This window comes from Cornus florida, unplaced genomic scaffold (genome assembly GCF_030987335.1).
Source record: "Cornus florida cultivar Cherokee Brave unplaced genomic scaffold, ASM3098733v1 CherokeeBrave_3.0.0_Hap2_Chr01, whole genome shotgun sequence".
Taxonomy (NCBI): Eukaryota; Viridiplantae; Streptophyta; class Magnoliopsida; order Cornales; family Cornaceae; genus Cornus; species Cornus florida.
The window spans coordinates 52,746,390-52,818,478 of NW_026775571.1; the positions used below are offsets into that span (position 1 = coordinate 52,746,390).

Here is a 72,089-nt window from a genome sequence, read left to right on the forward strand (position 1 = left end):
GCGATTAAATGAAGGACTGGAATTACCACCTTTGAAGGTTCTTTTTGTCTTGAAAAAGGACTTTTGGACTATTCTATGGCTAGTGGAAAGGAAAGCGGTATTGAAAGTGCATGACTTTGAAGTAAAGTGCTGGAAAGTAGGAAAGATAAGTGCATGACTTGAATTAAACATATTGAAAGTGCATTACATGAATGTAAAGATACATGAATGTAGAGAAATTGAAGATGCTATTGGGTTGTGTGATTTGAACAGGGTTTGCAAACTAGCTCTAAGTGCTCTATTTATAGAGTTTTCCATGCATGCAACAGCTTGATGTGGCAACTCCAGCGATTTCCACATGGCCAGATTTTGGATTGCCAAGTGTCCGATGATCTCTTGGCAATTGTAACTTCTTCCTTCCATCTTCTCCCTTCTCTGTTACAGATTTCAACCATGTTCTCCATGATCTCAGTTTATGGGCAGTTCTTGCAATATATTTTCCACTTGGTTTCTCCAGAGGTTTACATGTGTCCCACGTCTTCATGTTCTCCTTCTCTCTGCCGCAAATTCCTATTTTCTGTATAACTTTTATATGTATCATGCATGTATATAGAAGTTAGTTGTGAACCCACATTGTCCTCAATTTTGGTAACCTCCTTCAACCAGACCTCTCTTTTTGTAACGTCATGGCCTCCTAAATTTCAACATCTTTTCATAGTAAGCTGGCATCCTTAATTCCTAAAACTGCCCATCTCGAGACTCTCCTTCTAGGTTTAGAGTTCATGGCGTCATGGGTTTCCTTTTGAATTTCAGCACCTTCTTTGATTCATCGTGGGCTATATTCTGGAATATATATATATATATATATATATATATATATATATATATATGTATATGTATGAATATATATATATATATATATATATTCATAAATATAAATCACCTCATTTTCCTCTGCACCCACATTTTCCTTGATTCTAGTAACCTCCCTCAACCAGACTTTCCTTTCTGATTTTTGGAATCCATGGCGTCGAGGCCCCAAGACTTCAGCGATTTTTCTTTCATGGGTTATATCTGATATATAAATATATATACATAGATATATATCCATAAATATAGACTTTTCCCCATGTCCCTTTTCTTCTGTAAACCACGTTTCCATGATTTTGGCAACTTCCATCTTGAGACTTTCCTTCTGGGCTTTGGAGTTCATGGCGCCATAACCTCCTTGATTTTAGGAGCTTCCTCATCGTGGTTAGTTTCTCAGAATATATATATATATATTTGTACCCACACACACACACACACACACACACATATATATTCATCCAACCTACTTAATTTTCTTCTGCAAACACAATTGACTTAGTGAAATAAATGTTGAAACCTCCTAAAAATAAGGAAAGAATCCAACCCCACGTTCTCCTTCTTTTGACTTAGTCAACTTCAGTGCTACCAATTTTGGTGAATCTCCTTGTACCTGGGATTCTTTTGGAAATACAACACCTTCTATAGTAACAATTCCCTAAGGAATTAACAAGCCATGGTAAGTCACACAGAACTAGCCATGTGTGGCCAAACTCATTCCATATAGGAAGATGTGGACCCTTAATTTTAAAGATGGCAAGTCCTAATAGGACTCACCTCTTTCCTTTTAAAATAAAAAACCCCACATGATAAGATTATACTAACCCACTTGTCTAATTAGTACGTAATATTACATAGCTTCCAATAATAATTTATTGGAGTTACGATCCAGCGTGGTAAGTTCTATTGGAACTTGCCACATATCGCACTTCCATTGGGCCAAAAATAATGGAGTAAACATATGCCCCCCAAATTCCATGCCTTGTGGAACAACTTGATGATAAGGCATGGGATTTGAATTCCGCCATCATGAAGAAGAAGAAGAAAGAAATTAAAGAAGTAGAACTGGAAGTACATGTAATGTAGCCTCTTCTTAATGAAATGTTCCATACTTAGGAAATCAGCTGATCTTGGAAATTCAGCTAAGTTTGCTTCATAACTTTAGCCAATGTACTTTTCCAAGTACTTAGCCTTTCCCTCTTGGAATGGCCGAAGTATGGCCATTACGCTTCATTTTTAACTTTTCGGTTAACTTGGAAAGGACGGTGTCAGCCACATTATGTAGCTGGCTGAATGACTATGGCTTTCCAGTCTTCATAGATGGAAGGATGATACTCTTTCAAGAATACCCCATTCACAAGATGCTTGTGGGATCCTTCATCAATCAAAATGTAATATGGCGCCAAAAGCTGAACCCTATTGTCCACATTGGTACTAGGCACCTGCAAGAATTGGATAATTGGTGTTCTCCAATCTTCTAAGTCTAATCCATCTATATCAACATTGAAAATCTCCTGTGTCCTTTTGGCAGGCTTGACCTTTTCTGGCTCGTCAGTTTGGAAATGACCTGCCATCTCCTATCGTGACTCTACAGAAGGGAGAGTCCTTCTTTTGATTATGATCATGGTCTTTTTACACCCAATGGGACTTTCACTCCAGAGGCTATTTGTGCTAGATCATCAGCCTCCGTGTTCAAATGTCTTGGCCAATATTTTAGTTGGAAACCATCAAACTGGCAAAGTAATTCCAATGCCAAAGAATGGAAAGGCCTCAAATACTAGTTGTAAGTAAATTCACCTGGAAGGCTCCCAAAACAGATCTTCTTGCTGTTGCTGGAACTGTTGGAGATTTCCAAGTCTATTTTATCTTTTGTAAGAGGGTCGTCGGCAATCAAGGAATTTCCAACTTCTGAAGCCAAGTCCAATAAAATGTCAGGATCCCTAACTCTTCCTTTAGCTGGAAGTTCTAATAAGTCCGATGGTTTAGCCATCTTCTTTAGCCAGTTGGACCAGCCATGGTCTTTCTCCCATAACTTCCTTCTATCAGCCCTCTTCCTTTGCTGCCTTCGCTTTTGCGTACAGGTCATATATGAATCATCATGAATAAGGAACTTGGGATGATCAAGCCTCTTTCACCTGTCACTTTGCAAGATGGGAGGTTTAACCATTCTTGGTCCGAGACCCTCATTCCCCTTTCTGACCTAAACTTCCGAGGCCAATTTTGGCCTAGAATACCTATCACATTTAGAACCTCTATCTTGCCATCTGCTAGTTTCATACTTTCTGCTAAGACGGAAACTTGCCTCATAAGGAATCCTATACCTTTCCATGCTCATTAGAAGGAATTCTGGTTTCCTTGTTACTGCCCTTCTTTCTGTATAAACCCGGCTTTTCTTCTCTAGAATGGTCACAGTAACTGTGTTTTCTACCTTTTGGAAGGTTAGCCGGTCATGAACCTCTGTTTCTGACCTCGGTCGCAATTAGAAAGGCTCACTTTCTGCTTTTCTTTTGGAAAGTCTCTAAGACAACCTTCATTCTAAATTTCATACTTGGGGTAACAACCTTGCTGGATTAAAGCAATCTGGGCCTCTCGGAGTTGCTTTTCCAACTCAGCCACTGTTCTCTCCATGGATGCTGCTGCCTTAGGAATTTACAGCTTTCCACTGGCCGGTGGACCTGTCAAGTCCACCTTCTTCTTAGGGTGTTCCGAGGCAAAAGAAGCAACGTTTGTGGCCACGACCTTGGGAAAAGGATTTCCATCAACACCCATAACTTCTATTTTTTCTAGAAACTTCAACGTACCATCTTCAATTGCCTTTTGCACAATATTGCGTAAGATAACACAATTGTTAGTGGAATGCCTCCACGAATTGTGGAACTTGTAATAGTCTTTCTCGGCCATTTCAGAGGTCGTTGGCATCTTGTGGCCTGTTGTAAAGATCAGTTGTTTATCAGCTATGAACAAATCAAAATTTTGCTCGGCTTTAGAAATATAAAAAAAGTAGCTTCTGGAAGGGTCTGCCCCGTTCCACTTGGAACCAGAGGCGGCCTGCAAGTTGGCCGTGGCTGATTTTGGTTTTGCTAAAGCCTCACAGGTATAGGCCTTCTTTATATTGAGCTCAGCCATATTCACCTCAAACTCACCTTCAACTTCAGTGGTATACACCTCATTACAAGGATCACGATAGTAGGTGCCCTTGGAAGAGCTCTTCCAGTCTTGCTCCTCGTGAAGGAGCTCTTTATACTTAGCCACTCTGCTAGCCAAATCGAATAAGTCATGAAATTGTACTCCTTCTAACTTCTTACGAAGTTCAAATTCTAGGCCGTTCACAGCCATTTTCACATATTCTTCTGGCAGCAAAGACAAATTACATTTGTACTTAGCCCTCCTGAATCTGGAAAGGAAGCTAATCACTGACTCTTCAGGTAGTTGATGAAGTCTGGAAAGGCCTGCCATGGACACTTCGGGCTCAGCTCTATAGAACTGAGTATGGAATTAATCCTCAAATTGCTGCCAACTTTGGATGGAGTTGGCTGGTAAGTTGGAATACCACCTGAAAGCATATCCAGTCAGTGTGTTTGGAAACAAACTACTTTCAGCCATGGATTGGCTGCTGCTTCTCTACATTGGACAGTAAACCGACTGATATGTTCCAAGGTAGACTGTTCGCCCTTTCCATTGAACGTTGCAAACTCTGGAATTCTGAAATTTCTTGAAAATTCAACTTCATCAATGAACTCTGGATAAGGATTTTTGTAAGTTGGTCTTTCACTCCTTCGAGTTAGGCCAAATTCATGTTGAAGGAATTCTGCAAATTGGCCTTTATCAAGTGTCATAGGTTATGGAAGGTTGTTGTCTGGCCAACCTTGAGGTTAATTGGCCACTTGATGCCCCGCACTCGCCATTAGCAGTGGGTTGGTATCTCCATAATTGTTCCTGCCACAGTTCATTCCTCCTTGGTCAATAAGTGGCTCTCTTGGAAAAGGTTGCCCCCCAACCGCCATAGGAATGACCATGGGTGGCCTTGCTGGAACAAGTGCGGCTAGCTGAATATTTATAGGTGGAGCATTCTATTGTGCTTGAGGGATGTGGTATGGCCATGCTTGGTCAGGCTGATCATGTCAAGTCTGCTGTGGAAATGCCATAGGTGGAGAATTCTGAACTTGCTAGATGGTTGGCATGGGCACAGCTTGTGGAACAGTCATCTGTGCCACTGGAGCAATTACAAGTGCAGATGGAATGTAAGTCTGTACCATTGGAAGGGACTACACCTGCTGCTGAGTTGGAGGGAACGGCCTTGCTTGTTGCTGAGAAGAACTTCCTTCAGCAAATGTGGCCGGCCTGCTAGCTTGGAAGGCCGACTGTTGAGACCCTTCAGAATTGTTTGGCAGAGGGTCTAAACCTTGGTTCAAGCTTCCAAGGGTCCATTCCAACATGGACTCAAACCTACGAGAGATTTGGTCTACCATTTCTGCTAAATTCCGCTCTTGAGAAAGAATAGCTTTCGATTGGTCTTGAGTAACTCTGGCTAAGTCTTGAGTAACTTTTGATTGGTCTTGCGCAAACCTATCTTGCGGCATTGCCATCATGCGGATGTTGTCCATGATGGGTCCATTTGCCATTGTTTGAGTAAATTTTTCCACCATATCATTTTCATCAGGTGCGAATCGTGAACTTTCCACTCGAAATTCATTGACTTGCATCTCTTCTAGTTTGGAGGGTCTTGGACAGACTTGCCTGCCTTCTTCCACCGGCTATTGAATAATCTGTTAAGATATCCCGCTAGGCGTGCCAAGAATGTCCGGCTCCTAAAAACCGAGTTCCTTTCCAGGTGCAGAAAGGAGGGTGAATGTCGGGCGTACCAGGAACTGCTGTCGTTCTAAAGTGGATATCCGAACAACTATCCAGTAGGAGATTATAGGGATCAAGTGATTGAACGAAGGACTGGAATTACCACCTTTGAAGGTTCTTTTTGCCTTGAAAAAGAACTTTTGGACTATTCTATGGCTAGTGGAAAGGAAAGCGATATTGAAAGTGTATGACTTCAAAGTAAAGTGTTGGAAAGTAGGAAAGATAAGTGCATGACTTGAATTAAACATATTGAAAGTGCATTACATGAATGTAAAGATACATGAATGTAAAGAAATTGAAGATGCTGCTGGGTTGTGTGAATTGAACAGGGTTTGCAAACTAGCTCTAAGTGCTCTATTTATAGAGTTTTCCATGCATGTAGCAGCTTGATGTGGCAACTCCAGTGATTTCCACGTGGCCAGATTTTGGACTGCCAAGTGTCCCATGATCTCTTGGCAGTTGTAACTTCTTCCTTCCATTTTCTCCCTTCTCTGTTGCAGACTTCAACCATGTTCTCCACGATCTCAGTTTATGGGTAGTTCTTGCAATATATTTTCCACTTGGTTTCTCCATAGGTTTACATGTGTCCCACGTGGGTCTTCATGTTCTCCTTCTCTCTGCCGCAAATTCGTATTTTCTATATAACTTCTATATGTATCATGCATGTATATAAAAGTTAGTTGTAGACCCACGTTGTCCTCAATTTTGGTAACCTTCTTCAACCAGACCGCTCTTTTCATAACACCATGACCTCCTAAATTTTGGCATCTTTTCATAGTAGACTGGCATCCTCAATTCCTGAAACTGCCCATCTCGAGACTCTCCTTCTAAGTTTAGAGTTCATGACATCATGGGTTTCCTTTTGAATTTCAGCACCTTCTTTGATTCATCGTGGGCTATATTCTAGAATATATATATATATATATGTATATATATATATATATATTCATAAATATAAATCACCTCCTTTTCCTTTGCACCTACGTTTTCCTTGATTCTAGTAACCTCCCTCCACCAGACTTTCCTTTCTGATTTTTGGAATCTATGGGGTCGTGGCCCCAAGACTTCAGCGATTTTTCTTTCATGGGTTATATCTGATATATAAATATATATACATAGATATATATCCATAAATACAGACTTTTCCCCACGTCCCTTTTCTTCTGTAAACCACGTTTCCATGATTTTGGCAACTTCTATCTTGAGACTTTCCTTCTGGGCTTTGGAGTTCATGGCACCATGACCTCCTTGATTTTAGGAGTTTCCTCATCGTGGTTAGTTTCCTAGAATATATATATATATATATTCATCCAACCTACTTCCTTTTCTTCTGCAAACACAGTTGACTTAATGAAATAAATGAGGCTTTCGTTCTCCTTCTTTTGACTTAGTCAACTTCAGTGCTACCAATTTTGGTGAATCTCCATGTACTTGGGATTCTTTTGGAAATACAACACCTTCTATAGTAACAATTCCCTGAGGAATTAATAAGCCGTGTTAAGTCGCACAGAACTCGCCATGTGTGGCCAAACTCATTCCATATGGGAAGATTTGGACCCTTGATTTTAAAGATGGTAAGTCCTAATAGGACTCACCTCTTTCCTTTTAAAATAGAAAACCTCACACGGTAGGATTATACTGACCCACTTGTCTAATTACTACGTAATATTACATAGCTTCCAATAATAATTTATTGGAGTTATGATCTAGCGTGGTAAGTTCCATTGGAACTCGCCACATGTTGCACTTCCATTGGGCCAAAAATAATGGAGTAAACAAGTAGTTTTAATTTCTTAGGTTTACATATGTTATAAGGTTTCGTTAGTTTCTTTTTACTTTCATTATAAATAGAGCAAAATCACACATTCGATTATCAATACAATATCAAATTTTCTCTAAATTTAACTTTTATTTTATAAATTTAAAACACCATACTTTATGAATTCAAAGTAACCTTCCGCTTACGTCATGTATGGTCATGTATGGTGTTAATGGGATCGTTCCTAGTTCCTAGTTTTTGTTTTGTTTTTTTTTTTTTTTTTTTTTTTTCATATGTAAAGTGAATTCATAAGATCTAGGTTACCTTTCAAAATATAAAAATAATAATAATAAGAAGCAGATCTTAAGTTATAGCATATACCAAAATATTCTAGGAAGCATTATGAAAATTTGTTCCATGGCTCAGCAAGTAATCCCACATAACGGTCTGAATTTCGATTTAAACAGGACGCTGACAGGTTGGAAATTTTGTCTATAAATCTGCAATTTAAGATAAAATTTATGGGACGTCTCAAAAGTTCGGATATGTCTAAGTTCTCATTGAATCATTGCTGCTATATAGAAAAGTTAGTTTTTAGTGAACAATTTTCGGTTTAATCAGAGATTTTGAAGAGTTTATGCCAGAAAATTTTGCTGATTTTTGCAATTTGAACAACTTTAAATTTATAGAAAAATTGTATAGTATTTTCTTTTTTTTAACAGTAGTCATCACAACTAACATAGAATTAACTCATTTTACCTCATCTTGCTCATTTTACAGATAATGGACCTGAAATCAATATAGAAATTTTACTCGCCCAAAAAAAAAAATCAATATAGAAATCATAATTGTATTAAGTATCTAGTAAAATACATTAGAAATCAGAGCGTTACACACTACATATGGATCTAGACACCAAATTACGTATATGATACAAAATACTATATTTATTTGAGTGATCATACTTTCTCTTAGACATGGCATGAAAGACTAGAAACAGGTTGTTGACCAAATTATCGTGTGTGTGCATATATATATATATATATCTCTTAGACATGGCGTGAAAGACTAGAAACAGGTTGTTGACCAAATTATCGTGTGTGTGCATATATATATATATATATATATGTTGGGTTTATAATATGTCACCAAACACTAACATGTTTTTTACTGAACTTTTGACGGCTTTATTGATAAAAAAACGTTTTTTTATTCCAACAACAATTTCAAATGAGCTCCAAGTTATACTGGTTTTTTGTGTGAAGAAATCATTTTATATGTACAATCTTCAAGAGAGATATTTGAAGTTTGTCTTGTGTGGATTTTCTTGTTTATGTAAACCATATAATTATTAAGGAATTTTTTTTGAGAGTGTTCGGCGAGTTTTTCTTCATTTGGCAGGTGACATTTGATTGTGAGAATGAGGAATTATTGTCTGGAGGGTGAATCACGTATACATTTTATCTTGTGGTGTGTTTTTCTTTTCATTTTTATTCATATCTTGCTATTATTAGAATTTGTCATCGTATATTTGTTTGAGTCTGCCGTTGTGCCCAACAATATATATATATATATATATATATATATATATATGCAGATAAGCAATATTAATATATTCTTATAGATTAACAAACAAATAAATAAATAAAAGATTCTTTTATTGACCTAACCTCACTAAAAGTGCTCTCATGCTGAACTAGTTCTATATTAATCAACATATGTCTAAAATGAATGTATTTTTGTAATTAAAATGTTGCAAAAAAATCCATAAAAGCTATTATGATTTCGATGGTATTCATGTCATAATAGTATCCATGTCATATGATATATATATATATATATATATATATATATTTCCTGAATGGGGATTATATAAATTTGATGGTTCAATCCTGGTGTGTGATAGACTGCGCAATAAACAAAACCCATTTCCATACTCACTGGTCAGACCTAGATGAGAACTTTATATGGAATGGCATCCTGAATGGGGATTATATAAATTTGATGGTTCAATCCTAGTGAGATAGACTGCGCAATAAACAAAATCCATTTCCATACTCACTGGTGAGACCTAGATGAGAACTTTATATGGAATGGCATTGTCATTTCTATATATGCATTGCCAATATATATATATATATATATATATATATATGTGGACGCATTGTCACTCTCTCTCTCTATCTTAGTCTCATGCATAAATTAAAATTCTCAGATTAAGAAAAGTGAATTCATTAGATTTTAATAAGATATTATAAAGAAACCTAATAATGGGTTGATTGAATTGGACCACCAAGTGCCTTGTGATTGAGGACAATGTAATAATTTCTGACAGCGGTCCTACTCTCCACAGTATAAATCTAGATATTGAAGGTAGTGATACGAATAAAAATAATAATAATTAGTTTAAAACAACTACAAATTATAAAATTTAACTTAGTGGCAAATTAATATGTAAATTGGAGAGGCAAAAGTTGCTCAAAGTGCATAGAACAATACATACATATGCATATACGCGTTCGTGTATTCTTATGCCATATGAAAATTGAATGCAACACTAACTCCACCGTCCTTTAATTTTAAATGCCATGTATGTATTGATCTATATATATATATATATATAACCCATCTGTTATTTTCATTGTATTAATAGAAGAACTACAAAAACAAAACAAAAAATTCCAAACCAGATTTTATATGCCAAATTTGTTATATATATATATATATATATAGAAAAGACTAAAGCTAGATCGTCAAGAAAAATGATCAATGCAATCTTTTTAGTTTTTGTTATCTTTTTTTTTTCCTCCTTGGAAATCAAGCAAAGTGTCAAAAAGCATGAGAAATTTTTCAATGCCAATCCAAGAGCACCAGAAATTGAAACTTTAAAATGCAATTGCAATGACACTCTTTTTCATTCTCAATTTACTAAATTATAAAGTGATTATACAAACCATCAAACTTCAAACCACATCATGATGAATTTAGATATGTGATAGATGGGTACTGAAATATAAAGTTGTGGGATATAAATTTTGTAATTGACAATTTTCGATAATAAAATAAGTACTAGTCGAGTTGTAATTTCAAGTTATCATGATCAACAACAACGATTGAGGAATGGAAAGTTGTTTAAAGATGCCATAATTGAGTTCATCAAGAAAGGAAAGAACAATATTTTAGGAAGAAATCTAAAAAGGTTAGGGCACGTTACATAATTACTTTTTAAGGGAAAATACTAGACGGCAGGAAACTAAATTTTCCATTACGTCTTAGTCTATGCTAAACCATTCACTTCTATCTTTTACAAATGAACTAAAAAACTTTATTATACAATTTTACTTTAAAGAAAATTTAATTGTATAATTTACTTCAATTAAAATTTACAGTCTTTAAAATTCACATCTAAAGTATAAATAAATAATATTTAATATATACAGAATCAATCAACAGTATAAAAAAGAAAAAAAAAAGAAAAGAAAGAATGAATCCATTTAAAGACAATTGAAACAAAAAAAAATGAAAAGGAAATAATGCATTGAAAGAAGATTAGCCATATATATAGACACGCGATAAAAAGAGGAGAAAGAATAATAGTCAATAAACAAAAGAGGGTAATTTTGTCTTACAAAATTAGATTTTAATCCTCTATAAAAATGGGAGTGCAATTAGCAGTGCTCCTTGGTTTTTTATCCATCCAAAATTTGGGGGAAGAGAGAAGTGAAACAAAGAATAAAAAAAAAAAAAAAATTGTAATACCAATTTTAACCTTTAATTATTTGCTAAATAACTTTTTAAAGCCTACTAAAATTCTCTGACTTTCCTTTCTCGGAAGATGCCTCGCCCATCCCTCTCCCTTCAATCAAAATTTTCATCCCTCCAACCAAACTTTGCATAAAATGCAAAAAATGTTATTCAACCATTTATTGTTAAGTGCGAAGATTTTTATTCGTCATTTTAGATGACCTCCACCGATAGTAATTTTACGTCATAACAAGAAATTTTATTTTAACAAGTAAAACAACATACAAATTTTAACAAGTAAACACATACAATCTTTCACATCCATACAATTTGGGAATTCCCAGAAAATCCCTTCAAACACTTCAAGCCCAACAAATATTAACATACTCTATATAAATCTAAATAATGAAAGAAAATTCAACAAGATCCAAACCGATTGAACCATTTGCACCAATTTTCCTAACAGCGATAATGTGAACTTAATTAAACATCCTTTGTGTAAGAGGATACAAAATTCACATTGACATAATTATTTATAATATACAGATCAAAAAAATGAAATACATGCACATCATCTAGGAATTAATTCCTAGAGAATTGCTGGATCCTTGTATCTCTTGAAAACATTCTCAATATCTTCCATCACTTCGGGTGGTAATGGCCGCTCAGTCGCTACAAAAGCGTCGATGTCTTCTTTTAATTGGTTGACAGAAGTTGCACCAATAATTGAACTTGTCATAAATGGACGGTCACGGGCAAATCCAAGCGCTAACTGAACCAGAGTCAGTCCGTGTTTCCGAGCCAATTCAATATATTGTATTGTTGCTTCCTGTGATTCAACAAAAACATATCAGCCTCGGCGTCAGATGGGTACTCGTGTATATTTTCACTTGTAGGTCAACAGTGGGAGCTGGCAAAAAATTCAAAATGAAGAAAAATGATGGAGCAATTCTTTCAACAAACTACTGCTCCACATGGAACATATTGATCCATGGTTAATGTGTCACGGACTCAAAGTTTTACTAGTTTCTATGGTAACATCGAAATTTTGAAACATATACAACTGCATGTGTAAAGAATTCGTGTTTTTCCAACTGTCATAAAGATGTGTGTTCTTTTGAGATTATGGATGCCGGCCCTGAAGGTTCTTATCATTTGGGTAGATTTGCAAAATACTCATTTTCAAGTGCACACTTTTTACCACCATGGGTAAGATTCAGATAGTAACATACCTTGGCTATAGATCTGTTATATCTTTCCATGTAGCCAGGGAAAAGGTTGAGCCTCCCTTTTTTTGCAGCTTCAGAATCTATGTCTATATACTTTCCCGACAATGATCCACCACCCAATGGGGAATATGCAAGTAAGCCAATATTGCAATTGTTCGGATGGCACACTTCAACAAGGTCAACTGCAAAGAACCAAATTAGTGAATATATAAGCGTTGTCCATACTTTTGGAGTCGCACCATTCAAAATCTAAGTCCTCAATATCATTCTCATTAGTGGCTTGGATGTGAGCCAGCAGTTCAATGGAAATTGAGTTGTAGTTTTTAGTATTGCAGAGATTATTGAGACTGAATAATGATAATGTTAAGAGGAGATAAAAAGAGACCTTGGATCATCATCTAAACAACCTGAGATCAATGGCCATAATTGGCACCTTGGTTTTAAAATCCCCAAAAGTGCAAATACATTCTGAGGATATGTGTTGGGTGGCAATATAGGAGACTTAACTTTTAAAAGTGTTATACAACTATTGCATGCCAAATAGCCTCAGTGATGATGAAGCAATTACAAAAGATGCCATGCTTGTAGGAGTATCTTGTTGTACTATCTTGTTGTACAACCAAGTATATAGATACTGATTCCAAGAAAGAGGAAATTGTTCTAAATAGTAGCTGCAAGGAGGAGGAAGATTTTTTATTTTTTTCCTTGCTCATTAGTTTACAGCAAGAAAGAGGAAGATTTTATACATCATTACTAAATTTGAGATATCTATGAGAAGAAAAATAACAAGAATAATGTTTGAAGCTCAAAATTTCACAAGAACAGCTTCCTTTTCAAATTTAATAGTGAAACAAATTAGATGGGGAAAGAACTTACCTTCAAACTTACATCTAACTAGCAGACTGTAGTTATTTTGGATGCTGACGATCTTTGGTAGTCCTTCGACTTTTGCAGTGTGAACAAACTCCATCACCCCATATGAAGTTTCATTGGAAACACCGATATTGCGTACCTAAAATAAATTTCTATGCCTTCCATATCACCTCAATAATATAATGATATTGCACAGAATGTCCACAATTAGCCAGATTTAGTTGTTGTTGTGTGTGTTCCATTTTTTTTTTTTTAAAGTTATAAAAATTACAGGACCTCTTAACTTCTGAAGTTCATTGACTATTTGTTCATTTGTTGGAAACTAAAAATTTGAAGACTCATGGCTCTTGAAATACATTATTCTTTTAAATTAAATGTGAGCCAGGAAAATATAAATTTGTTATATGCAATTGCCACTAGTAGCTGTGCAAGCAGAATCAAGGATTCTCATGTTTTACAGATTGTGTTTAATTATTTTCTAAACAGGTTTAGTAGCTCAGAACATTGTTTCTACTCTGTTCATCTCATTTACCACTCTTTCAGAATTTTAGAAGTTGACATCAAGGAGAACCAGAGGCATAATTTTAGTTAAACAAAGTATTACCTTCCCTTCATCAATAAGTTGCTGCAATGCCCTGAGCTGCTCTACGAATGGCACACTAGGCCTCCATTTTGATGGGTCATAAGAAAATTCGCCAAACAATGCCACATAGCGGTCTGGCCTGAATCAAAGCAGTAAATTATTATCCTAGTACAACAAGGCATTCCATTATGTCTGAATTACATTTCCATTGATAGAAAGAGCAATGCTATCAGGAGAGCTTTCTCAAGGTGAGCTCTCACTTTTATTCATAGGATGGAGAGACTCTCATGTGCTTTGAGAAGCTCTCACTGTCCACGCAGCTGAAAGAGAGAGCACTTGCAGGCTTTCCTACTAAAAACTTTGAAAAAAAAAAAAAAGGGTCGATGTGTTTGGTTACTGAGATCAATCATAGCTTTAAATCTAAGTAACAATCACTGTGACAGTTATGATCATGGTGGTGCGGATGCAGAGTCTAATAGACATTAAGAAGGACATGGATACTGGAACGATAATTATTCTTCGGTTGTGGAAATCCCACAAAATATTGAAAAAAACACTTGTTCCTACCCCAAGAAGTTTTAAAATTGATTTTTAATTATTTGCAATATATTCTGTTGACCTTATAAATATGATTTTAATATAGTGATGAACTTTATATTGGATTTACATTGCCATCAATGAGAAATGACTACTAATTTGTACCTTTTCACTACCTTTTATGACCATAGATACACTTCAACATGAGAGGTTTCAAAATTAAACAAGTTAAAAAAACATCATAGTCAGAGTGTCACAAGAATACAAATTGGTAGGGATAAAGATCTTCACGGGACTCTTCAAAATAGATCACCAATAAATTATTTTTAGCGTAACTTCAAACAAGTGGCCTAGAATACTATTGATAAAATAACTTAAATCAATCCAAAAATGTGAAAAAAAAATTAAGAAATCTAAATAAGTTTTAAACTTCCATTAAAGTGGAAGACACGAGTCTTCATTTACTGGAATGCCTTGTTGTGTAGGATAATAATTTAGAGCTTATAGATTTGTTGTTTTGGAGGATAGATCTGTGGTCATATAAAGTTTTGGTATATCTTGATCCTCAATCTTTAGTACATCCCAATTTGTATTTCTATATTTACTAAAGTTACAATCCATAATTTCAGTTTTATTCCTGCTTGTCTCAAATCATTCTAATTCTAGGGCTTCCCTCCAAACCTTTATGCTGTGTTTGGTGTGCAGGAATGGAATGGAATGGTCATTCTCATTCTATTGTTTGGTTGTAAATATGAAATGTGTAGGAATAGAATGACAATAACCATTTTAGTGTTTGGTTGGACAATTTTAAATTTAGAATGGAATATATTTCAAATTGAGTTCTCAAAAATATCCCTCTTAGTAACAAATAAATTAAATTAACAAAATGACATTTTTCTATAAATTTTTTTAAAATAAATGGTGGCAGTGGCGGTGGCAGATGGCGGTGACAATGGTAGTATTGGTGGAAATCGGCAGTGGTGTAGGTGGTGGTGTTGGAAGGCGGCGGCGGTGGCAATGGTGGAAGATAGTGGTGATGGAAAGCAGTGGCAATAGTGTGGTGGTGGTGGTGGAAGGAGATAGTCGTGTAGGTGGCGGTGGCGGAAGCCAATGGAGGTGACTGTGGTGGCGGTGGAAGGCAGTGGAGGTGGTGGTGGTGGTGGTCACGGTGGTGGTGGAAGGTGATGCCGATGGTGAAAGGTGGCGGCGGTAGTGGCAGTGGTGGTGGTGAAAGGTGGTAGTGATGGTGGTGGTGGTGGCGATGGAAGGCGGTGGTAGTGGTAATAGCGGTGGTGAAATGCGGTGGCAGTGGTGAAAGGTGGCGGTGGCAGTAGTGGTGGTGGAAGGCGGTGGCAGTGGTGAAAGGCGATGGAGGTGGCGGTGGTGGAAGGTAGTGGCGGTGGTAAAAGGTGATGGTAGCGTTGGCGGTGGAAGGTGGAGGCAGTGGAAGGCGATAGCGTTGGCGATGGCGATGGCAATGGTGATGGTGAAAGGTTATGGCATAGCGGTGGCGACAGTGGTGGTGGTTGCGGCAAAGGAAGGCGGTGTCGGTGGTGAAAGGTGGTGGTAGTGGTGGTGGTGGTGAAAGGCGGAGGTGGTTGTAGTGGAAGGTAGTGGTGGTTTTTGGACTTGAACATGAGGATTTTTTAGGAAGTTGATTTTTTAAAAAAATTTACTTGGGAATGGAATGGTCATTATATAGGTTTAGTTGTGGAATGGATTTTCATTCCAATGGAATGGCCATTCCCACTTTAAATTGCATACCAAACAAATGAATGGTTGGAATGGGCATTCCATTCCATTCCTGCACACCAAACACAGCACTAATTTATTGCTTACCCCTTCTAAAGTTTCATCAATTAAAATAATATTATTAACAAACACTATGGAATCTCATTCTGAACGTGTCTCACCAGTTCATCTATAACTAAGACAAGAAGATAAGGGCTTAACACAGATCTTTGATGCAATACTACAGTTATTGGAAATTCACTTATTCCCCCTACAATCGTTCTAATGATAGTCACACTTTCATCATATATGTCCTTTAATAAGTCAATATATATCTTTGGAATCCATTTCTTTTCTACAATTGTCCATATTAGATGCCCAAGTACCCTGCCATAAGCTTTCTCTAAATCAATAAAAATGGTTTGGAGATTTTTCTTCTTCTCCATATATCTTTGCATTAGTATCCTCAATAAGGAAATAACCTCCATCATTAACCTCCCAAAGATAAATCCAAGTTGATTTTCTAATACTTCAGTCTTCCATCTTAGTGATTAAGTGATTAATCAATCTCTCCCAAAGTTTAATAGTGTGACTTATTAATTTAATATAAAAATAATTAGTACAACTTCGTATATTCATTTTCTTTTAATATATAGGTACTAAAATACTTTTGTTCCACTCATCAAGCATTTTCTTAGTTCATTTTATCTTATTAAACAACTTTGTTAGTCAAGACACATCATCATCCCATAAACACTCCCAAACCTTAATAGGAATGCCATTTGGTCCAAAAGCAAGCTTCAAGAATAATTTGTTCAAATTTGGACCAAATATGGACTTACAGTGAAGCAAAAGTTTGGAAGGTAAGTTGGGCCGAAATAAATTTCGATCAAGTGTGGGTATATATCTCCTGCTCTAATTCCATTCTTTCTGCAGCAAGCCAACACCCCAAGTTGAGACGACAACTGTAAATTGATGAGGACTAGTGATTGGCGACGAGCAACAACAGGTCACCGCCAACGCACTAAGGCAAGCAGCGCTGAATGACTTCAACGGTGGTGCTCCTACAACAGGTTTGTAATAGTAGTAGAGCGTTGAAATTTCTGATGATGCAATGCGAGGACGGTGGGACAACACAATGGTGGTTTGGGCTTTGCAATAAAGGTGGTCTAGGAATGGCCAAGACACCGCGATGTCACAGTGACAACAAGGGCATAATGCCTTGTGGCTAGAGATGAAGAAGATGGCTAGCTCAACAATAAACAAGGACGAGGAAGGCTAGTAATGCTGCTGGCATTAACAGCTAGTCTTTGGTTATAGACAATGGGTACTTGTTACTGGTTATTACTGATGGTGGTTGACGATGGCAGATGATAGAGATGGTTGGTTTATGGTTTGTTTGTGCATTTGGAAACAACGGGTTTGCGGCTAAACTCTATGTTGGGTCTGCTGCAGAATGGGTATTTTGCTTAGATTTGCTGTGTAAAGTGATTGGCAAAAACATTTTCTTGGAATGTTACACCAATCTGATTTAGAATGAAAAGAGAGCGCCAATTCCTCGATCAGTTTGCATTAGTAATCAACAATCTCAATCAGTTTTCAAAACGTCCAATTCCTAGTATAGAAAGCCCTATATATGCAGAAGATCATAGGCAAACCCTAAGGAATCCAAATTAATAAATATTATAATGAAAAACAGGTCTCCAAAAAAGATAAATATGAAAAAAAAAAAAAATAGAAATAAATATTAACCCTAATTTTATTTATCCTTGCCCATTGTCCTAGTGTACGTGCGCATCATATATGTCTCAAATTTGTTGGTATCAATTGTGATTGTTTCAACAAAACATTTTCAAAAACAAAAAATTATTAACAATTTCCATTGAGAAACAATATTTTCTTTTTATTTTTTCCTAAATATCTTACCTATATATGTATGTGTGTGTGTGTATATGTGTGTGTGTGTGTGTGTGTGTGTGTATAAGAAATATCAAGAAAAACTAATAAAAATACCTCACTAAAACATTCCTCTACTACATTTTCTGTCCTCGTGAAAACGTAATATACTGGAAGTTTACGAGTGTGAAGTTTGTGATATTAGCAAAAAATATAATCAATGGGAGAAATTCAAAATGGAAGAATTGATATAGCTTGAGGTGAATCAGCAATCAGGTAAAAAGGTGATCCACACAATCCAAGCTTTTGGAATTGACTGTAGTTATGAAGACTTACCAATGTATCTGCAATAGATCAATGTAATCAGTGTTGAGACGCTTAAGGCTCTTTTCTACACTTTCTTTAATATTAGCAGCATCAACCCTCAAAACTTTTGCATTGTCACGCAAGTAACTTGAACGCTCTGAATAACCACATACTTTTGTAGCCAAAATAACCTAAGCAGTAAGCAAAATGATGCATTATGTCACTTTCATGAAATCAAAACTGCAACATCTGTGAAGTCTTCTTCCACTATTATGATTCATTGATTAAAAAGGCTGTTTCAACTTCATAAAGGTTCAGAGTTCAAATATGCAAAATAAGACAAACCATTCAGATTCATGAAATTTTTAAAAATTAAGAAATCCAACACTGAAACTTGGATATTAAAATTAGGGTAAAGGTTAGGTCAAATTACACATGGCATAACAAAATGGCGTTAATTACACTAACCTTCCTTGTGGTCGTTAGTAAGCCTACAAACGTCAAAATATAGTATGAAATTTCCTTTATACCCGTATTTTATTTAATATTATTTAATGAAAAAAATCATGCAGATGTGTCATCATTAAACACCCTTTTCTTCCTCTGAAACTTGGTCATTGCCTTTCTGCCTTTCTTTAACTTCACATCTTTAACAATCTCCAGCTGCATTTCTGTGGATGTGCATGAGAAGCACTATAACATTTGAGCTCTGGAGACTTTGAAATGCAGGTTTGTGTCCATTGTAGTTCTAGCTCTGCTGTGCTCCACACAACTTAGATTTGAAACCTTCCATGAGAAAGCAATGCAGATTCTCTCTATGATTTTTTTTTTTTTGGCTTTATGTCTCTCCTTGAAAATGGTTTAAGAATGAGGCTTCGGCGTTTCCTCCATAACCACCACCACCTTTGCATCTCCAAACCCCCGCCACCATCACCTCTATCTCTCTCCTCTCACACTTTTCTTCTCTTAGTGGTGTCGCCTCCACTCTCTCTCACTCTCTCTCTCTCTCTCTACATTCTGCTCGACCTGCAGCCTCCACTCTTCCATCAGAACCACCACCATCAATGAACACAATTAATGGTCAACATCAACAATGAAGAAAGAAGAAAATGCCTGATGTAATCGAAAACTGAGATTTGCTAATCTCATCTCCTTATGGACAGCAATAGGGTAATCCTCAACAATTTGGTTTTATTTAATGAGGAAGAAGATTGAAAATTTAAATGCATTAGACTCATCAAACTAATAAATGTGTCTGTGTATATATATATATATGTATATATATAGAGAGAGAGAGAGGGAGCCAATAAATTGTTCAAACCACCACCAGTTAACCCAATCCCCACTGTCAACCACTACCAATTCCCGTGGCCTTCATTTAAAACCAAAACCAGCAACAAACTAGAGCATGAACTGAAGGCCAAAATTGAAACCCTTCATGGTGATTTTGTTTGGTCAATAGGACTAAGTTGACTAATTTTGTAGGTCAAAACATATTCATTGTATTTTTGTTTTAATTTCCAGTTAGTTAGAAATTTGTCAAAAGTGAGTTGTGTAATTACCACCAAGTTGACTATCAAGCTACAACAAAGGACAAATTGGTAATCTTCTACAACAAGGATATAAAGGTAGACTATGATGCACGCTCACAAATATGGCCATGCATTGCATATACCTGGCATCTTAATTTTGAAATTTTCTAAATTTATTTTGACTCCAAATATGCATGTGTATTTAAATGAAAAATAAATTCTCAAAACTTTTCGTTAGTATCAGTTCCTGCAAGATTCTTGATCGATCGACATATCAATCGAGACTCACTGGAATCGTCGATGCTTCTCTCGATCGATCGACAAGGTCGATTCTCCATTGTTCTAAAAGGACTTACACTCTGTTGTTAATTTTAATTAAAACACATCTCTTGGTCGCATATAAATACCTATCTTCTAAGAGAATACCAGATAGAACGCATTGAGATTATTTTTATTTAAAAACACACGTGCTTCATCTCTGAAAACAAATCACTCATACAGATTTATGAGAGATTTCTTGTGAGTTCACAAGTGCATCTTTGTTTTCGACATTTATCATATACATTAGCAAGTTGGTGAATAGTTGTTATATGTGCTGATACATCCGTTCTTGCGCTTATACAAGATCATTTAACACATCCTATGCAATCCATACCAGATTGTCAACTGGCCGACTAGTGACTGAGGCTGATCACTAAAGAAGCAGATTCGTGAGGAGTGAATGTTGTAAACAAGCAAAGGAACCACCCGAGATCCTCGACAGTGACTGAAGATTTGTTGTTCAATTGTGTCTAAAAGAAACTAAAGGTTCGAGGGTACTAACATAAAAATCACTTTCTTGATAGTGGATTTGTTTGCGAGACTAGATCCCGTGGTTTTTAACTCTCGTTGAGTTTATAACGTAAAAATCCGGTGTCCATTGTCATTGCTTTATTTTTATATTATTTGCATGCACTGCTGATATTGTATAAATTGTTTTATTTTTGCTTATTCAGTAGTAATTCAGGTTGAAACCAGAGGAAAATAAAAGAAATTTAATTTGTTCTACAAGACCTATTCACCCCCCTCTAGGTCTAGATCAGTAGACCTTGCACGACTCTATATCATAGCATTGGGTTCCGATTAGATCGTTTACACATGTTTTATCATATTTGCTGGGCGTAGAGGTGTTGGTGCGGAGGCATTGTTATGTTTACTACAGGTTTCAAATTCAATCAACAATATGCTTTTTCAATTGCAATTTAATGCATATATGGTTTTGGTTTAGGAGTCAAAAGCATTGACTTTAATTTGGGGTAATTTGATTTGGTGCTTGGAAATCTAATCCGAGGTATTGACAGCAGAAGGTGGTGGTTGCCACCTCCCATGGTGGTGATGCTTTTGAACAGAACCAAAACGGGTTTCACCAAGGAGAGAGAGATGCTTTTAAACATACTCAAAGTGGGTTTCACCGAGAAGAGGAGAGAGAGATGATAATGGTGTTTGGATATTCTTGTAATTTCATAGTACCATGCAAGGTTATTAACGTCTTTCCACACAAGCTAAAGTGCAGCTCAATCGTTAAATAAATATTTTTTTGACGTTTTAACAGTTAGTTAACGGAAGGGGGTCATTTGTATTTATTGTTAACAAGCATCTCAAAAATGCCAAGTGCCACTTATAACGTGTCACTATGACACCACACAGCCCATTGTCTGCACGTGTAACATTTGTCAAAATTTCAACTTTTCCATCCTTTCTACTTTTCAAATTACGTTAAAAAGTTCCATTCTTTATTAATTTTAGGAAAGTTCTATGAACTTTCATGTGAAACTTATTTTTCAAGTCAGCTTATTATATTACACTCTATTCCAACATTATGAATATTGAGAAAGAAGCAAAGAAATACAAAACAATCTTAGAAATCCTACTCTCACCTTTGCACATTTTCACATATAAGAAATTAGCCTTTTCAAATTTCGACTTTTCATGAATAAGAAAGTACTTATCCTTGTCACATATTATCCAAAGGCAAAGTTAGTCTATGCAGAGGATGAAACACATTATGGTTATAGGTCGACCAAAATTAGACTAAGTTTGCATATGTGATTCTAGTGTTGGTGCTTGTCATCCTTTTATTGTTCTTTCTATTCTTTTACTTTTCTATTTTTATCAAATTAATAACAAGTATTATCGACATCTTTACTAATTCTCAATTCAAATAAGCTCGACATGTAATTTAGCGATTCAATAATAAATAATAAGTGAGAACATGCTAAATGACGAAATATGATTCATGTATGTACAATTTCAAAATAATTGGGAAAAGGGTTGAGTGTAAAATGGTTGGCGTACTATATATTGTTATTTCTTTAATTTTTTTAGATAAGTGTTGAAACTTTTACGAATAATTATATATATATAATTAGCCTGCCCAAGAATCCCTTAGTTCCTCCCAACTCACACTTGAGCTAGATCACCCTGGATTCTTTTACGACTGATCAGTCAACGAGTCCACTCCTCATGTGATCTGCTTCTCCATAATTTGTTCAATTCTTTTGCTCCTGATTTAGATTGGTTGATTACACTCTTGATGCTGATCTTAATCAACACCTTGTAGCAGCACCCTCAATCACATACGATTAAACCATGAAAACATTAGATTGAGAGAACAAGGGTTTTTCACTCTAAAAATGTAGATTCTCTCTTTGTCTCAGTGAGAGGCTTATAAGCCAAAAATGTAGATTCTCTCTTGTCTCGGTCAGAGGCTTATAAGTATAACCCAAATGAGAGATCCAAACTATTTACTAAGTAGAATCCTTCCAACAGTTCTATTAGAGAGAATTTCCAAAATTGAGTTTCCGAAAGATTCGATCAAGCCTTCGTTAGACAGTCTGGGCACACTAGTTTTCAGAAAAAACTTTCGATCAGTTCATTTTTCAATCGAGGCTTGCAGGTCTTCAATCAATCAACCTATTGACAAAACTATATTATTTTTCAATAAAAACTTTTTTAAAAACTTCTCAAAATACTTTAATTCGAAATATTATTTTTGAAAAGCAAACTTAAGAAATTATTCTAGGCCTTTTCAAGATCAAATCTAGGTCACCTAAGATCTGCTTCTCCATAATTTGTTCAATTCTTTTGCTCCTGATTTAGATTGGTTGATTACACTCTTGATGCTGATCTTAATCAACACCTTGTAGCAGCACCCTCAATCACATACGATTAAACCATGAAAACATTAGATTGAGAGAACAAGGGTTTTTCACTCTAAAAATGTAGATTCTCTCTTTGTCTCAGTGAGAGGCTTATAAGCCAAAAATGTAGATTCTCTCTTGTCTCGGTCAGAGGCTTATAAGCCATTCCCTACATTAACAATAATGCAATATTTATAACCCAAATGAGAGATCCAAACTATTTACTAAGTAGAATCCTTCCAACAGTTCTATTAGAGAGAATTTCCAAAATTGAGTTTCCGAAAGATTCGATCAAGCCTTCGTTAGACAGTCTGGGCACACTAGTTTTCAGAAAAAACTTTCGATCAGTTCATTTTTCAATCGAGGCTTGCAGGTCTTCAATCAATCAACCTATTGACAAAACTATATTATTTTTCAATAAAAACTTTTTTAAAAACTTCTCAAAATACTTTAATTCGAAATATTATTTTTGAAAAGCAAACTTAAGAAATTATTCTAGGCCTTTTCAAGATCAAATCTAGGTCACCTAAGGTCTTCTAAGATCTAGTTACCTATGCCCTAAATATGTGATTAAGTATGCAGGTTCTGCGGTGTGTTCTTCATGAAACTTTAATCTCTAATAATGTCTTCAACGGCTGTAAAGAAACTAACCAAGACACTTTGACACATTTACTACCCAAGTTTCGAATAGGTAATTGCCAACAAATGACTCATATTCCTAACAATGTTTATTTTAAGACATTTTGGTGAACATACAGATCCACAGACATGTTTTATTTCAAGACATAAGAGAATATAAAACTTCCATTTCTTTATACATATAAACAAATACAGATGTTGTGCATGCTCAAACTTAAAAATCACATAGAAAACCAGAGTTACTGTTATCATCCTCTTTTGTTTCAGATAGTATAAGAGCCCAAAACAAAAAAATATAGGAACTCAAGGAAAAAAAATATAGGGTTTAAAGCACTCAATAAAACTGAAGATTTTTAAGGAGCATTTTCGTAAGACAATTATAGCAGAAGTACTGTAGAATGTCTGTCACAGGTTTGGTCTCACAATTACAGGGGGGGTAAAATGAGAAGCGTATTACTAGCCACTCATCCAGCATGAATGGAAAGTACCTTATCGCGGGGTTGAGACTTCAGCCAGCTTCCGATATACAGATCTGTTCTTCCTTGCGTCTCTTTTTTCATTGGAATTGGATACTTGGGAACAGGGAAAAAAAGAAGATAAACTCAATAATGACAAAGCTGCTGACTGTGACTAGCAGTATCTAAAATATGTAAAAAAAACTTGATGTCTTGTGCTCAAAGAATAGAGAGAAGTCTTTTTTTAATTGGTCTATATAATAACTATATACAAGTAAAATGACATTTTTTACGAGACGAAATTTGAAAGGAAAGTGCATTTTACAAATATTGTAAAATTTTAATTCAACTCAACCCAACCAAAAGCCATATTGGAAACACTTAGAGCTTTACTTTTCCATACAAAAGGGACAATTAAGAGGGTTCAAGTATTCGGTAAATTGCCTAAAATTGATGAATAAAAATCTTAAACATAAAACTGTTTACACTTAAGTATATTGGTCTAACATTTTGGCCGATTTTTGTGGAGTGGGTCTTTATCACAAGCTCAAATCAGGTGATTTTGGAAAGTTATCCCAAAAGACATGTAACAAAAAATGGTGTTTTAGGCTAGTTACTCGAGAGACATGTGACAGACACAAGAACTTAAGAGACACATGGCAGAAAAGGTGTGAAATACTTTGGCATATTTTGTTAAATGGAAGCACTGACTAGAAGTTACTCCCAGTAATTATAGAAGCCTATAGAAGGCATTGAAGAAGAGGACCCGACGCCAACCAAACCCAGCTTTGTTATTCCAGCTCCTTTATCCTAGATTTAGTGCTTACTTATTACTTACATTACTTGTAATCTTTCCTTTTATTGTTTTTTTAGCTGAAACTTTCATTTTAGATTCTCAAAACAATACCTTGCATTTTGGTTGCATCTCCATTCAAATATTAAATAGAAGTCTTGTTTGTTTCATACAGAGAAAGACAAAACAAACTAAGAAAATATATCAAAAACTTATATAATTGTTGTCATTCTTTTTTTTTTTTTTTGGCCCCTAAATTTTACATAATTTGAAGCCTTTCTGAAAAGATAGCAAGTTCTAGGGATGATTGAATTGTGCAGAAGAACTTACAGCCTCAGCAGTATCTAAAGCGTTAATCCCACGCTCAAACGCATAATTAAGCATTTCATGAGCCTCTTTTTCTGTGTTTTGTTCCCCAAATGTCATCTGAAATATAATAGACATGAAGTCAAGACTTGCAAAAAATTACCCAAAATGCAGGTGGGGAGAAAACAAATAAAAACAATTAAACAAAAAGAAATTGTAGAATCAAACCACCAAAGAACTTCGACGTGTTCATGATTTAGTATAAAGTCAACATTACCAGTTCTTTCCTATGCAATGCCCATCTTCAAAAAAAAAAAAAAATTCATAGGTTTTCCTGCTTTCAGGCACTTAGAAATCCCTCAGGTGTGTCCTAGTTCCCATTTCCCACTTGAATCTCCATTTCAAAAAATAATTATTTTGCACAAGAATTCTAAAACAGAAATGTCATTTTGATAGTATCATCTACTTTCTTTTGTTATTCAAGTTTGAAGCCACTATTTTATACATTATTGATAGTATGAGGACTTGAACTCTGAACCTATTATATGAGAGGAGGGGGAGGTACTACTTGGGCTAGACCCTTGGTCATATGTATTACTTAAGCTCTCATATAGTAAATATGACCTATTTGGTGTCGTATGAATACTTTATTGCTCACTATTTATAACACAAACATTTGAAGGTACAACTTTAAAATCATCAATGGAGCCAACAAGAAACAATGGGATTGCAAACCACAATTAATGGGTACATGGTTAATTTCATAATACCCTTACATTGTGTGTTTCGCAATATTTCACCATTCCTTTGCAGTTGTAAATTGCCCATTAAATAAAAGAACTGGAAGTGTGTGAACAGACCCTCTTGATAGTCTTGTGCATGTATGCATTGGGGAATTATATTTTATGGGACATACGAAGTTACAAACATGCCACTGTCTTAGGCTAAGGGAAATTCAAACAATTCTGCTGGAATTAACACAGAACATTCTTAAAAAAATAAAAAATAAAAAATCTCTAGCAATGCATAATTGAGACCTCTATACTTGAATTCAATCTCACAATTCAAAGCAAAAACAATGCTAAATGAAATCAAACTACTAGTGATGAAACCAATAGAAAAACGAAAATGAAAACACATTTTCCCATGGGGTTGGTTTAAGTGGGTAAGTCACTTGGCCATGGTGCCTTAGGAAGCATCAGGTCTAAGGTTTCGACTCCTCACGTGGGTGTGTGAGTATCAACTGGTATAAGGAATGAAAAAGAGAACACATTTTCCGACCACATTGTTGGCAACAAAGCCCAAAATTGATTCCAAAAGACATAAAACGCAGAATAAACAACTTCTAAAAAACCCCAAGTAAATTTTTACAAAGAAAGCACTCACAGTTCCGAGAGTGATTTCACTGATTTCAAGGTCGGAGTCCCCGACCTTCCTGTACTGCAACGCGGTCTTGTCGGCGTGTTTGGCAAAAATGGCGGTGACGGTCTTTTTCTTGGAAGCGGAAGAGAGCAATTTCCTTTTGGCATTGAGAGGTTGCAGACCTAAATGGCGCGCGAAGAAGATAGAGCGAGAGAGCAGACGGGAGTTGTTGTTGCAGAGAGAGGAAGGTATTGCAGGCGAAGTGGAAGACGAGGCCATGCCCTTTTGCCTTATCAGTTCTGCTACTGTACCCGGAAGTCAGACCGTTGATTGATATAGTATTTACTTATCCCACGAATGTTTTCTTTCCGTAGAGAGAGATATATATATATATATAGAGAGAGAGAGAGAGAGAGAAGGGGTATGAGTCAGTGACGTGTGACCGTGTGAAGCACAAATCTGTTACCACTCTATACACTTCTATGCTTTTTTATGCTGTTTTGGGCATGTAATATGTACGTACTTCCTTTGTTGCCTTGATATACCATGGGAGTGCTTGCTTATTTTAATGTTTCATGTGAAAAAAATTAGGGTGCGATTTTATTTATTTATATTGTTATTGTCATTATTATAAATATTGAAATTAAGGGTGGGTTCGGATCAAATTCGATTAGGCGTTAAACTTAAACCAATTCGATTCTACGAATTGGTGAAAATTGAATCTAGTATTACAGATTGAATTTTATAAAAAATAATATAATATTTTAAACAATGATAAATCAATTCATCCTAGACTATGGCAACAGCTCCTTTTCCTCCTTAATTTTTAGCTCCCCGCTAAAAAAATGTTATGAATTCTTGGTCTATGAATCCCTCACCGAATTGTGTAACTAAAAAAATTAGTCCGTTCGCCCCTAATTGAAACAATGAATCTTTTAATATGATGATATATGTAATCATTCTCAGGATTCATATATCATTTAAATTCATAAAATTTTGCACCTCTAAGAATCGAACTCAAGATGGTCTTATTAAGCTGCAAATTTTTTATTTAAAAAAAATTGAAAATTAAGATCTAAAATTTTTTGGAAATAGCGATACAAAACCCCTTGCAAGAAACGCCTTTAATTTTTAAATATAATCAGTGTTATGAATTTGTAATACTACTCTCCACTGTCATAATGGGTGCTGACGTTAATGGACGAAATCTATGATGCGGTGTTTGGAAAAACTAAAACCCAATTTTATTTTATAACACCGGTTTGTTCAATGTCTTCGATAGAGGTGAAGATTTGTTCCTAAATTTCAATCATCCCTCTCTTTTCTTATATGGTAGACATAGCTGCATGAGGAACTAGTTTGATCCTTAAAACATTTCAAATGACATTATTATCCTTGTGCAGTAACACTAAATGGCCAAAATATCCCATAATTCATAAATAAGTGCACAGAAGTGTCCTTTACTCGATACACACACTTATATGATCACACACTCCTTTTCACTGCTACAAAGCTTATATATATATATATATATATATATACTAGAAATTCTATAATAGCACATTGGATGTGGTGGTGAGACTCGCCTATTAAATCCAATGGTTAAAACACCCGAGGGTACCAAGAGAATTTGTCGCTCTTCCTTTGAGCCTTTTAGGGTAAGCTCTGCTAAGTATCCACAAATGAGTAAGAAATCACTATACATACAATTGCACAATAATAAGAAATTTATCCACATAATGCATAATCATTGTTGAATATAATTACTACTCCCCCGTCCCAAAATAGGTCGACCAAGGGAATACAGATTTTTTTTTTTTTGTTTTTTTTTGGATAACAACTACCTTTGTTACACTTGAATATAGATATGGACCTATGGTAATTATACATGGTGAGGATAAATTTCTTGCTTAATGATGTGCAATATATCATTACTCTAGTATACACATACCCATGTTCAAATTGAAGTCAAAAATTCAGTGTTGCAGAGAACCTTTGAGACAATGGAGCGTGAATAAGAATTTCAATTCTAGGAAGCAGACTGAGCAATTGGAAGCTAAGCTAAAATTGGGATGCTTCTAATTTTGATGAGAATTCATGTGATCGATTCTATTCTATACATATTAAGATGTCGACGACTACATTAAAATTTATATAACTATAAAATGTGTGTTATCATTAATTGCACATATTTTTATTTATAATTTCTTTTTTCAAATGTTGATACCTCATAAAGATAATAAAACTCAACCCAAAATCACGCACGTGTGTAACTCAGAAGAAAAGCATCTTCTTGATTCAAAACACTCGCTTAGCTTTAGATTAACTTTGAATGGTGAATGTTCCATTTGTATCTTGTGCACTACCCTTCTTGTTTGTAAATTAAAAGTATTGACAAAAGAATAAAATAATAATTTTTTTTTTTTAAAGGAATGAATTAACATTTATATAAATACAAGGTGTGATGACCGCACATATTTTGATTTATTATTACTTTTTTCAAAAATAATAATAAATAGTTTGAAAGTCGAATATATCCGACTAATGATATCATCAGCATCATATCCTAAGTCACATAAAACGAGAGCGAAAACATAATCTAATCTCTTAAAGAGCGGGAGCGCGCAAAAGCTTCTATACATTTATTTATATAAGTAATTATCTTAATAAATTATTATTTTATTTTATTTTTGTTATTTTTTATAATATAATATTATTTAAAAATAATCAGATATTTATCTATAATCTCATTTACTAATTAAGTATATGAAATAGTTATATTTTTTTAATTGTGCTCAAGTATTTTTTATTTCCAACGACTGCTAGTGAGTTCCATTCCTTCACTACGCGCTATTTACTTGGATTCTTACCATAACACAATTGCATTTGCCTTGTGTGGAACAATTCACGCACTCCCAAGTCGCTAATTCGCACGCAGAGCTTGGACGCGGCCATCTACTGAATAAATTATGTAACTTTGATATATGTTGATGTCATTTTCTACTCACATAAATTTAGTTTGATATGTATGACCGTCGGACTATGTATCATTACAAACTCGACCCAAAGTTCAGAACAAGCACACATGCACGGGCACTCACTCGTGCAAGAAAAGCACCTTCTTGCTTCAAAATAGTGGATTCAGCTTTAGAATAACTTGAAGAGTGAATGATCCATTTGTATCTCCATTCTCTGACCAAGGAAGGAATTCTTGTTTGTAAATCAAAGGTATTGACAAGAGAAGCAATTTTTTTTTGAAAAATTATTCTCTCATCAATACTTCTTATTTACAATTTATACAAGTTAATTTTAATAGCATCTTCTATAACTTAAATATCACAACGACAACAACAACAACAACAAGAAACAAAAAAAAAAGAGTAAGAAACAAGAAGATTTAGAGAGCCACAAAAAACTTAAATATGAAGCTAAAATGATGGTAGTTAAAGTAAAAATAACAAATAAAATGCATTAAACAAAAGAGGGTGAACTGACTTTACAAATTAGCAAAAAATAAAGAGAGGTTAACTAATAGAAATAAAGTTAGGTGTGTTAAGTATATAAATCAAACAATATTAGTTTAAAAAAACAGATAGATTAGAAATGTGAAAAAATTATGTTCAACAATTAGTAAATGATAGGTAATGAACCTTACATAGGAATAGTAAATGAAATTAATAGTAAGGAAGTAGATGACCCAGACCTATAGAGGCATGGAGAAATTTAGATAGAATAGGAATTGAATAGTCAAAAAAATTGTTTAGCAAAATTCTAAAAGAAAAAAGAATGGAGAAAAAACAATATAGAACTCATTTATAAGAATAAATATATAAAATTGTAAAAAAAATTAGAGGAATTAAATTAATGAGTCACACAATGAAACTATGAAAAATGATAATTGAACAAAGATCAAGGAAATAAACCTTAATATATGATAATCAATTCAGATTTATGCTAGATGGATCCATTATTAAAGTTATATACTTAATAAGACAAATTAATAGGTGATTGTAATTACATAATAAAAAATAAAAAAATAAAAAAGTGGTGATTGTAGGAATAAATAAAAAATAAATAAAAAAAATTACACATGGTTTACATAAAAATTAAAGAAGGAATCTGATAGAATAGCAAGGGCCATTTTTTGGTGGGCTATACAAAGAAAACAAATCTATAAAATTTATAAATTTTATACTCCGTAAATCTTATTCAGGATATGTGGAGTGAAACGTTAATCAGTGTTCATTCATAATATATGCGGAGGAACTAGTGAAATCTCTGTAAGTTATTAATCTAGAAGGTAAGCGATAAAGAGGCCAACAAAATTTATATATAATAAAATAATTAAAATTAATTTTAAAAAATTAAATCTAAGAAGAAATATGATGCATAATAAGAAAGAATTGAAGAAAGAATTGTGATGGTCACCATCCATATACAATGAAGACAACTATGATTGAGAAAAAACTAAAAGTGGCCAGACCTTTCTTTATATTTTGTTGACTAAGAACGTACCTGGGAAGCCCTGCTAGGTGTAGTGTGTGTGGGAAGTTTGAGCACTTACAATAACGATTGAAGTGGATGTTCCTCTCTTGAGTGGCCAGAAAAATAATTCCTTTCTTAAGCTATGGGTAAAATAATTCAGTTTCTAACACAATAACACATTGAAATTAAATAGAGTTACTTAGCAAAAAGAAATTTAGAGCACCATTGAGAAGAGAGGAAAAATGGCAGAGTATGCGGTGAGCATTGTGATCGATTATTTGGTTTCGTTACTTGCAGAGGAGGTGAATCTTTTGAGAGGTGTGCACAGAGAATTCGAAAGTATCAAATGTGAATTAGAGTTCATTAAGCCCTATCTGAAGGATGCAGACGAAAGGGCCGAAAAAGGAGAGAGCAATGATGGTGTAAAAGCTTTGGTGAAACGAGTAAGGAAAGTTTCTTACCGAATAGAAGATGTGATTGATGAATACATACTTCATCTGCTGACACAACGCTCTGATCAGCGTCGTGGGTTCATCAGTTTTCTTTACAAGGTTGCTCAATCGATCATAAAATGTAAACCCCGACAAGAGATAGCCTCGGAGATTCAAGAGATCAAAACAACTCTCCATGAGATCCACGAACTACGGAATAGATACGGTTTACATGTCAAAGAGGAAGGATCAAGCAGCAGCAGCAGCAGCAATGTGAAGAATGAGTCGACATGGCATGATCCTCGAGTGGCTTCCCTTTTTCTTGACGAAGCTGAAGTGGTAGGCATCGAGTCTCCACGAGCTGAACTGACGACCTTGATGGCAGAGGAAGCATCACCAAAAAGAACGGTGATTTCAGTGGTTGGTGAGGGTGGACTTGGAAAGACCACTCTTGTGAAGAAGGTCTATGATGACCAAGTAGCATGTGGGAACTTTGTTTGCCATGCTTGGATAACTGTCTCTCAATCATACAACAACAAGGACCTATTGAGGACTGTAATGAAGAAATTCTGCGAGACTACTTCCAATGGAATTGAAACAATAGAAGAGGCATCACTCATCGGCAAGCTAAGAGAATATTTACAACGAAAAAGGTACGTGGTTATTTTTGACGATGTATGGGACATGCGTTTTTGGAATTTCATAAAACCTGCTTTACCCGACGATAACAAAGGTAGTCGGGTAATTATCACTACAAGAAACAATGGTGTGGCTACTTCTTGCATAGAATCTAAATTTGATAAGATCTATGAACTCAACCACCTGTCTCACGAAAAAGCATGGGACCTCTTCTGCAAAAGCGCATTCCAATCTGATTATGGAGGGATTTGTCCTCCGGCATTGAAGGAAGTGTCGGATGAAATTGTTAGAAAATGTAATGGAGTGCCACTTGCTATTGTAATGATAGGTCGTCTATTGTCAACCAAAGATAAGGTTGTATTGCAGTGGCAAAATTTTTCTAATAGACTCGGTTCTGAGTTGAAAAGTAACCCCCATCGAGAAGATGTCAAGAAGATTATTCTCTTCAGCTATCTTGATTTGCCCTACCACCTCAAACCTTGTTTCTTGTATTTTGGCATACTTCCAGAAGACTACTCCATTAGACATGGAAGACTAATTCGATTATGGATCGCTGAGGGTTTTGTAAAAGAAGATAGAGGTAAAACATTGGAAGAGATCGCAGAAGAAAACTTGAAAGAGCTCATCCATAGAAGCTTGGTTCAAATATCACGGGGCTACACAGTTGACCAAAAAGTTCAATGATGTCGAGTCCATGATATAATGCGTGAGATCATCCTAATAAAAAACGAGGAGTTACTTTTCGCAAAAGATGACTCTATTTTTGACGATGGACAATTTAGATGCTTATCTATTCATAACATAACTAATAGTGTCATGAATAGCATTACTAAGTCAAGAATACATTCCGTAATTACTTTTGGAACAGATGAATTGCCAGAGTCTTTCATAGGCACATTAATGACAAATTTCAAGCTTTTGAAGGTATTGGATTTTCAAAATGCTCCGGCATTAAATTCTCTGCCTGAAGAAGTGGGAAATCTACTCCATCTGAGGTATCTAAGTTTGAGAAAAACAAAAGTGAAGGTTCTTCCGAAGTCCATCGGTAGGCTACGCTACCTACTGACATTAGATCTGAAAGAAAGTCTTGTGGATGAGCTACCTATTGAGATCAACAGGCTCCATAAGTTGCGACATCTTCTTGCGTCCAATCGACCTTACAGCCAAGTGGTAAAGATACATGAAGGGTTTGGTTGTTTAAAGGATTTGCAAAAGCTAAACTTAGTGGAGTTGGCAAATGATCATGGAAAAAGCTTAGTCAAAGAGCTAATAATGCTAAGGCAGATGAGGAAATTGGGCATCATCAACTTGAAGAAAGAGGAAGGGAAGGATATGTGCATTGCAGTTGAGAATATGAGCCACCTTCAATCTTTGCATGTAATTGCAACTCAAAATGGCATTCTTGATTTACAACATATTTTATCTCCACCCAATTCTTTGCAGCATCTTGTCCTGACGGGGCAATTGGAGAAGTTCCCTAATTGGATTTCCAAACTTCAAAATCTGGTCACAATAAGTTTGTGTGACTCAAGCCTGACAGAAGATCCCCTAAAATCCCTTCAAACTCTACCCAATTTACTAGAGCTTGTGCTCAATAATGCATACGATGGCAAGGTCTTGCACTTTGAGGAAGGGGGATTTCAGAAACTTGAACAATTTCAACTCTATGACATGACTAAATTAATTTCGTTGAAAGTCGACACAGGAGCACTGCCTCTCTTGCAAGCTGCAAGAATTTTCAAATGCTGGAATCTAGCAGAGGTTTCCGAGAACATTGGTAATATTGTCATCTTTTAGATAAATAAACTAGAAACAACCAATTGCTTTATATACTATTAGATAGAGATAATTATATTTACTCAACAAACAAACAACTTTTGTAAAAATATATTACAATGTTAGAAAGCACAAAATCTTATTCATACGTTATACAATTTTATCGAAGTATATTACTATATTAGAATTTTATTCATATTTATAGAATTTTGTAAGAATATATTACAATGCACAAAGCCCAACTCTCTGCAAGTACCATAATATATGGTGGTGTGTGGCAGATATTAAAAGCTTATTTTTAGACATTGTTTCTAGGTTTATTGAATTATACAATTTTTAATTATTTGATATCTACCATCATTTATGCTTTGTTAACGTGACAGTGAACCTACTTAGTTTCCTAGTCCCAGATCGACATCATCATGAAAGAAGGCCCGAATATGGAAATGCCAACCACAATTTCAACGGTAATAAGAATCATGTTTCCTCTGCTCAAATCAGTCTATTAATCTGTTTTTCTTTCTTTCTTTGGTTATTCTATTCCACTCTCCTCAATTTACAAAGTCATGTTTTAATTGTTAGGTCATGTAACAGACACGGCAACCACACTAAATTAACTTCTGTTGCTGGAACAAGTAGGCTTCACAACCTCCAAATCATCCAATCAATGGGCACTAGCCCAAATGGTATAAATTCTCCTACCAAAAGAGGGGGTGGGGATTGAGCGTTCGAGCCCTGATAGGAGCAACATAGCGGGTGCATATATGTTTGATTGAACTTGTGTGTGTATCTCTGAGGATAATTTGTTTGATGATATGCACCTCCAATGTGTGTTTGGCAACCATCCTTTGTTCCTACTGGATGTACTCTCTCTTTCTTAATTCCTACTTTTATCTCAGCTATGGTTTTCAACTTTACATGCATATAAACAAAAGTATGTATTATGAAACTACTTCATGGTTTGATTTGTGTACTTCAAGGTTGTTTTAAATCTCAAAGGTGCACAGTTATGTCCTTTTTTAAATAAATTTTGCATGTTGTCCTTCACCACCCATACTACTAGTTTGACCTCAACAATTTCATAACAGGATTCTAAATTTGGTGAAGCAATTTTCCTACCCATTTTATACACACACTTGTTAAACCACTTAAACAGGCAGGAGGGTAGATCTGTCCCCCAATAACAGTTTATTATCTGAAAATAATTTTTAAATAAAACAAATGGAAATTGTTACAAACCCTAATTAAACCTAAATTTTAAAGGAAATTTTCTCTACACTGGCTTCCTAGTATCTCTTCCAAATCATCTTTTTAATCGACCACGCAAATTTTGTGTTGTTCGGGTTTTTGCCCTTTTTTATTCTTCTTCTTTAAGTCATATATATCTCAAATTTCCCATATCACTAGGTTTTTTATTTTCAAGTTGTTCTTGTTAGGAAATTTAGGCAAAAAGAAATTGTGATCCTTATGACAATGAAAATTGAGGGATAAATAAATACCTAGATTAGTAGTTGAGACGAGAATGAAAACTAAGATATGTAAAGACTTATGAGTGAAAATTGGGGGATATGTAGACTTGCGAGAATGAGAACTGAAAGATGTATTATCATAAGATATTCTCAATTCTAGTGTACCTATTTATTTTGTATAATATGTCATTGTTGGTAGTTGGTACATAACACAAATTGATAAATTTTAAAGACCACAGTCCAAGTAATTCTCCTATTAATGAACGATACTTTTGCAAATAGAAGCTTTTATATGTCAAACTTTCGGACCTTAAAGTAATCCACCAAACTCACACTGTACCTCTATTGATGTCATGTTAACACTGCAATACACAGCATTGGTCCTTGCATTTTATCGTATGCACCGTTGTCAGTCCGCATTTCAGATTTAAAAGGGAGTAGGGGGCCTGTGGCTCTTTCCAACACCAGTCAAACCTGAGAATGCCATATACAAAGAGAGAAATGCGACCTTATATTGTGAGATTATTTAAAAGAACAAACATACTGCTGCAACAACTATGAAGAAAAAAATAATTAATGAACTTGCAACTACGGAGTAAATAATAATAAATGACTTCTCCACTTTCTGTACCACAACATTTTACTAGACATCTAATTTTGGATTACCAGTAAATCTAAGGTTTTAAAAATAATAATAATAATAAAAAAATATCTTTAATGCACAAGTAATACCAATTACATGGTATTTACCAGCTAATTAAATGTTGGCACATAATAATAGGACTCATTGAAATAGATGCATTTTTACTTGTGTGACAAGATGTAATCGGTTGGTGACACCGATGATATGGTATCACTGGTGCACATAAGACTTTCTCGGTTTTATTGCATCCAATATAAAATGCCAAATCATCATTTCAATTTATGAACATAAAATAAAAGGTACATTGCGCAGACTAGATGTGTCAAGCTACAGATTGGACAATGCTTCAATAGTGGCAGAAACAAGCCTCATGATTGGCAATTTTCTCCAGCAATGTCGCAAGGCTTCATGAGACAATGTAGTCATTGCGGGTGTGGTGGTAATCGAAGAGAAAAAGATTTGTCAACATCACAGGGCAACAAACTGCCAAGGCTTATTGTGGTTAGCTTTAATTCTTAATAGAACATCAACTACAATTCTCTACTGCGAGTGCTAGTTTTGGTGCTAGTAGAGCTGCAGATGAGCCAAGCCGAACTTGGGATTGTTCCAGCTCGACTCATCAAAATCAAAAAGTTGTTTGTGCTCGGCTCAAGCTCAGCTCACCAATGCTCTAGCAAGCTCAAACTCGACTTTGTTCAAGCTCATATTGCAAAAAATTGACAATGTCGGCATTGTCTTCGCCATCAATCTCTGTTCATCTCTCACACACCTCTACCACGGGAGCGGCTTGTGATTACATCAGCACAAAAGAAATGAAAAGAATGGCAATCAAGAGATAACATTTTTTTTTTTATAAGTAAAGAAGTATAAAAAGCGCTCAAAAGGGGAGCGCGTCCCAAGAGAACTACACAAGGCCAAAAAAGAGCCTCAAACCTTCAAAGAGGCCAAAAAATCAACAATATCCTCTAAAGATCTATACTCTCTTCTGGAAACCCAACAAAAAAGAGTGGAAATAATAGAGATTTTAATAATAGAAATAGGCATCTCCTTTCAAGAGATAACATGGCGCGCAGAGAGAGAGAGAGAGAGCACTAACTTTACACTTGCTTTTGGAATAAGGGTTTCCAACATGGTTCTAAGGTGGTCAGTGGAATCTGGAGAGACGCTGTGTATGACTTAGAGAGAGATTAGTTTTATCTTAGTGTAAAGTGCAAAAAGAAAACCCCTGCTAAATAAAAAATGTGCAAAAAACAGCCCTACTATTTAGTATGTGCATATAAATCCCTAACATTTGAAGATATGTGCAAATTGCCCCTTAACCGTCAATTCTAAACAATTTTTTTCTATCAAAACCCAAAATACCCTTAATAATCAGTGTTTTATGAAATTAGTATTTTTTTTTAATTTTATTTTGTCTTAAGGGCATTTTAGGTATTTCAGTCTTCAAATCGACAAAAATGTCCTTATTTGCTCAATTTGGAAAATGCAAGGTGGTTTTTCAAACACCAGGGGGATATTTGCATATTCAGGATATAACAGGAGCTTTTTTTGCACTTTAGCCTTCATCTTTTTCCTTCAAAATCTTGTGGTAGTGATTGTAATAGTTGCTAGGCCGATGGGGCTTCTAAAGATTAGATAACTTATTGGGCTCTTGTGAGATAGAAGTGTTTGGGTAAACTCATGAAAGGCTAAACTTTTGTCAGAAACAAATGAATTTCCAATCATTGTAAGCTCATATTAAGGATTAATAATAAGCCCATATCATGTTCCATTGCATATGCTACTTCCTGCTTATGTTGTTTTGATTGAAGAAATGAGAACGTGGATAAGAATTAAATTAGAGTTTAGAAGAAAAGGGAGAAAAGCTCTAGAATCAAAAGGATTAAGATAAGATAGGACTAAAATTGAATGCATGAAATAAAACTTTAATGCCACGTTTGGTATACAGGAATGGAATAGAATGCAAATGGGAATGGAATGGTCATTCTCATTCTATTATTTGGTTGCAAATTTGAAATGATGTAGGAATGGAATGATAATAAACATTCTAGTGTTTGATTGGACCAATTTAAAACCTAAAATGGAATGAATTTCAAATTGAATTCTCCAAAATACCCCTCAGTGATAAATAAATTATATTACCAAAATAACATTTTTCTATAATTTCTTAAAAAAGAAATGTGGCGGTGGTGGATGGCAACGACAGTGGTGGTGGAGGTGGAAGGCAGCAGTGGTGTAGGTGGCGAAAGGCGCCAGTGGTGTAGGTGGCGGTGGTGGAAGGCAACAATGGTGCAGGTGGTGGTGGTGGAAGGCAACAATGGTGCAGGTGGTGGTGGTGGAAGGCAGTGGCAATGATAGCGGTGCAGTCGTGGTGGAAGGCGGTAGTGGTGTTAATAGCGGTGGTGGAAGGCAATGGTGGAAGGCAGTGAAGGTGGCGGTGAAGATGGTGGTGGAAGGCAATGACGGCGGTGGCGGTGGCGGTGGCGGTGGCGGTGATAGTGATGGTGGTGGTGGCACTGACGGTGGTAGTGGTGGTGGTGGTGGTGGTGTAAATGGTGGAAGTCAGTGATGGTGGTGGTAATGATGGAAGTCGGTGGAGATGGCATGGTAGTGGTGACAGTGGAGGTGGAAGGTGGCGACAATAGTGGCAATGACGGTGGTGGTGGTGGTGGTGGCAATGGTGGAAGGCAGTGGTGGAAGGCGGTGGTGGTGGTCTTTGGACTTGGAACATGAGGATATTTTGGGAGCTAGATTTTTTTAAAAAAATTTACTTGGGAATGAAATGGTCATTCCATAGGTTTAGTTGAGAAATAGATCTTCATTCCAAAGGAATGGTCATTTCCACTTTAAATTTCATATAAAACAAAGGAATGGTTAGAATGGGCATTCCATTCCATTCAAGCGTACCAAACGCAGCATAAATTCTTTAATAAAACCATAAATACATATGAGGATGTTAAAATAAAAATAATAATAATCAAGGATCAGTAATCATTCATCATCCTTGTCTGCAATCTCATATGAATGAGATTGGCTACGTGAATTATCGTTTTTCATTCTTGTCTATTACAAATCGTCAGACATGTTATCTTTAACTTTTTAAAACCAATTATAATAACTTTATTTCCTCTAACCTTTTGAAATCAAGGATTGATAGATTACTAAAAATTGAACATTTTTGTTTTTATGCTCAATTATACAGAAAGAGGGAAAAAAGCAAAGATGATGTTAATCATGAAATCAATGCTGGATAAGTTACATAAGAGGAATGCTTCTAAAATTATATTATGCAATCAAATTATTCCACTAAAATTTAAAGGTATAATTTTATAGACTGTTATTAGACAACCAATATTTTAATGAACAAAATGCTGGACAGCAGAAAGACAAATACATAAAATAAGTGTGATCTAAATGTGACTCTTGAGATATGTGTGCCAAGACAAAATAGAATAAAAATAGAAATACACACATTTTCAAGATGGTTAAAGTAACACTCATTGAAGATAAAACAAGAGCTAAGTAATTAAGATGATTTAACCATGAGCAAAGGACCAATGAACAAAGGACCAATAACTGCACCAATCCACTAGGGGAGATTGGGGATAATGCTAGGTGAAGGGGTGATCAAAACTAACAACGGTTGAAAGATAGGGTGATATATAACAGAATATCATTTAAATGAGGTTATAACCTCAAATAGAGGGGAATGCAAAACAATATTTATGTAGCCAACCTCAAATGGTTAAAAAAATGCCTTGTTAGGTCTTCATAGCAATAAAATAGATGTGTGTGTTTATTGCCAAGACAACAAATATATATATACATATATATATATATATAGAGAGAGAGAGAGAGAGAAAATTGTTAGAACCAAAAAGAGGATCAAAGCTCATGGAAAGGAGAATGGACATTTATAACTTCTCCAAAATACTCATTCTACCACTTTTGAAAACAAAACAACTAATACAATATTATATTTGTCAAACCCCAAATGATTTAAGACTTCATTTTATTTTGCATAACCATATCTAAAAGGTTGTCCCAATTGCCACATCCAGCCAAAATAAAAATAAAAAGAAAAAGAAAAAATATTCTCTTATAATATCATTATTTGGTGCAATGATAAAAGTTAGTTTGTGTATCAACACAATCATTTTCTATAATATTATCAAAATTAAGGTTTTTGTCACATTGTAGGTGGACTAGTACTGAGCAATGTCTTTTTTGCTTCTATTTCCAAACAGTTCTATGTCACCAGCACTGGTAGTAGAATAGATAATCAAATAAAGAAACCTTTTAAACTATTTTTCTTCACATGGCAAATTCAGGGCTGCTATGTCTGAAGCATGTATTCAGTTAGGGATCAAAATAAGAAAGCAAAAAATGTCAATGCATTTCTCTATCATATGGCAAAGTGGACTCTCACCTTGACAATGGGCAACTGATGAATATTCCACTGACCTTGACAACAGGCAACTGATGAACAGTCAACATTTAAAATGTGAACTGATGAATAATTATAATCCGCGATACAAATTCCTAGGCTGAAACTATCAGTTCGACTTTGCAACTAAAGGAAGAGTTTTTAGAAGCGACAATGAAGGCTTTCGCACAGTGTGATTAAGCAGTATCATAAGTGTCAAAAGAGTTAAAGCTCCAGCCTGATGAGCAGTGCCTAACGAAACAGGTACATAAGAGAGAAGTGTTGATATCCCCAAAGTCACCTGCAATTAGACAAAATGAATTTAGATACCAGCAAGTTACTAATTGTCATACTCCTAAGAAAATAGTCAAACTACAAAATTGATTTAACTACCAACACAATTATGAAAATAACTTGTAACAGGAAATAGTTTAAACAAACAACTTAAAGAACTCAAAACTAAAAGTACCTGAAGAGCTGCCATGCCCATGGTGGTTCCAATTAAAGATCGTATGGCGGGATGAATGTCCAGGTTTCTCATTGACCACCAAAAGCCGCCAATTGAAACTAAGGTTGCAGTCGCAAGGATACGATGGTCAAGCTGTAAACATTAAAGAATATATATTACGGAATAATATTAGAGACTAGTGTTTGAGAAAATAAAATTTTCGAATTAGATGACATTCCATTCGTTTTAGATCTTCAGGTAGTTCAAGCAATAAACACATTACATAAATCTATAACTGATGCCAGCTATATTTAACAAAATTATCAGCAATGGATATAGAATCAAACATAACTGCATACAGCTGTAATTCGTAGAAGGAATTAGAAGAATTATGTGGTTCCAACAAAGTTTTAGAAAATTAACTTTCAGACACAATCTCCATCAGAGATTTAATTCTCTGTTTGAACAATGGAGCATGTCACTCAGAGTCACTTGTTTGATTCTCTAGTGTTTCAAGTCAAAATGTCGAATGAGTTGAACTAAATGTTGTGGAAACAACCAAAACAATTCTACCAATAGTTCTTCGAATTGAACATATGAACTGATATTCGTATTCTAAGATAACATTTCCCCCCAAATAACTATTCAGACATAACAACTAATACACTTATTTTGCAGAATATAAAAACAATTTCCGTAGTACTCCTCTTTTGGCAGCTGAAAAAATCTAAAGACAAACTTCAGAGTTCCATAACAGCTTATAATGGAAGTGTTTGTTCCAGCACACCAATTTATCTTACCCTCCTCTGGTACTCCCCCCGTATTAATAAAACTGCACATAAAAAATGGGAGGAACTGAAACAGTTACAAGAATCTTTCTATAGACACATTTGGTGAGGGAAAAAAAAAAAAAAGCAGGAGAAGAGACAATATTATTTAACATCATCTTATTTGCCTAATTTGATTTTGCTGAAAACAATATTTAGAAAATTTATTCATTCTAATTTGTAAATCTCAATTTGTGGAGATTTCGGGAAAATAAAAGGTTCATGGTAACTCCAAAATGTTCACCTTCAACAATATTATAAGGTAAAACTTAAATATGCTATACTCATTAAATATGTTTTAACATAGCAATCATCTCTCTCTTCCGCATCTCTTCTAAATCAACCTCAATTTAGTTAATAGCTATTGATGCATTCATCTGGAAAGCCATGGCAGTCAAGTCTGCTATAATCTATGAAAACCAAGAACTTGGAAAGATACCTGCACCATTGATGTGTTCTCAAAGAAATTGCGGATAAGTGGCTTCATGCTAAAAATATCATCTGGAATCCATGTATCACCCATCTTCGGAAAAGTATTAAATGCATGTCCCTGGCAATTTACCATTCAAATGAAAATTCATATCATTCCCAGATAGTTCTCAAGACAAATCATGATAAGAAAAAAAGTAAGATAGTTACATACAGCATCATTCCCTGCAACAAATGCTCCTGATACCGCAGTGATGCCAACGAGGATGCTTAGAGGAAGGGCAAGTTTCTTAACTTTTGCTGCCCCACGAACCCAAGCAACTGATTCAGCAGGTGGTTCAGGCATAACAACAGAAAGAGCAGTCCAAAACAGGCCACAGTAAATAACGAAAGCTGACGTAAGATGAGCTGCTAGGCGGTAAGGGCTTACTCTAGGTTGAGAATATTCAGATGGTGGCTCCTTCGAAAGAAGAAGTGAAGAGAGGAAATGTATTTAGGAGTTCAGACCTTATACAAAATTTTAGTGCCGTAACAGAAAATTAATTTTGTTTACCTCCAATCCACTTTTAACCATCCACCAACCGATTAGTCCCTGTCCAGCACCCAGGGCAAATAAAACAGAAAGTCTCATTCCAAGTTGCAGAGTAATGTATCCCTTACGAAGAAAATATGAAAATGGCAGTGCGAACATGATACCCAGTCCTCTTCCCCACATACGATGTGCATATTCCATCCAATAAATGAACTTGAAATCTTCAATGCTCATCCCTTTGTTTACACTACAAGAGATCAGAAATCAAATATGTAGCCAATAACTAACAAAATTCCAGATTTCTACATCATTTAAAAGGACAGGGCAACATCACTTGTAGACACAAAAATACTCATGAGTACACACTGCCTGGAAGATTTAGAAATACAAAAATTGAAGTTACGATCATGAAAACGTTCTGTAGAACAAAAAGAAAATGAAATTCCTTGCACAAGCCACACAATAAACAAATATTAATCACAGAAACACTTGAAATATTGTTGGAACTAACCGCTTGTACTCGGGGGATTGCTTATATTTCTCAAACTCAATCAACCAGTCATCATCTGATAGAGGAGGAAGGTCACCGGTGAATTTCCAGTCAGTCATCGAAAGACCAGATCGAGTAAGTCGTGTGACACCCCCAAGCACCACCATACTAAACACCCATGCAGCAGAAGCAAAAAGCCATATTCCAACAACTTTCTGCGCATGGGGCCCAGCAGTAACCAAAAGCTTCAAACCCTCCTTATTTATCATGTTGGCAGATGTCATGGTACACATATTCCTAAATGACGGCGTACAAAAATCCTGAAAACATCATATAATATTGATCCTTTGATTATATTTATAGACAAAACTAAGAAAATTTGAAAAAAAAAGGCAGACTCTGACAAGAACATTCAAACACAAGGCCTTTACTGGAAGAAAAAAAAAAATGTATTCAGACGCAGGGAGGGGTAGAAAAAATTGATGCTTGAAGTTTATAGTTGATGAAAAGAAAGTCTATCTACTGCAATGTCCCAAAATTAGTAGGTTAACTTAGGTTAAAGATAAGGACTTCTAACGGAATAATAGATTCGCAATGCAGTTGCTGAATGGCTGACAACAAAATTAAAGCTTCACACTGGTCCACCTGCAACTTACACAGCTAAGTTCCAACTCTATGTTGATAAGAAAAAAGAAGATCCCCTAATAAGAAGACTTTCAGCTATTTTAACAGAAACGCAAAGAAATCCAAGAAGCTTTTAAGCAATCACAAAAAGTAAGCACCAACATATAGTTTGGAGAAAAGAACAAAAACTAGAGTACAGGAGATCAAGGTAGGTTTTTCATTTTCTTTGTTGCAAACAAACCATTCAAAATGGATCTATCGAATGCCAGTCTAAAAGAACAAAAAACACACAATGAAATCCAAGCCCATTAAACAAGATATCATTTGAATTCCAAATTACAAGACCACACATTGGAAAACAAAATGAAATTTAAAAATATATATATTTGGTACTATTTCCACCAATTTTTTTTACAATAAACCAACCAAAATCATCTAAAGAAAATCCAACATAATATATATACATACATGAACAAAATCATTTGAAACTAAATTGCAGACCACACATCGAAAAACAACATACATAAATAAAAGGAAAATGGTGCCACTTTCACCTACTTTTTTTACAATGAAACCAACCCAAATCATCTTAAAAGAAATTCCAACATGATATAAACACACCCATATGTGTGTATGTTGTATAACAATCCTTCGTTACGTGATTTCCACATAAAGCTTCATATAAAGATGAATGAAAACAGGACATCAAACAAAGGAAATCATCATTTTTATAATTCTGAAAAGCAAAATGAAGAAAGATGAGAAGGTAGAAATAGAACCTTAAGACGATGATGATGATGGACTGTAGATCTAAAGCCATAGAAAATGGAGTTCCTTGCCGTAACAGGAGTAGTAGTACTACGACCAGCAACATTAACAGAGTAGAATCTGCAAGGGTTTAGAGATGGTTCATTCAAAACCCTAGTTGATGATCCCTTGACATTGTAGTATATGCTCTTATTTAGGTCTTTACTCCTTTTGAGAAGCGACGATACCAGTCTCCTCCCAAACATGGCCGCCCTGTTTCTCCTCTCTCTCTCTCTCTCTCTCTCTCTCACGAGCGAGCTGATATCAGTCAATCGGTCAGGTGGGTTTAACCTTGTACCGTTCAAACCGCCAATTTATCCAACGAAAAATTATTTTTAAATGGATTTTTCGGTGGTTCTATTTTTAGACATTTTTACATATAAATGGATTAGACCATCTCCAACGTAAACTGTCATTTTTACATATCAAATCTATATTTTTAGAGGAGGTGCAGTGTCAAAGTACTATATTTTAGCTATTCTGCTCCAACTATGCATTTCATCTAAAATACTATTTTTTGACATAACAATTATTATTTAAAATAAATAAATAAAAACACTTGCATATATATATATATATATATATACAAGCACAATATATATACACACATATATACACACACACAACAGTCATATACATATATATATGCACAACACTGACATATATATATATATATACAAGCACAACTGACTTATATATATACACAAGCACAACACAAAATTGGCAGCCTAACACCAAGTTGGCAGTCCATACAAGAGAGAAGAAGGAAGAGAACAATAGCAGATTTGGTAATAGTTATATGTTGTATTATATTTGGCATAACATTTGGCAAAGTTATATTTTGGTAGCTCATTTGGCATGTCATTGGAGAGCCCATTTTAAACCCACATGAAAATAACAGTCTATTGGAGTTGCTCTTAGTACTCCATATTTACTAATCAGTTGAGTCAAAGTCATATTCTTTCAAGAAAATGAGTTTGACTAAAAAGATAACACAACACATGAACTTTTACTGTTTAAAATATTGTGTTGCCTAAAATACCCTTCTCCCTATTCCAACACATTTACCTTATTGCCCTTTTTATTTATTTATCCAATTTAAGCAATATATGCCCATAAAACCCTCATTCATGCGCCCTCTATCTATCTCCCTCTCTGTAACAACGAAGCCTCTTTGTAACCAGCGAAGCAACAACCCCACTTCTCCACTTCGTTCTTCTGTCTTCTCCACTTCGTTTCTCGATAACCGAATCTATTCGGTTTTGAATAAAGCCAGAGCTAAGGTTTGTCCTTCTCTCCTTCAAGAACGAATCCAGGGTTTGAGGTAATTTTTCATCTAATTATGTGCATAATCTATGATTCTATATTTTTTTGTTTTTTTTTTTCATCTATTTTGCACATTCAAACCAATTTATGAGCATATTTACATATATAATTTTCAATTCACAACTTGTATTCTAGGTCTGTGACATTATATAGATACAAATTGTTGATATTTGAAATTAATTTTCAAAGAAGGTAAATATATGTTTGGGTTGACCCAAAGTTTTTTTTTTTATCTAACTAGGTCTTTGCTGTTGTTAGGGTTCTTGTGTCTGGGTATGCCCTCATTTTTACCTTGTACTATACTGTTCCATTTATTATTTGTTTTCTTCATTTAAGGGAAAATAAAATAAAATAAATATTTAGATGTAACCAATTCTAAATAACTTTTAAATTTTTAACTAAAAGTTAAATAAAATTATAAACTCAAGTTTTTATACTGAAATTAACCAAAATAAAATTCCATTGACTAAACAGTTTATATTCTTGTATTTTACTTGGAAGTCATATGCCCTAAGGTGTTTACAGTTTTGAGTGCTCAGATTGCAACTCATTTATTCCTTGAAGAAAAGTGGTCCCTCATTGATAAACTAATTTGAATTTAAATATATATGAAGAGTACATAAGAAGAGTTGAAGAAAGTAGATAAATTTCTGCATTACATGATTTGCCCGCTAAAGCAGATGGTCAAACATTCGAGGTGTTAACTAGAAAAAAATGGATCTTAAATGCAAAAATTGAAGATGGAACCTGAGACGGTTTAGATTTTTTAGAAGTTGATAATTAAGATACGGGTTTGGGATGCTGACTCATAGTAGGTCCTAGATCACTAAATCTTGATGGTATTTAGATGTAATCAGCTTTTAGATTATTCCACATCCTTTTGCGAAAATCTTCTATGCTTTTCAATGATGCTTCCAAAAATAATTGAGATTTAGGGAAACAATTGAAGGGACTGAAGTACACGTCTAGTAAAAAGAAAACAAAAAAGTTACTCTCTTCTTTTGTTGATGGCAGTTTCTATGGGTTCTAATGAAAAGTTTTGTTTTTCTTAAGAAACTCTTGGGTGTATTAATGACATTTCCTGTAGGAATTGCTATAATATTTTTTCCTTCTTATAAACCTTTTGCTTGTGCTTATTTACAATTTAACCTTTTTTGTTCACAAACCACCTCTGTGTTTTTTCGAATTTTGGGCATCCTTTAATATTATTCTGCTATAGTTTATTTATTTATTTATTATTATTATTATTATTTTGGGTAAAGATTTAACCTGCTGTAGTTGCAAATAAAGATATGGACATTTCAGACAATGTCATGTAGACTTCTATTACACATCAATTTCGATAAGAAGAAGTACATATTACATATTATTAAAATGTTTCAGATGCATGTTGCCAAATTAAAGAAACAGGAACATGGTTGGGTTAGTTGAATTGTTTGATGTTATGTTTCTATATCTTAGTATAACATAGTAATTTTAAAATAACACTCTAGCTTGGGAAGGTCATTCATTTGGAGCAACCATGTAAGAATTGAATTGTTCTTATGTATAATTGTATAGTAAATTTGAAATTTGAAATAAATGAAATGCTTATTGGATGTATATATATGCCTTTGACATGCATACTTTACATTTTTGGAATTTTTACTGGGTAACAGCCACTAATAGACATTCTTATTGTGAACGAACTCTTAGTCTGCGATCTGATTACCTAGGGTTTATTATGCGATGTTTCATCAATTCTGCACCTTAAACTGGAACCATACTATCAGTTAATTTATAAGCCTGTTATGTGATTTTGAAGACTTTAGTAGTGGAAGGCAGGCGGCAATATGATAGCAAAACACCTACTCTAAGTTATTTTATTTTATTTTCTGCTTTTAAATGTTTGTATGCTAAGGTCTCTAAATTACATTATTTAATTATGATCTTTATTTGTTTTCTATTTCATTATTTTTTTGAACTTTATTATTATTATTATTATTATTATTTTACTAATGAATCAATTTTAAAACTAGTAGGAGAAATGAATGAGAAACAAATTACATGTTTTTGTCAATTTGATGGAAAATTTGACAAAAAATGAGAATGGAGAAATTACATACATCGGCGGTGTCATGGACCCTTTTATGATAACAACAACAACATATGAATCATTTATAAATGAGTTACGAGAACGTTCATTTTCAAACATGAGTGGTAAAGTCATATATTATATCACAGAATCTAACAAGAATGAACTTTTGAAGATGACGGGAGAATTTGGATTTAGAGTGATGCTTCTAGTGAATGATCCCATGCTAAATGTATGTGTGGAGGATGCAATGCCAGTAATTGCATCATGAACAATTCCAAATGATCATAGTGAGAGGTAAAACACATATATGTAAAGTCATACATTGATGCATGCGCTGCATAGGTTATACAGTTTTTAATATACTTTTTTAATCCACTTGTAGAGAATTTGTTGAAACCACTAGCTACAATATATCGGCAATTTGTCTTCCGCACAGTGTTGCGTCAACGTCTTCATTTCCTCCAAGAAATGCTCATCAGGATTCTTTCCGACACATTGATGAAATTCTTTGCGAGGATCAGCTTTTTAAAAGCCCAAATGATTTCTAATATGCACTCGTTTTGTTTGGTCTTAGTAACCAATTTCTGTTCAAGTACTTGGACAACAGCATAAAATATTATAGAGTTGTGTGTGAGGTTAATAATTGTCCATCGAAATTGTCAGCTGGTTATGAAGGCAATAGTGATATAGTGAGAATCAAACGGTTTAATAATGTTTACACTCACATTGCTCAAGGCATTTCAGATTATAAAGCCATTTTTCGGTCGAAGGAAATGGGTCGAGCTATTGTGAACAAGGTTAGGGACAATTCTAAATGCATTCCCAAGACTATTTCCACAGATATAAGCAGTGAATTTTCTGTTGACATGACTTAAATGCAATCGTGGAGAGCTAAGGAGTGTGCATGTCATATCATTGAGGGTAATCCTAAGGATAGCTATATGTTAGTCCCCTGATTGTGTGAACGAATAACATAATATATTCCCGAGACAATTACATCATGGGAGTGCACGGATGATAGAAGATTTAAGCGAGTGTTTGTAGCTTATGGGTGCTCTATACAAGGTTTCATCAACTATTGCAAGCCTATATTAACAATTGATGCTTGCCACTTGAGTGGCAATTATAAAGGCACAATGTTTGGTGCAATGGGTTTGGTTGCGAATGAAGGCTTGTGGCCTTTGGCGTATGATATTATTTCTTTTGAGAATGATGATAATTGGCATTGGTTATTGAGCAAGGTGAAAGAGATTCTAGATGGTCGCATTGTGACAATTTTAACCGATAGGCATCCAAGCCTAATAAGCTGTATTAGAGATATTTTTGGCTCTTAGTACCACTCATGGTGTCTTCGTCACCTAACGGTGAATTTTTCTACATCCATTACAGAGACAAAGTTTAGGATTGAGGACTTTGGGTAAAGAGACTAGGAAAAAATTACTCGATAAAATTGCACATGCTTGAACTCTAGACGAGTATGAGAATGTATTGGCTGCCATGCGGGTATTTCGGGAGGAGTTGTACGATTGGGTTTTGGAGAATTCACTAGAACATTGGTCAAATGCTAAGTTTACTTCCAAGCGTTGGGATGAATTATACACCAACCAAGCAGAGTCCTTCAATGCATGGGTGAAAGAAGAGCGATTTTTTCAATCACAAGGCTCATTGATACACACATGCAAAGACTTAGTAAATTTTTATACCAAAAGAGTTTGGACGTTCAGAAGTGGACTATGCCGGTTAGGAAGCGTATTGAGTTAAAAATCCAAAAAGAGCAAGAGTTTGCACTTGGTTTTAGTTTGATGCGTGTTTCGAATATTGAGTGTACAATATATGATCGACACAGAAGACCATTCAAGGTGGTATTTGGCATTGAAATGTCTTGTAATTGTTTGAAGTGGACCATGAGTGGGATTCCTTGCTCGCATGCATATTATGCCATCCATAAATTATCTTTAAATATTTATGAAGTGGTTGATCCATGGTTTAGGGTAGAAACACAACAGAAACTATGCGAACATCTCATGTCTTCTATCCCCATGCATAATATGTCGATTCTAGCTGTTATTGTTGCTGATGATGAAGGTGTTTCCCATCTCAGGCTTCCTGCGGTAACTGTAATACCCCTAATTTTAAAAGGATAGTCCTGGTATTTTAATTAATTATTTAAAAGAATAGTCATGGTATTTTAATTAATTATTTAATTTCATTTTTATTTGGTTTAATTGTTTAATTGCTTGTTTGTTTGAATTAATTGAATTAATTGTCATTGTTTGACTTATTTGAATTATTTGAATTAATTTTTATTATTTGAATTACTTGAATTAATTGATTAAATTGTTTTCTTTTATTATTATTTATTTTTAATTGAATTATTGTAATTATTTAGTTATTTAAATAAGTTAATTGGATTTAATTAGGATTATATTATTCTGTTATGTTTCATGTTTTGGCCGACTAGAATTTAACTTAGGGTTTTCAATCTCTAATTCTAAGTGGACTAGGGTTTTCAGAGATGCCTATATATATATATATATATATATATATATATATATGATGTCTGTCGAGGGTTTACGACATAAATCACAACAGAGAGTGTTGAGAGGCAGAGAGGGAAATTTGAGAGATACACAGAGAGGTTCAAGGAGGACGGGACGGAGGGCTTCTAGGTTGAACCAAGAGCAACAGGGGAGTGGAACGGCAATCTAGGAAGTGATCGAAAAACTTCGAGACGGAGGTTTAAGATTTCTAAACTGAAATCAGAGGCAAGTCTCTATTTTATCTCTTCCCCTTAAACCTGTATTCTGTGCATGCCTAGGTAGATTCCAGTAGTTTAATTAATGCTAAAACATATCTGTGATGCATGTTTAAATTGTTTTTAGCTTCGTTGAATTGAACTGGTCTGAGAAATCTGAAAGCTTTTAATTGTAACTTACTGTCTTTAAGTTTAAGCTTGGTTTAATAATACCGTTGATGCATGTCGATGTCTTATAAATATTTTGGGACATTGATTAAACACCGGAATATGTATTAAAAGTTTTACAGAGCGCTTGGGTATCGCCAGAGACGAGGAAGACGAAGCAGAAAACGCAAAACGGCTTCAGGGAGTGAGAGAGCAAGCTCTCAAAAGGAGGGAACCAGCTCCCTCATCAATGGAGCCGTCTCTAAGGGGTGTGGAGCCGGCTCCTAGCTCCATAGAGCCTGCTCCCAAAGTTAGGGAGCCGGCTCCTATGCCAATGGAGCCGGCTCTCAAGTTGTGAGAGCCTGCTCTCGCCCCGAATTACGTTTTAACTATTTTTAGGGCGTTGTTTGGACTATGCAGGGTGTTTCTACTTGGTTTAAATTGTTTTAAATGATGTATATGATTGCTGTAAACCTGTAAAATAATGGGGAAACATTAATTCATAACTGGACTAAGGAATGGAGAAAGGTGAATTTGAGGAAAAACCTGTTGGTTGTGCACTGTTCTGATTAATAAACTTATTTACTGGAACTTGGAGGTTATTTTATTTATGATTTAATACTGTTAATCATATTTAGACAGAGTTATAAGTGTAGTGGATCACTTGAAATTAACTATGCTTGGTTTGAAATGAATTGATATTTGTTTGCTATTAACTGTATCAATTTCTGGATAGTTTGGAGGATGTAAATGCTTAGATTTACTGTACCAATTTACATAGTTGGAACATGATTTTTAGGTTCTATAATGAATGCCTAATATCGTTACATATGTATTAATTTATATTGATGCATATTTTGGAGAAAGGTTGATGAATATATAGTGTTGTTTTATTAACTATGTTATTCGGAGGATTGTATGCACCGGTATGGGACGGTGGCATACTAGGGATGGATTAGTTCAAACACTAAGTCCTACCTATTCTGGATTGAAGTATGGATAACCATAAAGGTTAAGTCCTACTCATATTTGTGTCATGTCAATAAAATAATTGAATGACCTACTTTGGTTTTTGGATGGATTGTTATACATATATCAGACCACTATACCAGATGGATGATATTGTGTATTAGGAGTATATGGATTTTATATATTTATGTTATGGTGCCATGATATGAGCTTGAGTTTCAGGATCATGGTTAGCGTGCGTATATCGCCTAGGATGGATAACTGGACAGTAGTTGCTGTTCCCTAGTAGGTCTAGGTACACATGACCACGTTACGTGCGATTTGCATGGTACCTCTACTCAGGCTGAGACAGACCTATTGGGCTAGTGAGCGTCCTGTAGTGTGTACTTATACATATATGGACTACTCTAGTTATTGTTGAGCTATCTAGGATGTATCTGCGTATCGGGTTTCTGTATGGGTCGTAATAAGATAGGACTTGCATGTGGGCCTGACCCACTCTCTTATTTTTCAGGTGCTCGTCAGTTCCAGGGTTAGAGCTTGGTCGTGCAGAACAGATTCAGACATTCATTCCTCCAACTATGTAGGACTGCTTTCTATATTTAGCTTTGGATTTTGATTATAGTTATTTCCTTTTCAGTTTGAGATATTTGATAGGGGTCCACTAGATGGATTCCAGAGTTGTTTAATTAATGGAGGTTTTGGATTATTGGATTTTAACATCAATACTTTGAGGATGTTATTTAATTAGAATTCTTTTCAGCCTTTATTTATTTATTTCTTATTATTTCGATTTGTATTCTGTGTTTGTTTATATATTAATTGTTTGATATTCCCTCGGGCTTGGGCCTGGGCCTGATCAACCCATGTCTCGGATTCGAAGGGTATCACAGTAACACATCCCCTGGGACGACCTCGTATTAAACGAATCAAATCACAATTTCAAAATGTAAGGCCTTTGCACTATTCGCAATGCGACGAGACTGGTCATATTCGTCGAAAGTGCAAGGCTTTTTTACCTGGATAAAATAGTTATACAATTGCTAATTCTAGGGAGTTGTTTTGTAATTATTGCTAAGGCCCTAAAAATGGAATTATTTTGTAATTATTATTAATTCCTTAAAGCTTCGCTACTGCATTAGTATAACTATGTTGTAATAGTATTTCTAACTTATGTAGAAAACATTTTTAAGTATGATGTAACTTATTCTAAATTGAATTTCTATTATTCCTTTGGTGGTTTATTTTGGTATTAAAATTATTTTCCTGGGTCTTCATATGAGTCTCTTGTGGAGTGCTATTTAAATCTTAAGTGTGCAAATTTTATGGCTGTTGGAGAACTGGTCATTTTATGCATTTCCTTTCTACAACAAGATGAACTTGAATTTTGATTCATTATTTAATATATATATTTTATGCACATGTACATAGTTCGAGATGATATATTACCTCTATATTCACTTCGCCCATCAACTCTGTTAGAAATGGTATCTCTTCTAGCATCTCCTGTTTTTAAGTCATTCAAATACTGAGCATAGAAGAGTTAATAAAATACATCTGCATGCAAGGGTGAGATGAAAATATTGAAAGAATGAAGGCCCACAGAATTATTGGGCTCCTTGTGATGTGTGATTGGAAATCTATTAAGTAGAAAATACTAGTGTATGAGCATATTTATTTCAACGGTGACTGTGATCCCTCTATGACAAAATTGTGGTTTTTATTTTGTCAAGTAGTGATGGTTTTACAGTTTCATGACAAAAATGTATTAATTGCTTGTGAAAATGTAAAACTGATTATAACTGGGAAAATGACGAGATATAAAAGACTTGAACTCTAAAACATGTCAAAGAATTCCAAACCTTTGTTGGCGGAACCCACTGGAATTTTAATTTAAATTCTATATAAAAAAATAATTGTGGATGGTTGCAAGCATTTGAATCATTTGGTGGTATTAATGTAATGACCCTGTCATTTTCCTTTTTTTTTTCCTTTTTCTGAAATTTTACGGATAAATTTTTTTCGTTGAATTTTCTTTTTTGAGTTCGGTTAGTCATCACTTAGTGTCGTCTCGAGTGCTCGGAAATTATTTTCGAGACTCTTTCATTTGGATTGAGAACTTCCTTTAAGGACCGAGTAATTTCCACATTTTCATTTTTTGGACACTATTCACTTTTCGTCTTTTTTTCGTTTGTCACTTTGTTGGCACAACCTCATTTTTCATGTTCGGAGTTGAGTTTTGACTTCACGAGTTTTCATTTCAGTTGATTTCCTCAAAACGCGTAACTTTACTTTTGGAGAAAAACTCACCGGTTGTTTCTTTCTCCAGTAGGGGTGTGGATGAAAGGATTCTTCAGAAACATTAATGTTTCTTGAGGTGTTTTTTATAAATATCTTTTGGAGATATTTTGATTAGGGATTTTTACGAAAATATTTTCATTCTGGGCAGTTTTGCAGTTATCCCTTTTTGTAGGGGCCATTGTGTAATTAGCGACAGTTGTTACAAAATGCCTCGTTTTGAGCCTGGATTCTCGTACGGGATTCATTTTCACTTTTCGTCGAGTCGTGTACTCTTAGAATTTCCTCATGGTCATTTTCCCCAGTTTTAGGGTTTTCGGCCCCAATTGCCGCCGAACTTGTTCGGGGCATATCTTTCTGCATGAGACTCGGTTTTCGATGCCGTTTCTTCTGTTATTCAATTTTTTTTCATTTCGGTTCTTTTTCGTTCCCGGTATTTTACCGTTTAAGCGTGTCTGCACAAATTACACTTTTCTGGACCCGGTAAGGCCCTTTCGAGGCATTTTTAGGGTTTTATTATAAATAGAGGGTTATAAAATTAAAAACATTGGATCCTCTTCTTCTCACACTGTTGCAGATCAGCCATGGTAGCCCAAGGGGGCTGCCACCCTTTTTCTCTCAAATTAACTTTCTTCCCCTTTGTAAAATGCCGTAGTACCTTAGTATTTATCGTAGGCCTTGGCGAGGCACTCCTTTCCCCCTTATTAGAAGCCGATTCTGACCATTTTTGAGTTCAAGTTTTGAGTTCGGGTTTGAATTTTTATGATACCTCAAGGGTTAAAGTTGGTTACCTCGTAGTCCCCGACATAACCTAGAAGTATTGTCGGATTCTGATCGATTTCCTTCTGGTGGGGATTTGAGATTTCATCTCAAAGTGAGGTAGGGGATATCTTAGATTTATATAATTATTGTTTTGATTGTTTTATAAACTTATACAACTTATATGCATGCCTAGGTATTTTATCTAGAATTTAATTTAATTATTTTCTTTGTATAAAATTGAATTCTCATGGTTGTATATAACTTGGAATTAAAGTGTGGCATGCTATTAAATTAAGTCTTGATATGTTCATTAATATATATTAAATTGGGAGGATTTGAATAAGTATTGCAACTTTTATTTAATCTTTCACTTGTATGAAAATTTAATTCACATGATTGTAACTAGTATGGAATCAACTTGTAATGTGATATTAAATTAGGCATTGGTATGTTCTTTAACATATGTGAACTTGAGAATATTCAGAATTATTTTAAAATCTAGAGAAAATTAATTAATTTATTTTAAGTGTTTTACTCACTTAATTGGATTTTTAACTTGATATTGTTGATGAATTTTTCATGTACTATCATATTGGGAATATTTGAATAGGTTTTGAGACTTTTATTTAATTATTTTCTTTGTATTGAATTTAATTCACATGATTGTACCTAGCATTGAATGAACTTGCAATGTGATACTAAATTAGGCCTTAATATGTTCATTAAGATATATGAAAATAAGAATATTTCAATGAGTGTGAAGAATTTTATTTAATTATTTTCTTATATGAAGCTTAATTTACCTAATTGTAATTTAGGTAGAAATAATTTGTAATGTGATATTAAACTAGGCCTTGCCATGACCATTGACTTATATTAATTTTAGAATATTTGAAGTTACTTTGTAATCTTGAGAATTTAATTATTTAATTTAATTAAATTCCATTATATGCTTCTATTGAGGTAGTTAGGTATTGAAGTTGTTCTCATGCTTAACTTGTAAAATTGGAACCTGTTGTATGATTACATTATAGTATTCCATGAGTAGAAGTTATAGTTTAACTTGCTTATATGCACATTATATATTTGATATGTTGTATGCCATTGTAGCTTAAAGACATAGGACGAATATTATGTATTTTACTTGACGAATATTATGTATTTGTATTCCGGGCTTAGTGTGCACTAGGTAGCACCTTAAGGGCTAGCAACCCGATATCACTTGCTTGGTCATTGAGACCGTATGTCCTTGTCTTTCCGCCACTACTTGATTTCGCATTCAATTCCAAGTTATTTAATATGGATTATTTATAGCTTGTGATGTGATGTTTGACATTTCAATTAGGTGTAGTATACATGTGCTTAGTATACTTGCATGTCTTTCTTTTCAATACAAGTTAATAGCACTCAATTGTTATAACTTGTTGTTTCTGTATTTTAGATTTCAAGTTGTTAACTTTGATAATCTATGCCTTGATGCGTTGTATTAGAAGTTCTAATGTTAGTTAAAATTGCATTAATATTGTAATTTGGGTATTAATTGTTTAATGTAGCCTATGATGATTCCTTAGACTCATTTGAAACGTAAACGTTAGGTGGCATGAACCGTTTCGGTTGTTTTCGCATTATAGGTTGCAAATTAATAACTTTGATACCTATGTCTTGTTGCGTTACACTACATGCTCTTATGTTATTAAATTGCATGAATGATGTGCTTTATGCTAGAAATGCTCTAAAGTAGCTTAGAATGCTCCCTGAGTCTCACCTTTTATATAAACGCTAGGTGGCATGACCGTATGAATTGATTTATATCAACTTAATAAGTTTGTAAAATGCTAGGTCCTTGCATGCTCATCTCCTACGAGTAGCTTTATGTTACTCACCCACATAGTAGGGACATTTTTCAGGTACAGGAATCAAGATTCGAGATTCACATTATGCTTGGGATGATTTGTAGACGTGAAGTTTATAATTCATGCAAATGTTAACATGAAAAACTATTTGTAACTTTATATGTCAAAACTTATATATTTGCTTCTAAATATGTAATGTGTACATAAGTACACCTTTTGAGTTGTATTTAACATGTATGAGATGAGGCCATGGGCCAAGGACATTTGTTTTGAATTCTAAGCATTTTTACCTTTAGGCTATTTTATTGAAAAATAGAAAATTGCAATGCTTTAACATCACCACATTTACATGGGTGGTGTGAAGTGGGCATTAGCACTTCCATAGGGTGTCTTGATTTATGTATGAAGTGTGGCCAAAGGCCAAACGGTCCTTTGAAATCATTTAATAATTTTTAGTTTCAAGTTTCTCTTTTAAAAGCCATTTTAGGCAAAATTTGAGGTTTAATAGGTGATATTTTGTATTTAGCGACTATTAAGACCGTAGGCCATTGGAACGCGTGTAAATATATATATTACGTTTGTGTGAATGCTCACTTTGCACAAAATATCATATTTGTATGAAATGGATGCTTGTTGGCCTCAAGTTTTTCATTTAAAGCATTTTCTTTGCATTTTGAGGTTCAGATAGGTCGTATTTTGCATCGGCCATTTTTGGGATCCACGGACCATTCCCGCGCACTTAAAATCACTAAATACGTTTGCGTGCATAATCATTTTAGCCTAGAAATACATTTAGGGTCAAATGAGTACTTCATGTGAAGTTGGATTTTTATCCCTTTTTGGCCTAAACTGTTCCAGGGGTATTCTGGGCATTTTATAACGCGTTTCAATTTTTCTTTCAACTTGGTTGGGTAGAAAACATGATTTTAGGGGGGGTTTCTTCACAACATTTTTCCAGAAAATGCCATCTCGGTCTCGAAAACCTGCGTCAAATCTGATTTTCTGTGCCCAATTGCATTTTTTGAAAAAGTCTGTTATAAGGGCATTTTGGAGATTTCATGTCAAAAATAAAATTTTCTTTCGATATGGTCAGCTTGAAAAAATTATTTGAAAGGGGGTTTCTTTTTCGTGTTTTTCCAAAAAATGTCGTTTAGTGTCTCAAAACGGCACACGAATTTCAGCATTTTGCCCAAGTTATTCACTTATGTCAAAACACTATTCGTTACTTTCAAAACACTATTCACGGCCGCGGCGACGTCAAAACTTTGTTTTAACTTTTTTCTTCCATTCGGACTCCAAATTAAGTGAGTTTGAGTCTAACTTGATTATTTTTTCGTCGTCTTTCCAATGATATGCCTGGTAGCACCCAAATCTTGCTGAAAATTACCATTTTGCCCTTGGGGCTAAACTTGTTCATTTTTAAAACGTCACTTCCGCTTGTTTTCCTTTTGTTTCCGTGGCTTCATGAGAAGTCATGATTGTGTCTTAGGGATAATGTACATTTCTAGAGACGTTTCCATGTAAAAAGACCATTTTGCCCTTGAGTGATTATTTGGTCTTTTTTCGATCTTTCTCTTTCGCATTGGTTCTTGTTGAGTTCCGTGGCCTCATGGAAGGTCACTTTGGCGTCTTAGAGATACATTGCATCTTTAGAGACTTGGTTTCTGTTTTTGCTTCCGCATTCGAATCCGTTATCAGGTCAAACTTCGGTTCATCACAGGACGCACTAGCTTGAAAAACCAAGGCCGTCACAGTTAATGTCCAATATATTAAATCAGAAAAGTTCTTTCATTTTCAAAGTGGATGTACTAATTGTTAAAATATGCCTCCTGTTTTTTTGAGAATTGGCATATAATTACTACATCTACGTAATTTACTTTTTTTAGTGTTGTTTTGGTGTTCATGTTTCTTATGTTGCATACTCTAGCTAGTAACTAGTAACTTCTAAGTATAAAGCGGTAGCTAAAAATATTTTCATTTAATTTAAATTTGAACATATAAAATTATTTCCTTCGTTGGGATCCTCACAATGCTTGTCCTGGATTGAAACTGGCACACAACATTGGAGTTAGATGTGTGCTTAGAAAGGATTTGTCCTGCCTAAAGGGCAGGAATACTGCTCTAGTTATCATAATAAATAATTATATAAATAATAGTATTGTTGAACCTACCTGTAAAAGATTCGTATGAACCTTTCTTTTACAATTGTTCAACAAGGTGAAATGGTGGATTTTGAAGGAAATCCTTATCAATTTGCCTCCGTATTGTCTAACTTGAAAACTTTCTTTAGTCAAAATGGAAAGATCGCTGACTAAGAAGAGATGAAGACTTGTCTAATCTAATTATCATCAAAGATGCAACTAAAATTGTCTATCCAATGCAACTAAAAAATAGCAAAATAGGGCATTTTAAAATTATTTAGTCTTTAGTTAAATTATTTTCATAATAAACAGATTAACATGTATATTTATCTATGAATTGCACTTGGCTTTTGACATTGTTTTTTTTCTTGGCAGGCCAAATGCTAAATGTAGGTGGACAAAATTTAAACATTTTAGGGCTTTTTGTATTTTTTGTATATAAATATAGTCAAAATAGTTGCGCTAGGTGCATAAACACATGTAAACTATTATAGAAGAATGACACCCTCTTCATGCCAAAGAGAGAGATATGTGAGGTGTTGTCAAATCATCACATGGCTAAAGTTCAAAATAGTGGTGCTAGGTGCATAAACATGTGAACTATTTTGAAAAGACACCTCTTTCATGCCAAAGAGAAAGATATGTAAGGTGTTGTCAAATCATCACATGCCTAAAATTCATTAAGCAAATATATAAATTAAATACACCAAATCAGATTAGAGTTCAACACCTTAAAAAATCAACTAAACAGTTAAATTTCCATAAAAACAATCCCACGGCTAAATGTCAATCAATTTGTTACAAATTAAAATATAGCCGTTAAAAAGTATAACTGTACTTAACCACAGATATAAAATCTCACGTGCTTGTGCTTGGGTCTTTACATAATCCTTCAATTTGTTATTTTCAACTAAAAGCAATCTTGAAGTGATAGTTGCACGTAACTTGTCAACGTTCACCTGTACATTAAACCAGGTAATTTCTTTTTATGACTATAGGATAGGAAAATGAACTTCATACATGAATACATATAAATATACATTTTTCCATTTCACCTTCTCTTTTGGAAGATTGAGTGAACCATCCCATTTCTCCATGAACTCCAAAATGAAAGCACCATAACTATCATTGAATAAAAGATTGTTTAGGTATAATTCAATTATAATTGTGAACATAATCAATACACCAAACCAGGAATATTAAGTGATAAAATGACCTATCGAGCTGTTGAGGTACGTTGGGCACATTGTATAACAAGTTTTGTAGATCTCTTTCAGTGAATATCTCAACCAACATTACCTACAAATGCACAGTATATAAATGATTGGAGTAGAAAATTCAGTAAAGAGTCTTCAACGTGTATACTTTACCGTTCTAATTTAACAGTACTTAATCATAAAAATGAGTTCATATGTAATAAGCATTTACCAAATCTTTTGACATATTGTTATGAATAGTCTTATCATGCGAACATCACTTTATTAAATCCAACATATCTATCATAGTATCGCAGATGTTGAAGATATACAAACACCAATGTTTCTCATTTACAAGTATTGGAAAGAAAAGCTGCATATTTAAAAATATAAAAATTTAATTATTTTACAATAATATTTTTATGATAAAAAGATAATAAATGGTAATGTTTCCAAGTAATAAATATTACCATATTGAATTGGCTAACTATGTTGTCATTGACCTTCATTATCCTTTTATACTCGTTCCATACTGCTTGTATTTTGGCTTTCCTATCAACCACTTTTGAAACTATCTTGGAAAATTCAATCTGAAAATGCACAATCAATAACCTAATATATGTGAAACAAACACTCATTATAGATAGAAGAATTTGTTACCCCAATCCAAGGCCGAAAGTAAATTTTGGATCCTCTACGCCTTTGTTTTAGTTAGAGCATTTGGCAATAGACGTTAACCACCTACAATGATCACATTTAAAACATAAATGCATGCGTGTGATTGGTTTGAAAAATCAATGAACTTTAAGTGAACATACCCACATTTGATATCCAATTATTGTAAGAGATTATTCTCATATCTTTTCTTGTGAGGTAAAAACTATTTATGTCTACCAAGATTTCACTATAATTAAACAATAACATATTAAGTGTTTGAGTATAGAAAGTAAGTAAATATAGAGCAAATAAATAATAATTTATATACTTACTCACTGATGAATTTTGTTCTCGTTCATGGCATATGTGAGAATCATTTTTTCTATTATACTAATGGCACGCAATCGGTTAACCTTTATTTCAACCCAAGGTGATCCCATATGGCGCCCAGGTTTTATAACACGTAATAAGGGGATGCTTATTGCTTCATGCACATCACCTTTCTCTTCCATTGCTATGAAGGTTTCCGTTTCCTCCTCCATTGGTGTGAGGGTTTCTCCTTCCTCTTCTATGGGATCATATTTTGCAAAAGATTGCTAAGGTAAGTTTGCTTGTTGTGTGGGGGTTTCGTATTCCTCCCCCACTAGTATGAGGGTTTCGTTTTCCTCCTCCATCAGACGGTGTTGTGTAAACAATTGCGAAGGTGGGTTAGGTTGTCATATGGATGAACTGGGTTTTGGAGCAAGACTTTGTGAGGATCTCGACTCCCTTCCTTGGCCTACATTGTGCCATTGCTTCCATTTTTTAAACACTGTAATAATTTTAAATGCCAACTCCTAACAATTTTTAAAAAGTTTCATAAATATATCAGTTACTATATAAATGTAACCGTAGATTTACAAGTAATTGTGAATATACAAATTTAACATTATATTTAGAAGTAATCATAAAAAGCTACGATTGACATGATTACCTAATAATCGTCATCTTCAGATGTATGAGTTGCAAACTTTACTTCACTGCAGCCGAAACCATTATATTTACGTTTCTCTAAATTCTACCTCTCGCTAATTAATTTGTTGGTCCATCCACGTAGGCATGAAATCTTAGCCATCGGTTTGGGGCCGTTGACATCCACACGATGTAGGTAGAAAAGTTACAACATATAAGCCATTATGATAATGACATTATAGCTATTTGAAATAAATTGATAGACATATTACAAATATTATATCTTAGAACATACCATGAGAAAAAACAAGCATACATGTATGTATTTACAACCTTCTTTTCCTTCCTTTCCTTTACAGGACGAATGTCTTTTCTCAACAAATCTAAAACAAATTTGCCCCAATTGTACGATTTAATGGCATCCACATTGTCAGCCGCTCCCAACAACTTTTTGCTTGTCTTGTTTTTCGATATGAGTGATAGAAGTGATCCGCAAGCGAAATTGACAAAAGCCTTCTTGAAATCATCCCCAATAGGAAGAACGTTCAATTGATGCACTAAGTTTTGCACTCTATTGCACTGTTCTTTACAAAATTACCATTTTCTAACCAATTCACATTTTCTATAATATAATTTGGCACATCTTCTTCTCTTCCCGAGGGTAAGCGTAGGCCAAGTACTTCTTCAACGTTACTTGGCGTAATAAGGATCTGATCGCCATATTCAAGGGTGAGATGGGATATTGTAGGATTAAATTGTTCTACCAACCATAAGCACATTTTGCACTTCAAATTGGTACACTCAATGTCTAAAAGGGACCCAAACCCAATCTCTTGTACGACCACCTTTTTTACCTCACTTAAATTGCATATCGCTTCCTTGAATCTACCTACAGAACACCAGGTATTCAACATCTACAAATAAATTACCAACAAAGACACATTAGATAGAAGAGTTGAAAACATGAAACAAATTACCAATTATGAGTACCTAGTTGAACTTTATGGAAGATTCTATAAAGGGTTTTAAATGCATTTATGATGGAGGAATGAGTGAATTTAAATTTCTATACCTAGACATAAATAGTTGGCATCATAAGTGTTAGTTTATGGAGTTCCCATAGCTAGAGTCAATTATTTTAAATTTTTTTATACATGATATTTGACTACATTACAAGAATTTTGGATATTAGGGACGGATTATTAAGGACGGTTTTAAAAGCCATCTCAAAATTTATCCATTAACAGGGGGTATGCTTTACAATAAAGAAGGATATAACACATATATAGACAGATTTCGATTAAATAGAACATGGAGTACAAAGAATTGTTGATGAAGATTTGGTAGAATGCAAGACAAGCTTTGGTGGTTTTTATATATGTCTTGGGTAGGTGCATGCAAATTGGTGTAGGTGTCTTGCTATCATATTGCCACCTACCTTCCGCTACTAAAGGTTTTAAATTCACGTAACAAGCTTATAAATTAACTGATAGTATGGCTCTAGTTTAAGGTGCATAATTGATGAACATCACATAACAGACCCTAGGTAATTATTTCGTAGACTAAGAATCGTTCACAACAAGAATGTCTATTAGTGGCTGCTACCTAGTAAAAATTCCAAAAGTGTGAAGTATGCATGTCGAAGGCATATATATACATCCAATAAGCATATCATTTATTTCAAATTTCAAATTTACTATACAATTACACATAAGAACAGTTCAATTCTTACATGGTTGCTCCAAATGAACGACCTTCCTTGGCTACAGTATTATTTTAAAATCACCATGTTGTACTAAGATATAGAAGCATAACATCAAACAATTCAACTAACCCAACCATGTTCTTGTTTCTTTAATTTGGCGACATGCATCTTAAACATTTTAATAATATATAATATGTACATCTTCTTATTGAAATTGATGTGTAATAGAAGTCTAGATGACACTGTTTGAAATGTCCATATCTTTATTTGCAACTATAGCATAATAAATCTTTACCCAAAATAATAATAATAATAATAAATAAATAAATAAACTATAGCAGGATACTATTAAAGGATGCCCAAAATTCGAAAAAACCCAGAGGTGGTTTGTGAACAAAAAACGTTAAATTGTAAAGAAGCACAAACAAAAAGGTTTCCAAGAAAGAAAAAAGTATTATAACAGTTTCTACAGGAAATGTCACTAATACACCCAACAGTTTCTTAAGAAAAACAAAACTCATGGTTAGAATCCATAGAAATTGCCATCAACAAAATAAGAGAGTAACTTTTTGTTTTCTTTTTACTAGACACTTACTTCAATCCCTTTAAATGTTTATCTGAAACTCAATTACTTTTTGAAGCATCATTGAAAAGCATAGAAGATTTTCTCAAAAAGATATGGAATCACCTAAAAGTTGATTACACCTAAATACCATCAAGATTTAGTGATCCAGGACCTACTATGAGTCAGCATCCCAAACCCGTATCCTAATTATCAGCTTCTAAAGAATATAAACTATCTCAGGTTCCATCTTCAATTTTTGCATCTAAGATCCATTTTTTTTTAGTTAACACCTCGCATGTTTGACCATCTGCCTTAGTGGGCAAATCATGTAATGCAGACATTTATCTACTTCCTTCAACTCTTCTTATGTACTTTTCATATATATTTCAATTCAATCTAGTTTATCAATAAGGGACCACTCTTGTTCAGGGAATAAATGAGTTGCAATCTAAGCACTCAAAACTGTAAACACCCCGGCATATGGCTTCCAAGTAAAATACAAGATTATAAACTATTTAGTCAATGGAATTTATTTTGGTTAATTTCAGTATAAAAGCTTGAGTCTGTAATTTTATTTAACTTTTAGCTAAAAATTTAAAAGTTATTTAGAATTGATTACATCTAATTTTTTTTTTTTTTTTATTTTCCCCTAAATGAAGAAAACAAATAATAAATGGAACAGTATAGTACAAGGCAAAAAATGAGGGCATACCCTCACAGGAGACGCAAGAACCCTAACAATAGCAAGGACCTAGTTAGATAAAAAAAAAAACTTTTTTCAACCCAAACATATATTTACCTTCTTTGAAAATTAATTTCAAATATCAATAATTTGCATCTAAATAATGTCACAGACCTAGAATACAAGTTGTGAATTGAAAATTATATATGTAAATATGCTCATAAATTGGATTGAATGTGTAAAATAGATGAAAAACCCAAAGGAAAACATACAGAATCACAGATTATGCACATAAATTAGATGAAAAATGACCTCAAACCATAGATTCGTTCATGAGAGAGAAAGAGTGAATGAGTAAGAGACAAACCCTAACTCTGGCTTGATTCAAAACCGAATAGATTCGGTCATCGAGAAAAGAAGTGGAGAAGACAGAGGAACGAAATGGAAAAGTGGGGCTGCTATTTCGCTGGTTACAAAGAGGCTTCGCTGTTACAGAGAGGCTGAGAGAGAGAGGGCACACGAATGAGGGTTTTATTAGCCATATATTGCTTAAATTGGATGAGTAAATAAAAAGGACAATAAGGTAAATATGTTGGAATAGGGAGAAGGGTATTTTAGGCAACACAATATTTTAAACCGTAAAAGTTCATGTGCTATGTCATCTTTTTAGTCAAACTCATTTTCTTGAAAGTATAGGACTTTGACTCAACCAATTGGTAAATATGGAGCCCTAACCCTATTTATATGTAAAAATCCTTTTTTATTTATTTATTTATTTTATTTAAGGCAAGAATGTTAAGTGGTTAACGGACGCTTAGAGGGGAGAGTGCAAGGCTCGAATCACAATTTTCAGATGAGGAACCCAACGACTTAGACAACATGACACTTGCCAATCCAATGTAAATAACAAGAAAAATTACACATTGATTTGTGAATTAAAATTTTATTCCATGTAAACATTAGAATTTCATTGAAAGGAAAAAAAAAAATTACATTTGGTTGTAATTAACAATTTAAAGTATTGGTTGTAATTAACAATTTAGACTCATCATCAATTTGGGCCAATATAAAATATGAGCCAATATGTTAAATCAAATTGCTTAATAAGCCCAAACTAACTTGGTCGTGGACCAGTCGAACTATTTAACCAGCCCAAAACTACTTGAAGTTGAGTTAGATTAAATGATAATTATTTTATTTCTAATAAGAGAGGATAGTTATCCAATACGACAAAGTTACGATTCTACTCCTTCATGAAGACCTATATTAAGGGCAGAGATGAGAGAAAATAAGAAGACTTGCAGAGAATATTGAAACTCTCTTAGGCTCAACACTCAAACCTTAAAAGACAAAAATAAGAACCATTCAAAGTCGTGTTATTCTTCCTCGAAATTAAATAAGTTTGAAGACTCGTCAAGAATATTGATCAGGATCAAACTTCTTTAAGCCCTTGATTAAAAAATCTTTAAATGTTCTTCAACAACAAATATTCTTGAAGCAATAATTTGATTTAAGATTAATCCCCAGCCATTAGATCTAACTAATAAAGAAGCGAATCTAACTAATAAAGAAGATCGAATAAGAAATACTTTCTTTCTCTTGCAACGAAATACTTTCTTTTTCTTGCAAAGAATATTTCATACTATTGTACCTAATCTTTGCAACGTTAATGAAAATAAAATAAAAATGGTTCCACAATTTGTTCTTTAATTTTCAAGACACAAAATTTGTGTGTACAGTCTGAATAATGCTATACACAATGATGCAAGTAGGGTTTAACTGATTTGACTTTCAGATTCAGTTATATGTATGGGTCAAAAAACAAATTTCCTTTCATAAATTATTGATTCGGGTTTCGATGTTGAAAATAGTAAAATTATTGGTATAATTTATTATTCACAATTTAGAAATCTAAAAACTTTTTTTATTTGATTTGTTTGTACCATTTATTAAATCGCATTAGATCAATTAGGGGTATCAATTTGTATTCGTAAGTCATAATCGTGTTGTGTCAATTTAAAGGTATTTTACTAAATAGATCAACCCAAACACGCCTCATTTACAAATAGTGTCAAGGACTTTCAACACTAACACGATCCGTTTATTAAACGCGTTACACGTGTTAACTTGTTTAATGACGTAATTACCAAAATAAACATTATATTATTTAGATTATTTATAATACTGAATCAAACAATAAATACTAGAAAGAATATATATATATATATATAAATTCAAGAAAATTACTAAATAGTCTCTAGTCCACAAGATAGTAAATTAAAAAACTCAAGTTTAGATAGTTATTAGAAAACCCAAATATTCAAAGCAAGAACAAAAATATCAAACATTCCCGTAGTCAAGTAGACAAAATACAAATATTTAAGCAACTCTAATCACTTGAAAATCACAAGTCGTAGCGTGAACCAAACAGGAAAGAATGACAGTTAAGGAGCTAATGCATATTTTTGTTAGGTTTTATGTTAAATGACCTAATTGTTCATAATAATTGGGTCTAATTAATACGATTATGAAACATTTAGTTAAATAAATATATATGGGTTACGTGAGTTAAACCCCTCAATCCTAACACGACATGGTTAATTAAACGGGTTAATCGTGTCGACCCATTTATTACCAAAACTCGATTAAGGTCAACAAACCCGTTTATCTCGTGTCGTATTCATTGTGTCGAACTTTACCACCCCTAAAATCAACCTAAATATACCACTAACCATAATTCACATAGACATCTTAATTAAATGATATTCTAATTTTTGTTAATATGTTGCTATGTTATTGCAATGGTATTAATAGATTTTAGAAATTATAAATGAATTTTTGATTAAGAAGTGGAAAAAATATTATCTAAATCATAGAAATTGATTTGAATAAAGTTTGTTTTAAGGCCAAACTTAGTTGTCCTTGGGCTATGTTTTTAGTAAAGATCAATTCCTAACATATTCCTTTGACATTTTAGATTGATTTAATTTAGATACTTTTTTCGATTTGATTTTGATTATGAAGATAGATTAGTTTGGTTTTAAATGAAGCCATGAACTTGTAACTTTTCTATCCATCATTGAGTTAAATTATTTATTTGGGTCAGAACTCCATTTGTCTAGAGAGAAAATAATATTAAAAGTGAAAGTTGTAAGTGGTAAATGAAAAAAATATATTTTCTTACACTGAGTAACAAAGTTGCAAAAGAAATTATTTACCTACCTTAGATATTTTAAATAGCCATAATAATAAGAATAAATGGTTAAAATCATAAAATCTCCTTTACTTTTCAAAAACAGTCATCTAACAAACAGTCATCTAACATGGTAAATGAAAAAATATATTTTCTTACACTGAGTAACAAAGTTGCAAAAAAAATTATTTTACCTACCTTAGATATTTTAAATAGCAATAATAATAAGAATAAATGGTTAAAATCATAAAATCTCCTTTACTTTTCAAAAATAGTTATCTAACCTCTCAATTAAAGAAACTACCATATTATTCCTTTCACTTTTCAAAAATCTATCAAGCACCCCCTTCTCTCGTTAGTTTGCTATCTAAAACTAACTGGAGAAAAACACATGATAGTCACGTGCATCCTTTTCCACTTTAATCTGGCCAAACTACCCTTGCAATCACCTAATGACCAAACTACCCTTTTAGAACACCATAAGAGTTGCACGCGCCTGAGTTGGAAACACAAGTTTGAAGAAAAAATTGCTTGCTCTTCTTCACAATTGCGTCCTCCATCGCAGCAAGTAAGAAAAGTTTGCTTCTTCTTCATAGTCACTTCCTCAAATCATTCGCATCCTCAAACATAAGTTTTCTGATTTGTCCCCAAATTATTCGGGTCCTCCATTGTAGCCAAGCAGAAGTTGTCTTCTTCTTTTAAGCCCTAATCGATCATTTGAAGTCCCCAATTGATGATTTGATGCCCTAAATCAAAATAATTTGAAGCCCTACCCTTATTATTTTAAGAATTATAGATTGAAGGGAAAATGGTATCCAATTGATGATTTGATGCCCTAAATCAAACATATTAGAAGAAAAATATATGAATGGGGTAAATTATAATTTCTTAGCTTTTTCATACTTTTATATACTAATTATTTGTTTTTAAAATTCTCCAATCGAATAAAGAATTAGATATGATTGAAGGGACTATTCGAACAAAGACAGTAAGCAGACAAACACTTAGCACACACAAACACCTAGAAAATTAGGATTTTGTTTGCCTTTGACAGAGAATAAATTGATTCAGGAGCTAATATGTTTGCCTTTCATGTACCCAAGTCTAGAAGGGCATTATTGTCATTTTAAAAATACGCATTTTGCTTCTTAAAATAATAATATAATATGGAGGTCGATTTTGCCTTTAAACCCTAACTTAACGGCTTAGTCACAGAATGGGGACAACATGATAACTTTTTTTTAGTTCAGAGATTTATTTGTTAGTATAGGGGGATATATGATGTTTTTGAAAAGTAGAGAGGGTTTTATGATTTAATCCTAAGAATAAATGAATAGTGTTGCATCATTAGGGTTTCGTTTAAATTTGTTGATTCTTCATTTGAATGTTGTTGTTGAATATTGTTGTGTAAATGTTTTGATTATTCTTAACTTTATAAATTATGATGCAAGTGATCTCTTTAATTGTGCAGGTCTAATTGAAGTTTATACTCGATTTTTATTTAATGTATATATTGTTGTTTCTTTTAAAATCCTCGCTAGCATACAAATCTATTGCAATAACATGTAGCAACGACGTCGTATCTACAAGGATTGCTTAGAAAATTATGAAAAACCAATCTAAACCTAAATTAATTTAAATATAACTTAGTTGAACAAGTTAATTAATTTGAGAAATTAAACTAAACATATAAATAAAATGTCAATAAAAAAAAAAAAAAAAACAAATGACTAAGGCATCATATTCCACCACCATTAAATCCATAACCTTCTAAGTAATCATTTACTAATTCTCACATTTAGAGTAGCAATCTAGAAATCAATCTACTACTTTCTCAAGATTTAGTAATAAGACTCACATAAAATATATATTTAAAGATATATTTTTCTTCGCTTAAAAGAGTAAATTATAAACATCATATGTATTCAAAATATGAAAAAACAAAAGATCAAATAAATTTGCTATCAAGAGTTACGAAATCAAGCATTGATAAATAATAAGCATTGATAAATAATAAGCATTGAAAGTTGCTGCCTAAGGAATTGTTTGCACTTAGGAGAAATCGATCATGAAACCTATTGCTTCATGAGGCACCAAAGCTCAAGTCTTTTCCAGGCCAACCCCTTAGGATTCACTTACACAAATTGCTGAAATGATTTATGTGACGGCCCTGATTTTTAGGCCAGCGCATCCTGAGATGAACTGAACGTAGATCCGATAACGAATCCAGAATGCTGAAGCAAGAAACAAGACAACAGTCTGCCAAGGCACAGCACACCTCTAATACACTTTGATAACCTTCCATGAGGTCGTGGAACTCAATGAGAATTGACACGAAAGTAAAAGATCGGAAATATGATAAATAAGCCCCCAGGGGCAAAATAGTCATTTTACATGAAAATGACATCCCTAGAATATATATTATTCTCAAGATACATTCATGACTTCCTGTGAAGTCACGGAATTCAAAAGAAAGCAGCGGAAGTGAATTACAAGAGAACCGGACAAAAATAGCCTCAAGGGCAAAATGGTCACTTCTGAAAATATAAAGTCGGGTGCTACCAAGCACACCACTGGGAAGACAGCAAAAAATTAATCAAGTTGGACTCAAGAATCACTTGATTCGGAGTCCGGATGAAAGAGAAAAGTCAAAACAAAGTTTTGACGTTGCCGCGGCCGTGAATAGTAATCTGGGCAAAATGCTGAAATGCGTTTGCCGTTTTGAGGCACTAAATGACGTTTTCTGGAAAAACATGAAGAAGAAACCCCCCTCAAAATAATTTTTCCAAGCTGACCAAGACAAAAGAAAATTTTGTTTTTGATATGAAATCCTCAAAATGCCCTTACAACAGACTTGTTCAAATAGTGCAAATGCGCACAGGAAATCAGATTTGACGCGGGGTTTTTGGGTCCGAGATGACATTTTCTGGAAAAATACGAAGAAGAAACCCCCCCTAAAATCGAGTTTTCTACCTGACTACACTAAAGGAAATAGAAAAAAAAAAAAAAAAACTGCAAAATCCCCAAAATGCCCCTAGATCAGAACTGGACAAGAGGGCATAAGTTGCTACAGTGACTGTCCTGATTTGAGAGCAGAAACGGGCTACCAAACGAATTTTTCCGGAAAAATACGAAAAAAAAACCCCTCCCGAAATCAAAATTTCTACCCGGAAACCTGGGAGAAAATGAAAAAAACTTACTGTAAAATGCCCAAAATGCCCCTCCATGAAATCAGGTCATGGTGGTTAAAAAGCTGCAAAAATATAAACTGAAAGCTGAACTTTGCGAGGGATTTCTGGTACCAAGATGACATTTTTTGGAAAAACACAAAAAAGAAATCCCCTCCTAAAATCACGTTTTCTAAGTGACCATGTAACGATCGGAATTTATTTCTCGAAGAAAAACCCCAAAATGCCCTAAAATCAGATTGTGCAATAAAAATGCAAAATGAGTCCATAGAAGGCTCAAATCACCAAGGATGAGGTTTTTCTTGAAAACGATCATGCACACAAATGTAACTTACCTATTAGGATGCGCTACAATGGTCTACGACTTAAAAATATCACCGATGCAAAATTCAACCCCCCTACGGCTAAAAAGGCAAAAATAAACTAAAAATGGGAAATTTGAAAACTAAAATTAACAAATGATTTCAAATTACCGTTTGGCCCTTGGCTACATTTCATGCATATTAAGTAGGTCCTAATGAATGTGCTCGTGCACACTTTGCATCACTCGATTTGGAAATGAACCCTTAAAGGTTCGGATTTTACTATTTTAGCTCAAAATGCAAAGTATGAAACTAAAGTGCAAAAATGAAAACGAAATGGTGTTGGGCCCTTGGCCACACCTCATATATATTAAATGAATACTAGATAATGAATTTCATACCCAATGCACACTCCGGTGCATAAATGACATATTAAAACGCATAGTTTTCATAATATTCCCATTAAGGCAATTTTCAACATTTATGAATATACATGAATTTCAAATATGGTTTGGCCCTTGGCCATACCTCATACATGATTATGGAGACCCTATGAAAGAAAAAAGAATGGAATTCCCACACCCGATGCAAAAGTTATGAAGCAATAACTCGTGATTTTTCAATATTTTCATAGTGAACCTTATCAACGAAAGTGTATAGAATACAAAATACATG

The 72,089-nt window shown here is 34.3% G+C and overlaps 4 protein-coding genes across 6 annotated transcripts; 2 read left to right on the forward strand and 2 right to left on the reverse strand.

The window, feature by feature from the left end:
* Positions 1 to 11,574: 11,574 nt before the first annotated feature.
* Positions 11,575 to 26,990, reverse strand: LOC132296955 (uncharacterized). Of its 2 annotated transcripts, none has more exons than XM_059794883.1 (8): positions 26,646 to 26,990; positions 25,284 to 25,379; positions 24,194 to 24,277; positions 18,386 to 18,546; positions 13,907 to 14,024; positions 13,318 to 13,441; positions 12,433 to 12,611; positions 11,575 to 12,029 (listed from the first exon to the last, which is right to left on the reverse strand). In XM_059794883.1, the coding sequence occupies exons 1-8, from the start codon at positions 26,898 to 26,900 to the stop codon at positions 11,790 to 11,792; spliced, it is 1,257 nt and encodes a 418-aa protein (XP_059650866.1). In that variant the 5' UTR covers positions 26,901 to 26,990; the 3' UTR covers positions 11,575 to 11,789. The 2 variants fall into 2 exon arrangements, with proteins under 2 accessions (XP_059650866.1, XP_059650865.1); XM_059794882.1 differs by having other exon boundaries at positions 13,306 to 13,441; positions 26,646 to 26,989.
* Positions 26,991 to 31,348: 4,358 nt separating this feature from the next.
* LOC132272273 (disease resistance protein RPM1-like) lies at positions 31,349 to 32,860 on the forward strand. Its single transcript, XM_059773519.1, has one exon. The coding sequence runs from the start codon at positions 31,349 to 31,351 to the stop codon at positions 32,858 to 32,860; it is 1,512 nt and encodes a 503-aa protein (XP_059629502.1).
* Positions 32,861 to 32,878: 18 nt separating this feature from the next.
* On the forward strand, positions 32,879 to 33,973 carry LOC132272289 (disease resistance protein RPM1-like). Its single transcript, XM_059773520.1, has one exon. It carries the CDS (start codon positions 32,879 to 32,881, stop codon positions 33,971 to 33,973), a length of 1,095 nt encoding a protein of 364 aa, XP_059629503.1.
* A 1,668-nt stretch (positions 33,974 to 35,641) lies between these two features.
* LOC132296981 (cytochrome c oxidase assembly protein COX15-like) lies at positions 35,642 to 44,941 on the reverse strand. Of its 2 annotated transcripts, none has more exons than XM_059794885.1 (8): positions 44,620 to 44,941; positions 43,238 to 43,536; positions 42,748 to 42,973; positions 42,409 to 42,654; positions 42,211 to 42,315; positions 40,960 to 41,091; positions 40,494 to 40,791; positions 35,642 to 35,895 (listed from the first exon to the last, which is right to left on the reverse strand). In XM_059794885.1, the coding sequence occupies exons 1-7, from the start codon at positions 44,851 to 44,853 to the stop codon at positions 40,621 to 40,623; spliced, it is 1,413 nt and encodes a 470-aa protein (XP_059650868.1). In that variant the 5' UTR covers positions 44,854 to 44,941; the 3' UTR covers positions 35,642 to 35,895; positions 40,494 to 40,620. The 2 variants fall into 2 exon arrangements, with proteins under 2 accessions (XP_059650868.1, XP_059650867.1); XM_059794884.1 differs by having other exon boundaries at positions 42,205 to 42,315.
* Between the last annotated feature and the right edge of the window lie 27,148 nt (positions 44,942 to 72,089).

Excerpts from the sequence above, each read along its gene's own strand:
- LOC132296981 (XM_059794884.1), bottom strand. The coding sequence starts at position 44,853 with ATGTTTGGGAGGAGACTGGTATCGTCGCTTCTCAAAAGGAGTAAAGAC. Across the intron at positions 42,655-42,747 it reads TGGTTAAAAGTGGATTGGAG|GAGCCACCATCTGAATATTC; the intron begins GTAAACAAAATT and ends CTTCTTTCGAAG. Across the intron at positions 40,792-40,959 it reads TGGGCATGGCAGCTCTTCAG|GTGACTTTGGGGATATCAAC; the intron begins GTACTTTTAGTT and ends GTCTAATTGCAG.
- LOC132296955 (XM_059794882.1), bottom strand. The coding sequence starts at position 26,900 with ATGGCCTCGTCTTCCACTTCGCCTGCAATACCTTCCTCTCTCTGCAAC. Across the intron at positions 25,380-26,645 it reads GTGAAATCACTCTCGGAACT|ATGACATTTGGGGAACAAAA; the intron begins GTGAGTGCTTTC and ends ATTATATTTCAG. Across the intron at positions 12,612-13,305 it reads AGTTAGATGTAAGTTTGAAG|TTGACCTTGTTGAAGTGTGC; the intron begins GTAAGTTCTTTC and ends GGTTCTTTGCAG.
- LOC132272273 (XM_059773519.1), top strand. The coding sequence starts at position 31,349 with ATGGCAGAGTATGCGGTGAGCATTGTGATCGATTATTTGGTTTCGTTA.
- LOC132272289 (XM_059773520.1), top strand. The coding sequence starts at position 32,879 with ATGCGTGAGATCATCCTAATAAAAAACGAGGAGTTACTTTTCGCAAAA.